This window comes from Hyperoodon ampullatus, assembly GCF_949752795.1.
Source record: "Hyperoodon ampullatus genome assembly, chromosome: 11".
Taxonomy (NCBI): Eukaryota; Metazoa; Chordata; class Mammalia; order Artiodactyla; family Ziphiidae; genus Hyperoodon; species Hyperoodon ampullatus.
The window spans coordinates 54,569,380-54,641,468 of record NC_136924.1 but is presented as its reverse complement, the minus strand read 5'-3'; the positions used below and the strand labels follow the sequence as shown (position 1 = coordinate 54,641,468).

At 41.4% G+C, this 72,089-nt stretch overlaps 2 protein-coding genes and 1 pseudogene across 3 annotated transcripts; 1 reads left to right on the top strand and 2 right to left on the bottom strand.

Annotated features, from left to right (window-relative positions):
* Positions 1-23,588: 23,588 nt before the first annotated feature.
* Positions 23,589-24,338, bottom strand: LOC307060412 (olfactory receptor 5V1-like; annotated as a pseudogene). The gene has a single exon. The product of its transcript is annotated as an olfactory receptor 5V1-like (transcript).
* An 11,277-nt stretch (positions 24,339-35,615) lies between these two features.
* On the top strand, positions 35,616-37,332 carry LALBA (lactalbumin alpha; the record flags this gene model as incomplete). The annotated part of the gene is made up of 4 exons (XM_079714926.1): positions 35,616-35,748; positions 36,083-36,241; positions 36,719-36,794; positions 37,272-37,332. The coding sequence occupies 4 exons, from the start codon at positions 35,616-35,618 to the stop codon at positions 37,330-37,332; spliced, it is 429 nt and encodes a 142-aa protein (XP_079571052.1).
* Positions 37,333-41,829: 4,497 nt separating this feature from the next.
* OR5BS1 (olfactory receptor family 5 subfamily BS member 1) lies at positions 41,830-52,659 on the bottom strand (the record flags this gene model as incomplete). The annotated part of the gene is given in 7 exon segments (XM_079714925.1): positions 41,830-41,898; positions 41,900-41,993; positions 43,771-43,817; positions 43,821-44,431; positions 44,434-44,556; positions 52,120-52,217; positions 52,520-52,659. Coding segments are annotated over 7 exon segments (1,182 nt in total).
* Between the last annotated feature and the right edge of the window lie 19,430 nt (positions 52,660-72,089).

Sequence of the window (72,089 nt, the reverse complement as noted above, 5' to 3'; positions counted from 1 at the left end):
TCTTTTCCGATTTGGATTCCTTTTATTTCCTTTTCTTCTCTGACTGCTGTGGCTAAAACCTCCAAAACTATGTTGAATAAGAGTGGTGAGAGTGGGCAACCTTGTCTTGTTCCTGATCTTAGTGGAAATGGTTTCAGATTTTCACCATTGAGGACGATGTTGGCTGTGGGTTTGTCATATATGGCCTTTATTATGTTGAGGAAAGTTCCCTCTATGCCTACTTTCTGCAGGGTTTTTATCATAAATGGGTGTTGAATTTTGTCAAAAGCTTTCTCTGCATCTATTGAGATGACCATATGGTTTTTCTCCTTCAGTTTGTTAACATGGTGTATCACATTGATTGATTTGAGTATATTGAAGAATCCTTGCATTCCTGGGATAAACCCCACTTGATCATGGTGTATGATCCTTTTAATGTGCTGTTGGATTCCGTTTGCTAGTATTTTGTTGAGGATTTTTGCATCTATGTTCATCAGTGATATTGGCCTGTAGTTTTCTTTCTTTGTGACATCCTTGTCTGGTTTTGGTATCAAGGTGATGGTGGCCTCGTAGAATGAGTTTGGGAGTGTTCCTCCCTCTGCTATATTTTGGAAGAGTTTGAGAAGGATAGGTTTTAGCTCTTCTCTTAATGTTTGATAGAATTCGCCTGTGAAGCCATCTGGTCCTGGGCTTTTGTTTGTTGGAAGATTTTTTATCACAGTTTCAATTTCAGTGCTTGTGATTGGTCTGTTCATATTTTCTATTTCTTCCTGATTCAGTCTTGGCAGGTTGTGCATTTCTAAGAATTTGTCCATTTCTTCCAGGTTGTCCATTTTATTGGCATAGAATTGCTTGTAGTAATCTCTCATGATCTTTTGTATTTCTGCAGTGTCAGTTGTTACTTCTCCTTTTTCATTTCTAATTCTATTGATTTGAGTCTTCTCCCTTTTTTTCTTGATGAGTCTGGCTAATGGTTTATCAATTTTGTTTATCTTCTCAAAGAACCAGCTTTTAGTTTTATTGAGCTTTACTATCGTTTCCTTCATTTCTTTTTCATTTATTTCTGATCTGATTTTTATGATTTCTTTCCTTCTGCTAACTTTGGGGTGTTTTTGTTCTTCTTTCTCTAATTGCTTTAGGTGCAAGGTTAGGTTGTTTATTCGAGATGTTTCCTGTTTCTTAAAGTGGGATTGTATTGCTATAAACTTCCCTCTTAGAACTGCTTTTGCTGCATCCCATAGGTTTTGGGTCGTCGTGTCTCCATTCTCATTTGTTTCTAGGTATTTTCTTATTTCCTCTTTGATTTCTTCAGTGATCACTTCGTTATTAAGTACTGTATTGTTTAGCCTCCATGTGTTTGTATTTTTTACAGATCTTTTCCTGTAATTGATATCTAGTCTCATAGCATTGTGGTCGGAAAAGATACTTGATAGAATTTCAACTTTCTTAAATTTACCAAGGCTTGATTTGTGACCCAAGATATGATCTATCCTGGAGAATGTTCCATGAGCATTTGAGAAAAATGTGTATTCTGTTGTTTTTGGATGGAATGTCCTATAAATATCAATTAAGTCCATCTTGTTTAATGTATCATTTAAAGCTTGTGTTTCCTTATTTATTTTCATTTTGGATGATCTGTCCATTGGTGAAAGTGGGGTGTTAAAGTCCCCTACTATGAATGTGTTACTGTCGATTTCCCCTTTTATGGCTGTTAGTATTTGCCTTATGTATTGACGTGCTCCTATGTTGGGTGCATAAATATTTACAATTGTTATATCTTCTTCTTGGATCGATCCCTTGATCATTATGTAGTGTCCTTCTTTGTCTTTTCTAGTAGTCTTTATTTTAAAGTCTATTTTGTCTGATATGAGAATTGCTACTCCAGCTTTCTTTTGGTTTCCATTTGCATGGAATATCTTTTTCCATCCCCTTACTTTCAGTCTGTATGTGTCTCTAGGTCTGAAGTGGGTCTCTTGTAGACAGCATATATATGGGTCTTGTTTTTGTATCCATTCAGCCAATCTGTGTCTTTTGGTGGGAGCATTTAGTCCATTTACGTTTAAGGTAATTATCGATATATATGTTCCTATTCCCATTTTCTTAATTGTTTTGGGTTTGTTATTGTAGGTCTTTTCCTTCTCTTGTGTTTCTTGCCTAGAGAAGTTCCTTTAGCATTTGTTGTAAAGCTGGTTTGGTGGTGCTGAACTCTCTCAGCTTTTGATTGTCTGTAAACTAAAACGTTAAAATATTTCTCCATCAAATCTGAATGAGATCCTTGCTGGGTAGAGTAATCTTGGTTGCAGGTTTTTCTCCTTCATCACTTTAAATATGTCCTGTCAGTCCCTTCTGGCTTGCAGAGTTTCCGCTGAAAGATCAGCTGTTAACCTTATGGGGATTCCCTTGTGTGTTATTTGTTGTTTTTCCCTTGCTGCTTTTAATATGATTTCTTTGTGTTTAATTTTTGACAGTTTGATTAATATGTGTCTTGGCGTATTTCTCCTTGGATTTATCCTGTATGGGACTCTCTGTGCCTCCTGGACTTGACTGACTATTTCCTTTCCCATATTAGGGAAGTTTTCAACTATAATCTCTTCAAATATTTTCTCAGTCCCTTTCTTTTCCTCTTCTTCTTCTGGAACCCCTATAATTCGAATGTTGGTGTGTTTAATGTTGTCCCAGAAGTCTCTGAGCCTGTCCTCAGTTCTTTTCATTCTTTTTTCTTTATTCTGCTCTGCAGTAGTTATTTCCACTATTTTATCTTCCAGGTCACTTATCCGTTCTTCTGCCTCAGTTATTCTGCTATTGATCCCATCTAGAGTATTTTTAATTTCATTTATTGTGTTTCTAATCATTGCTTGATTCATCTTTAGTTCTTCTAGGTCGTTGTTAACTGTTTCTTGCATTTTGTCTATTCTATTTCCAAGATTTTGGATCATCTTTACTATCATTATTCTGAATTCTTTTTCAGGTAGACTGCCTATTTCCTCTTCATTTGTTAGGTCTGGTGGGTTTTTATCTTGCTCCTTCTCCTGCTGTGTGTTTTTCTGTCTTCTCATTTTGCTTATCTTACTGTGTTTGGGGTCTCCTTTTTGCAGGCTGCAGGTTCACAGTTCCCATTGTTTTTGGTGTCTGTCCCCAGTGGCTAAGGTTGGTTCACTGGGTTGTGTAGGCTTCCTGGTGGAGGGGACTAGTGCCTATGTTCTGGTGGATGAGGCTGGATCTTGTCTTTCTGGTGGGCAGGTCCACGTCTGGTGGTGTGTTTTGGGGTGTCTGTGGACTTTTTGTGATTTTAGGCAGCCTCTCTGCTATTGGGTGGTGTTGTGTTCCTGTCTTGCTAGTTGTTTGGCATAGGGTGTCCAGCACTGTAGCTTGCTGGTCGTTGAGTGAAGCTGGGTGCTGGTGTTGAGATGGAGATCTCTGGAGGATTTTCGCCATTTGATATTATGTGGAGCTGGGAGGTCTCTTGTGGACCAGTGTCCTGAAGTTGGCTCTCCCACCTCAGAGGCACAGCACTGACTCCTGGATGCAGCACCAAGAATCTTTCATCCACACGGCTCCTCAATTTGGGATGATTCGTTGTCTATTCATGTATTCCACAGATGCAGGGTACATCAAGTTGATTGTGGAGCTTTAATCCGCTGCTTCTGAGGCTGCTGGGAGAGGTCTCCCTTTCTCTTCTTTGTTCTCACAGCTCCTGGGTCTCAGCTTTGGATTTGGCCCCGCCTCTGCGTGTAGGTCACCGGAGGGCATCTGTTCTTCGCTCAGACAGGACAGGGTTAAAGGAGCAGCCGCTTTGGGGACTCTGGCTCACTCAGGCGCGGGGGGGGGGGGGGGAGGGAGGGGCACGGAGTGAGGGGCGGGCCTGCGGCAGCAAAGGCCGGCGTGACGTTGCACCAGCCTGAGGCACGCCGTGCGCTCTACCCGGGAAGCCGTCCCTGAATCCCGGGACCCCGGCAGTCACGGGCTGCACAGGCTCCCTGGAAGGTGGGCGTGGACAGTGACCTGCGCTCGCACACAGGCCTCTTGGCGGCAGCAGCAGCAGCCCCAGCGTCCCACGCCCGTCTCTGGGGTCCACGCTTTCAGCCGTGGCTCGCGCCCGTCTCTGGAGCTCCTTTAAGCAGCGCTCTGAATCCCCTCTCCTCGCGCACCAGGAAACAAAGAGGGAAGAAAAAGTCTCTTGCCTCTTCGGCAGGTCCAGCCTTTTTCCCGGACTCACTCCCGGCTAGCCGTGGTGCACTAACCCCTTAAGGCTGTGTTCACGCCGCCAGCCCCAGTCCTCTCCCTGCGCTCTGACCGAAGCCCGAGCCTCAGCTCCCAGCCCCGCCCGCCCCGGCGGGTGAGCAGACAAGCCTCTCGGGCTGGTGAGTGCTGGTCGGCACCGATCCTCTGTCCGGGAATCTCTCCGCTTTGCCCTCTGCACCCCTGTTGCTGCGCTCTCCTCCGCGACTTGGAAGCTTTCCCCCTCCGCCACCCGCAGTCTCCGCCCGCAAAGGGGCTTCCTAGTGTGTGGAAACCTTTCCTCCTTCACGGCTCTCTCCCACTGGTGCAGGTCCCGTCCCTATCCTTTTTTCTTTTGCCCTACCCAGGTACGTGGGGAGTTTCTTGCCTTTTGGGAGGTCTGAGGTCTTCTGCCAGCGCTCAGTAGGTGTTCTGCAGGAGTTGTTCCACGTGTAGCTGTATTTCTGGTGTATCTGTGGGGAGAAGGTGATCTCCGCATCTTACTCTTCCGCCATCTTCCCCGGAAGTCCCTGTGTGGAAGCTTTGATGGGGGAAGGAGGGGTTGTTTAGCATGGCCTCTTATACTGAAGGGATATGAAAGGGACAGTATTTATGTCCACAGTGGGACTCAATCTGAAGCTAAAAACTTGGTCTCAGAGGGAAATAAAAGCTGAGGCTGAGGCCTACAAGATTGCCGAAAAGGGGGCTTGACTATTGGATTGTAAATGTGTAATTTAATTTAAAAAAATCAGCACCTGGATGATAACAGTTTGCCCTTTAAGGCTGGAATTGGCCACCTGACCCCTGGGCACCCCTCAGTTCTGGGATGTGATTGTCTCGGAATCAGGGGAACTTAACTGGGGGTGCTGTCCTCTCAGTCATGGGCACAGCTGCCCACCTGTGCACCCATGGACTGCAATCCCCACAGGCCAGGGTGCTCCTCATGCCTGGCCCCAGGTCATAAGGAAGGAATGACACATCTGTGGGGTCACACGTGTGCCCTCTGCAGGGACAAGCATCATGGAGAGAAGAGGCCTCCCCATTCAGCAAGCAACCTGGCTGGAGTTAGGGGTGCTGTCCCACTCTGATGTCATAAACTGGAGGTTGGATTGGGATCCCACCGCCCCCAAGTCACCAGCAAGCCCCTCACCTATATCCAGCTTCTGTTTTCTCCTCTGTAAACTAGAACCCAGTCACCCTCGCCGTCAGATGTGGGGGCCCCCTGTGTAAATTACAACACAAAGCACTGGGTTGTTTGGGCACATTGGGGTGTGTAGGCCAGGCAGGAAGCAGGTGGAAGAGTAGAGGTGTGGGTGTAGCAGGTGTGACAGCAGAGCTGTCTAAGAACTGGCTGAATGTGTGCGTTCTAATATCCAGAAACAGGTAGCTGCCACAAGCAAATCCATTAATTAAGGCCACGTTTCCTCTCTCATCAGTTATAATCATCTGTTTGAACAGAGTTTATTAGTGACATTATTGCTTATCCCAGAACGGCTCTGCTCAGCTCCTAGGCACAGGGGCCTCTGCACACCATGATTTTCCATGTGCTCCTACACTCACTTTCTTGCTCAGTGCCTCTCAGTAGCTCCCCATTGCCTAGGGCCTGCCCCGCTCCAGGCAGAAAATGCCATATGAGGCCCTGCCCACCTTCCCCACCTGTGCTGTGTCCCTGCAGCAATGGATCACCAGTGATCCTGAGCTTCCCAGTGGTCCCCTGCACCTCTGCACCTTTGCATGTGCTGCTCTTCTTGCTCTCCTGTTCCCTTGTGTTTGAACCCTCAGCTCCCTTGTCATTTCCCCTTAATGGCAGCATGGTGTTGGTTGCTCACCCAGAAGCCTTTGCCCAGCCCACACCCAGCCCTTCTTCCTTTGCATGTTCAATGTGGAGAAATCATGGTTGGTCCAAGCTAGCCATGGCAACCGTTTCCCCTACTGGTGATTGGTCAGGACAAAGACTCATGACCTAGTTCTGGCCAATGGGACACTAGAGGAAGTCTACAGGGGCTTCTGTGAGAGATTTTCCTTCCTGAAAAAAAAAGAGATGGCAGGGAATAAGGTGTCCCCTTGCTTCTGGCTTGAGCCCTAGTTATGCAAAGTTAGTTAGTGCTGGAGTGGAGGCAACCACCCTGCATCCATGAGGGAGTGATGCCAGCATTCTGGTAATGGTGGAGTAGAGAGGTGAGTGTTATCTGAGTCACTGATGACATTGTTGGGCCACCAGACCACCTCTGGACCTCCCATCTCTCACATTGTCTTTAAACATTAAATGTTAAGATACCTATGTAGTTTAAGCCACTCTCAGTAGGGCCTTCCGTCACTTCAGCCAAACACATAACTAACTGATACAGCCTTCAAGTCTCAGTTAAAAATTTTCTGTCTGTAACTAGTTCACCATCAAATTTGGGTCTCTGCCTCTGCCCCTACCCTTCACCCATGAAAGCAGCTCACGTGCTAGAGTGCCCTGTCTGCCTGTCTGACTCATCTATATTTGGTCTATGAATACCTCTGGGGCAGGCCTCTGCCTTCTCTTCTCTGTGCACCCTGAGCCTGCACACAGTGGGCCTTCAGAGCCTCAGAGGCCTTGCCCCACCCCCACCATGGCCAGAAGCTTCCAGCCATCAAAACACCTATGGATTCACTTCAGTCCAAGCACTGCTTCCAGACCCTGGGGGCTTCTACAGCCTCTACAGCATGAAGAGTGAGCTCCCTTGTAAACAGAGCTTCCCAGCTGTCAGATCTTGCCTCATGTGTGCCTTCCAGTGCTGAGCTGTGGATTCATTCCTAGCTTGATCTCTCCTGTGGCCACCATGGAGACCACAATGTGGATAAAGGAATACAGGGGCTCACTTTCAAGGGAGATGTGGAAAGAAGAGTGATGGATGCATCCTGTTGCAAACTGAGTGAGGTTCTCTGCATATTCTGGAAAAGGCCTCTGGTGTGCAAGTGGGGAGTAGAGTCCCCCAAGGCCCAAAGGAAGGACAGGTCTCCAGGTGTGGTGAGGGCAAAGCCTCTTGTCATCCCCTGTAGCAGATGGCAACCCATGAACGGAGGACTGCCCATGTGATCACATGAGCATGACTCTGTAATTTTCATGCAAAGTAGGAGAAAGGGATGCAGGGTGTCGGGGAGCCAGAGGGTGTGGTGCTGCTGGTGAAGGAAGGTCCCCCTTCTCCCTTCAATGTGAATTGCTTTTGTGAGTCTCAAAGCAGCTGCATGGCAGTTACCAAGTTTCAGGCACCCACAGTAGCCGGCATGGGGCTGGGTACCTAAGCCCCATCAAACAGACAAGCCACACCATGTGGTTGGACAAGCCGCACCATGTGGCTTCCCAGAGTTCAAGCAGCAGGATCTGGGATTTCTGTCTGGTGCCACACTTACTCACTATAGCCCAGTTGCCTCCCTCCTCTGAGCCTCAGTTTTGTCCTCTAAATGGGGACATTGGTTGCTACCTTAGCAGGATTAATCCTGTGAGAATTAACTTGGGTAACATGAGTGGCTCAGACTGTAGATGGCCACAACAGATACTGCTTGAATCCATTCAGATCTCCAGATTAGACTGGAGTTCTTCCTTGAAGCTAGCCTAAACCCACACTGTTGCAGTTCCAGGGTCTACATTTAGCCAGCTGGAAGTAACAGTCAGAATTTTTTTGAAAGTCAGTGATGGAAAACCCAAAGTGGCTTAAACAAGCTAACAAACAAGATAGGAGAGGATGACTTATGTAACTAAGAAGTCCACAGGCAGACAGCTTCAGGCAGGGCTGTACCTGAAGCTCAATGATGTCAGCAGGGATCGTGTCTCCTGACCTCTGGGCTCTGCTTACTGGTGTCATCTTCACTCAGGTGGCTGTGCCTTTAGGAAAGCAAGACGGCCACCAGCTGCCACAGGCTGACATCACATCCCCTCAGCTCCCAACAGAAATAGAGATTCTCTTCCCCATGATTCGAGCACAAGGCTCTATCCTGGGACCTGATTGGTCGCTCACCCAGCCCTGAGCCAATCACGGTGGCCAGGAAGGATGGAGCATGATGATTGGCCAGATCCAGGTCATGTGACCATCCTCTCCAGGAAACTTGTGAGCTGTTCACCCTGTGTCTGGGGTGGGAGATAGTGTGATGCTGAGAGAGCAGGGGTGAGGGTCCAGCCACTGGGTCCTCTGTGTTCAGTTTCCTGGGATGTACCTGCTTACATCCTCTTCCCACACCCCATTGTCCTCTGTTTACAGAAGAATTCCTGATGCACCTCGTCCATTCTCAAGCCCCATTTCACCCACCCACACCAAAAAGGAGCAAGACCTCCTGTTTGAAGACAGGACTGGGGATTAACTCCCAGCCTCAAGACTTGCTTTTTTGTCCCATTGCAATCATTTATTCAGTCAACAAATGTCCACTGAGCACCTATTATGTGCTGCTATGGGTTCTCAGGACTGTTAGTTGTCCTGAGTAGTGAGCATCACCTGGGAGCCTCCCTAGAGGAACAAATTTTGTCTGAGGAAGCATCTGGAGGTGAGCTTCCAGTCCCACTCTGCCACCCACTGTGTGGCCCTGAGGAATTCCTCCCCCTCTCTGGGCTTCTGCTTTCTCATTTGCAAAATGAGGCAGTAGGGTAAATGAGGTCCTGGAGCTCCCTCAGCTCTGACATAATGTGGTTGGTGTCTTAAAACATGTCTCTCCAGCTGTGAGTCAGCCCCTGAGCACCATGGACAGTGACCACAGCACTCCCAGGACAGAGCTGGGCAGAGATGAGTCCACAATCACACAGTTGTGCATCTAAATCCTTCCCCTTCATGGCTGCTGAGGGCACCCAGGGCAGTTGAGGATCAGGGCTTTCTGTGCCTGTGAGGACCCTGGGCTCTAGGTCCCTATGAGGTTGCCCAGTGCTGCTGCTGCTACAGAACATCTTCTTGGGGGCATTTGTGATTCTCAAGCCCTCTCACTGAAAGTCAAGTCTGAACTCTGAAAGTAGAGGGAGACCACATGGAGGGGAGGGAGGATGATGTAGAGGTTCCATAGAGCCCGTTCATCATCCACCTCCCTCTCCCTCCCAGCCTCCTCTCCCCATGCCCTCTCTCTGTCACCGAAGAAATTTGTCATGGCTCCCTGGAAGAATAGAGACCCCTGGTGTATTGGTGGGGAAGGGACGGATCCCTCGGAGGCAAGCCCAGTGGAGAGACCTTTTTCTTCCAGATGAGTCTAGTTTCTCTTCATTCTTTGAACTTTTGGAGACGTGAATTAATTTCCCTGGTCATTCTGTCATTTATTGTCAGTTCACTCAGCCACTCACCACCTTGTTAATCCATTTGTTCCCTCCTTTGTTTATTTATTTGTTATTATCATTTTTTCTCTTTATTGTTTATTTAGAAAATGCTTCTCAGTTTACATGTCGCTCTTTCCTTGTTTGCCTTTTTATTTTTTTGAATTCAGTACAGAATTGAGATACTCCCACCCCTAAATTCATGGCATACTGTCATCAGCAATCATTATCTCCCCTTACAACTATAATTTCCAATTCTTTTCCTCTCTATCCTGTAAATAGTATCATTTAGTTTATAAATTATTTTCTACATGTTGTTTCAACATTTATGTAAATGTGTTTTATATTTAAACACATCCTATTTTCCATACGTGCTTTTGAAACCGTTTCATATTGTTTTGTGCACAAATAATTAAGTGCTTTTAATGTTATATAGATACTATGAAAAATACGTAGCTTATTTTATTTACTTATTCCCCTGTTGACGGACTTCAGATTGTTTCTGCCCGCTAACATAAACAATGCTGAACATTTTGGTACATCCCTTCTGCAATTTTCTTCTGGCCCATATAATGAAAGAGTTATTGATGGGTCACTCACACAGAGATTTTTTACTTTAATATACATTTTAGACTTGCATTGAGTTTCTCAAAAACATGCATTCTCTAACACCCTTCTGTGCCATTTTGGGCATTTCACTAACAAATAATTACTTTTTCAAATAATCTTTGAGTTATATTCACAAAATTTTCTGCACTTTGCTTTATCCATTGAACACTTACTTCAATATCTCTAAGCCCTCTATATCAATTGACAAAGTTTTGATATATCATCTTTTTTTTAACATCTTTATTGGAGTATAATTGCTTTACAATGTTGTGTTAGTTTCTGCTGTATAACAAAGTGAATCAACTATACATATACATATATCCCCATATCTCCTCCCTCTTGTGTCTCCCTCCCACCCTCCCTATCCCACCCCTCTAGGTGGACACAAAGCACTGAGCTGATCTCCCTGTGCTATGCGCTGCTTCCCACTAGCTATCTATTTTACATTTGGTAGTGTATATATGTCCACGCCACTCTCTCACTTCGTCCAAGCTTACCCTTCCCCCTCCCTGTGTCCTCAAGTCCATTCTCTACGTCTGCGTCTTTATTCCTGTCCCGACCCTAGGTTCTTCAGAACCATTTTTTTTAGATTACATATATATGTGTTAGCATACGATATTTGTTTTTCTCTTTCTGACTTACTTCACTCTGTTTGACAGTCTCTAGGTCCATCCACCTCACTACAAATGATTCAATTTCATTTCTTTTTATGGCTGAGTAATATTCCTTTGTATGTATGTGCCACATCTTCTTTTTCCATTCATCTGTTGATGGACACTTAAGTTGCTTCCATGTCCTGGCTATTGTAAATAGAGCTGAAATGAAATTGTGGAACATGACGCTTTTTGGATTATGGTCTTCTCAGGGTGTATGCCCAGTAGTGGGACTGATGGGTTGTATGGTAGTTCTATTTTTAGTTTTTAAGGAACCTCCATACTGTTCTGCATAGTGGCTGTATCAACTTACATTCCCACCAACAGTGGAAGAGGGTTCCCTTTTCTCCACACCCTGTCCAGCATTTATTGTTTGTAGATTTTTTGATGATGACCATTTTGACTGGTGTGAGGTGATATCTCATTGTAGTTTTGATTTGCATTTCTCTAATGATTAGTGATGTTGAGCATCCTTTCATGTGTTTGTTGGCAATCTGTATGTCTTCTTTGGAGAAATGTCTATTTAGGTCTTCTGCCCATTTTTGGATTGGGTTGTTTGATTTTTGCTATTGAGCTCCATGAGCTGCTTATAAATTTTGGAGATTAATCCTTTGTCATTTGCTTCCTTTGCAAATATTTCTCCCATCCTGAGGGTTGTCTTTTTGTCTTGTTTATGGTTTCCTTTGCTGTGCAAAACTTTTAAGTTTCATTAGGTCCCATTTGTTTATTTTTGTTTTTATTTCTTGTTTTATTTCTCTAGGAGGTGGGTCAAAAAGGATCTTGCTGTGATTTATGTTATAGAGTGTTCTGCCTATGTTTTCCTCTAAGAGTATTGAAGAGTCTGTCTTTCCTCCTTTATTTAGTTCATGCTTTTTGTTTAAGCAAGAAGGGGGATTTATTAGAAGAAAACTAAGAACAAATTATGGAACCATAAAAGACCCAGTAAAAGACCCAGAATTGCCAAAGCAATCCTGAGGAAAAAAACAAAGTACGAGGCATAACTCTCCAATACTTCAGACAATACTACAAAGCTACAGTAATAAAAACAGTGTGGTATTGGTACAAAAACAGACATATGGGTCAATGGAACAGAATAAAGAGCCCAGAAATAAACCCACACACCTATGGTCAATTAATCTTTGACAAAGGAGGCAAGAATATAAAATGGGAAAAAGTCTCTTCAGCAAGTGGTGCTGGGAAAGTTGGATAGCTGCATGTAAATCAATGAAGTTAGAATACACCTTGACACCATGCACAAAAATAAACTCAAAGTAGCTTAAAGACTTAAACATAAGACATGACACCATAAAACTCCTAGAAGAGAGCATAGCAAAACATTCTCTGACATAAACCATACCAGTGTTTTCTTAGATCAGTCTCCCAAGGCAATAGATATAAAAACAAAACTATACAAATGAGACTTAATTAAACTTACCAAGTTTTGCACAGTAAGGAAACCATTAAAAAAAATGAAAAGACTAATGGGAGAAAATATTTGAAAATGATGTGACAGACAAGGGCTTAACCTCCAAAATATACAAACAGCTCATACAACTCAACAACAAAAAACAAACAACCCAACTGAAAAATGGGCAGAAGACCTTAATAGACATTTCTCCAAAAAAGACATACAGATGGCCAGTAGGCACAAGAAAAGATGCTCAATGTCACTAATTATTTGAGAAATGCAAATCAAAACTGCAATGAGGTACCACCTCGCAGCAGTGAGAATGGCCATCATTTCCCCTAAGAGTTTTATAGTGTCTGGCTTTACATTTAGGTCTTTAATCCATTTTGAGTTTATTTTTGTGTATGGTGTAGTGCGTTGAGTCTTCATTGCTGTGCGCAGGCTTTCTTTAGTTGCGGCAAGTGGGGGCTACTCTTCATTGCAGTGCGTGGGCTTCTCATAGCAGTGGCTTCTTTTGTTGCGGAGCATGGGCTCTAGACGCCCGGGCTTCAGTAGTTGGGGCATGCGGGCTTAGTTGCTCCACGGCATGTGGGATCTTCGCAGACCAGGGCTCGAACCCATGTCCTCTGCATTGGCAGGCGGATTCTTAACCACTGAGCCACCAGGGAAGTCCCTATGGCACAGACTTTTTTTTTTTTTTTTTTTTTTGCGGTACGCGGGCCTCTCACTGTTGTGACCTCTCCCTTTGCGGAGCACAGGCTCCAGACGCGCAGGCTCAGCGGCCATGGCTCACGGGCCCAGCCGCTCCGCGGCATGTGGGATCTTCCCCGACTGGGGCACGAACCCGTGTGCCCTGCATCGGCAGGCGGACTCTCAACCACTGCGCCACCAGGGAAGCCCTGCACAGGCTTCTTGAAAGTAACAATACACAGAGCATATTTGAAATGCAAATGAGTCAAATTACGTATATGGAATAGGTGTCTGCTATTAAAGTTGACAATGGCATTTGTTGGGAAAATAATCAGGCTGATTGGCTGTAATTTACTAAATTGATAATTATAAGTGAATTTAAATTAAAGTGACAGAGGTGGAAAAAATTAAAACTAAATGTTACCTGATACCATACATCTGAAACCAGAGTATTTTACCAACAGAGATATATTCAGTGGGGAGGGGTTGGCTTTGGTCAAATATGAGAGATAAATATCCAAAGTAACATAGACCAAATATAAATTTAAAAATCAGCTGGGATAAGAATAGTGTGAAAATGTATAACCAAAAAAATTTTAATCAGTTTTTCTACTACCACTCAGAATTGCTGTTATCCTGTCTTGAGTATCACCTCAAGATAGGAACAATGCAACTCAGGCAAAATGTAGAAAATATGTGCAGGCATGGTTCAGAGAAATAAAAGAAAGCATAAATGACCTGAGGAGGAGAGATATAAGTGAAGTTTTACATGTAGGAGAAAGATCTATATAAATGAAGTCCTTGAGAAAATAAAAATGTTGAACCACCTTGGAAATTTCACTTTTAATGAGAAAGCAGAAAAACAAAGAAACCATGCTTCACTTATATTAGAAAGGATTTAGTAGAGATTTTTATCTGAAGCAACTTCTTAGGATAGTGCAGTATAGATGAAATGCTTGCCTATGCATAGAAGTTTCAGAAAGGAAAGAAACTTAGCTTGCTGCATCGAATTCTGGGAGCTGAAATTAGATCACATGGAGATGTCTCAAAGGCTTCTCTCAAGGTATCTGACATTACCTTAATGAGTTTTCTATGATTCAAAGTCAGATTCTTATGATAGAACTTGATTTATCAGCACATTGTAGTTTGATCTCAAATATAATCAGAGTCTGTAACATTGAGATCTAAAATCAAAATGCCAATATATTAATTTACAATGAGAAGAGTAAATGCTGAAGGGATAGGATGGACTAGCCAGCACATTCTATGCAGGCAAGGTATGTGGAGAGCCAAATTATAAACTCTACTCAATGCTCTGTGGTGACCTAAATGGGGAGGAAATCCAAAAAGGAGGGTATATATGTATACGTATAGCTGATTCACTTTGCTGTACAGCAGAAACTAACACAACATTGTAAAACAACTATACTCTAATAAAAATTTTTAAAAAAAGATGTGAGTACTTATATCCAGACCTCTGTCTTCAAGGGTCTGCTTCCCTGGTTGTGGTTGTTATAAACCTATTCTAAACCAATTTCCTAATGATGCATGTGTATATCCTGGGCCCCTTTCCTGTACTTTCCTGCCCTCCTCTCCCAGCCGTATTAGATATAATGCACCTGTTAACCCAGCCCCAAACTTTAATAGTTTCATTATTTTCCCTTCCTTTGTCTCAAGAACTCAAATATTTTTATTGCATATTTGATGTAATTTTTAGAGAATATAATGTCATTTTCTTTCTGTAACTCTTCTCACATTCTTGCATTTTAACTTTAAGCTGTATATTTTTATTTCTGGAAACAGAATTTTGGCCAAAGAAATGTTTAACCCAGTTCAGTAAATGTCAGTTCCCCACTTTAAGCCGTAGTCCATGCTGACTACAGCAACCACACTGAGCTCTTTAATAGTGGAATTTGGTAGTAGTGTGCTACTACAAGGCTTTGGTGAAAATTCCTCTGCTCTGACCTTCCAAATTCAGCTGCTTCCCCGGTGATTGCTTTTATTTATTTATTTATTTATTTATTTATTTATTTATTTATTTAGCTGTATCAGGTCTTGGTCATGGCATGCGGGATCTTCATTGTGGCATGCAGGCTCTTTGTTGCGGTGCGTGGGCTTTTCTCTAGCTGTGAGGTGCAGACTCCAGAGAGCGAGGGCTCAGTAGCTGCAGTGCATGGGCTTAGTTGTCCCCTGGTATGTGGGATCTTAGTTCTCCATCCAGGGATTGAACCCACGTTCCCTGCATGGGAAAGTGGATTCTTAACCACTGGACTGCCAGGGAAGTCCCCCTGGTGATTGCTTTTTGATCTGAAGCAATCATGCTCTAGTCTACCAGCTTGCACCATTCCATAACACTACCCTAGTAGTAGGTTTGACTTATATTCCAGTCACAAAAGCCATTTGCCCTTCACACCTATGTCACTAATAAAAGTACCAAGGCCCTCTCCCTAAGTGGTCCATCATCTTACCACTCAGGAGATACATTTAATCTTGGTGCTCTTGTAGCCTAGCAAGAAAGGCCAGTCAATCCTTTCTTAGTAAATTCAATAATAATTTTCAACTTATATTCTATAATGGCCATATATTAATCAAATACACCCTCCCCCAATCTGATTTCTATAACGTAAATGCAGTATCAGACACTTTGCAAGATAAATTTAACCCTCCCCTCTTCAGGGACCCTTTGTCCTTTACAGACCAGTTCCAGATTCTCCATCTCCATCACTCCTTAGAGGATAACATCCCAGTGTTGTCAGGAGTCATTTAGCCCACGGATGGGACGGCGCAGCCACTACATCTGCTCCCAAATCAAGGGGCAGATTAACTGTGCATTCTAGCTCTTGGCAAGAGTTAGAGTAGATAATAAAATTAGAGTAGATAATAAAATAAAATAAAATAAAATAGGGGTCAGGCAGGAAATTTAGATAAAACTGCTTGGGAAATGTAGCTAAGCAAGATCATCTAACTTATAATCAGTCCAGAAGCTCAGGCCTACTATCCCTAAAGGCTGCTTTTTTTGCAGAGAGATAAGTGATACCATCCAATAGCAGATGGTACTCTTGTACGAGTGCGAGTGAGTGATGGACACTCCTTACCTTAAGAGTAGCCCTGCTCAGAGTTTGGTTTAGAAATTCCTATTGGCGCTAACTCGCCCACTTAATAGTTCATTATTTCTGGGTGTCATCTATTCCTTTGAGCTAGTGCAATTATTACATTAAAAAAAAAAGAGTTCTGGAAAATTTCAGTAATATCTCTATAGGCCTATTGACCTCTATCATCTGATTACCTAAAACTACCTAGCAAATTAACACAACCTAGGAAAGTTAAAACTCGATTAATTTGAATATGACTCCAACAATTTTTGCTACATTTCAATTTTATTCCTTAAAAATTCTATGCTATACTTCATTTTGTAGAAAAGAGAAAATTATTCAGGTCTAGAAGTGTGATTTTTGCCCCACTGAATGCTCCTGCTTCAAAGGCCCTTGCATGTGGCTCTGTAAGCAGCCATGTAATTACAAAGTTGTTTTTAAAAAAAGCTAAATGATATCCCCTAGGTTCAAGAAATGTACTGTGGAGAGAGGGTGACCCAGTACCACAAAGGGTTTATGGCTTCTGTTTACATAATAGGCAAGGTTAAATATGATGGAAGTTCTAGTTTGTTCTTTCCTTTGTTCTATAATAGGCATTTTATAGGCATCTTAGATTGCAGAAAGTAACCTGGCTGAAAGCCTGCTCTCTGTAGGAAATGGTTTTCAGTTGTGTTTCTCACATGAAGTGGTGTCCTGGAATTACTAGTTTGTATACTCTTGGTATGTATAACCACAAAGGAGTTTAGCTTTTAAAACCCTTTATTTCTAAATGTAGACTTGTCATTTATTTACCCTTTCATCCATCCTGCAACTTTTTATTCTTTGTACCAAGATTTGCTGAATATCTATGCTATGTAAGTTACTGATTTTTCTAAGTCCGTGGAGAATAAAGTCCAGTTTTCTGATAGCAAAATCCGTTTAATTGCTAAGACATCAAAACAGTATTAAACTGATATAAAATTTCCATTTTATTTTGGAGGTGGAAAAGCATAGTAGTGAAATAATTTAAAACAGAAAAGGTTTTGTACAATCACATGTATACACAAATATATATATAATTAATATATAAGTGTATATTTATGCATGCATAGGTAGATGTAGTTTTATATATAGATAAAATTTTAGTAGTAAACATGATTTCCCATAATTACTTTATTTATTTATTTATTTATTTATTTTGGCGGTACACGGGCCTCTCCCTGCTGTGGCCTCTCCCCTTGCGGAGCACAGGCTCAGGATGCGCAGGCTCAGAGGCCATGGCTCACAGGCCCAGCCGCTCCGCGGCACGTGGGATCCTCCCAGACTGGGGCACGAACCCGCGTCCCCTGCACCGGCAGGCGGACTCTCAACCACTGCGCCACCAGGGAAGCCCTCCCATAATTACTTTAATGATAACAACAACAAAAAGTTGACTCAGAAGATTTCCATTCATAAGACAATCAAGTAATTATTCATTTTTGGAATACAAGGAGAACAGCCATAACAAGTTACCTTAAGCTTTAGATTAGGGCTTCCTAGCCTTTTTGGGATTGAGAATGTTAGCTCTGTAAGAACAGGGCTGCTGTCTTTGTAGTTCATGACTGTATTACCAGCATTTAGAACTGTGCCCAGCATATAGAAATAAACATTACCATAGTAAACATTAGTTCAATGATTGAAGGACAGAATGCAAAACCCTTTCAAAGATCTGCAAAAACACATGAAGCATCTCCACAGGGAAATGACACGGGTCCGCACACCATTCTGTGTACATTTCAGGGAAGCAGTGGGCTCTCTTAACCCTCACCCACAGCTGTCAGGTTAAGAACCCCAGCCTTAGCTGAAAGAAAAGAAAAAAGACAAGATGTATACAAAAGAACATCAGCCCAAAGCAGAGTGCACCTGCTGTCATGGGCCAAGCCATCCCTGAAATGTCCATGTGATACTAGCAGGTATTTTTTATCTACAGTAGATTTGCTGTAAAGTAATTTATTTTTTAAATCAGCTGTAAGTGCTATTCCAAAATTATCCCAAATATTCAGAGTAAATACAGTGGGAGAGGGAGAAGCTCATGCTTTGAAGGATGGGGGCACAGATAGTGAGCGATGTTTAACATCATCTTCCACAGGCATCATCTTTCACCTTAAATAATACCATAGGGGAAAAAATAATACTGTAGGGGAGAAAACTTCTCTATTAAAGTATCATTTTGTTCCTTCTTAGGATTAAAATCATTTAAATATTTGAAAATATTGAAATTTTTCCTACACCCCCCAACAATGTAATTTGTGTCCCTCAAATTCATCTGTTGAACCTTAAACCCCAGTTCCTCAGAATGTGACTGTATTTGCAGATAGAACCCTTACAGAGGCAATTAAGGTAAAATTAAAATGAGGCTGTGGGAGTGGGCTCTAATCCAGTATGACTGTTGTCTTTATAAGAAGAGGAGATTAGGACACAGAGAGACACCAGAAATGTGTACAGAAGAGGGACCACGTGAGGGCACAGCAGTAAGATGACCATCTGCAAGCCAAGGAGAGAGGTCTTGGAAAAAACAAAACTGTCAGCACCTTTATCTTGGGCCTTCAGCCTCCAGAGCAGTGAGAAAATAGATTTCTGTTGTTTAAGGCACCCAGTCTGTGGAATCTTGTTATGGCAGCCCTAGCAAACGTATATATCAACTTTCATCTTATAGATCAATTAAAAAACAAGAATAAGATTTACCATCTTACTTCAAATCATGTGGCTTTAATGTCCAATTCTTAAGACTCTACCTAGAAGAGCAGCTACTTTGAAAGTTATATTGTGAATAAATAATACCATGATATTGTTAAATTTCCTTTCCATATACAAGGGAAAGAAGGAAAATATTAAACTTATATAATATCAACTCTTTGCTAGACAACTTCATGTTACCTGTTTTATTGTTTGAAGAATGTTAGGAGGTAGATATTGTTAGTGATATTATATGGATAAGAAAGAAAAATGAGGTTCTGGTAGGTTTAGCATGTGTTAGTAGTGCCATTAAGATGCTAACTGTCAAAGCCAGTGCTCAAAGCCACACTTGGACTCTGACACCACACTCTCTTTTGGACACCACACTGATAATTTCTCTGGGTCATCCTGTTCTAAAGTATACCCGAGATGCTTGCTTGTTAAAGTGAGATTGGAGTGTTAGTTGTCACTTAGTTTTAATGTGAAGTGATGACATGGAAATGTAAAAGCAGGTTTTCTTTTCTATCTGTGATGACACCAAAAAATTAACGTTTTTCATTTTTTTCCGTATGGAGAAACATACCCAGCAATTAATGTAAAAAGAAAGAAGTGTGACTATCCGGATCCATTCTTGCATTTGTACTGAAAGGTCAGAGAACATGTAGTCAAGACTAATTGATTAAATTGTTCATCTTGCCCCTAAGAAAGATGATCAGTTCAAAAAAGTCAGTTTAGCACAAGATAATTTTTAATAGTTAAAAGATATAGGTTTAATCAATGTTTATATTCTTATATACCTCACAATTACAGTAAGAATATTGTGGAATTGTTTATCATATTCTCTGAGAACAAAAATTGTCTGCTTATAAGTCTATAGAAGTAGAACTAAATGGGTGTTATACAAGTTCTTATAGTTTTTTTTTTATTAGCACATATGTCAAAGTTCCCAAAAATCAACATAATGGTTGGTATTCTTTTGATGTAATGCAAGCACAGCTCCAATTTTATTTCTCTGGCAAAATTTTTTATATATTTGAGGAATTGTTAAAAAGATATAACAGTACTCATCTGATTGGATAAAATTTCTTGATCCATTTTATTCATTCTCCCTCAATACGGTGATTTCTCAACATATTCTAATACTTACAATTGTCAAAATCCGTATCTTGACTTTACAGGGTCTTTCATGGTCTGGCCGCTGACTGTATCTGGCCTAATCTATTGCTCTCCTTGTTGCTTATGTAACCAGGGGCCACAAAACGGGGATTCAAATCCAGTTCTATCTGGCTCTGAACCCAGTGCTCTTAGCCAATGCCCTACACTACCTTTGTAAGCACCTCACGTCTTTGCCACAGAGTGTAGGTGCCAGGTGGCCCACAGGTGTAACTCCAACTCCTGTCTCCACCTCAAAGCAGCTCTTTTCTTGAAATCTAATTTTGTTAAAGTATAATATCCATTGAGGTGTATGTAAAAATCATAGGTGTAAAGCTTGATTACTTTTCACAAAGTAAATACACTCAGGTAACCAGGAACCAGACCAAGAAAAGAAATATTACTGTGTCCCAGCAGAGCCCGTGACCACCCTTCCAGAACATATTTCCCCCAGGGCAACCACTTTACTGAATTCTGAAACCACCAGTGTTTTCCTGTTGTTGAACTTTATAGGACCTCTTCCTTTGCTCTCAGTGGCAAAAACTGGCCCTTCAGCTATAATCACACACCAAAGAGCTCCATTTTTCAAATTGTATCTCATAAAGTTAGTGTCCAATGATGTTCATTTGAGAATTTAAAAGTTATTTGTTCAAAATAACTAGGTTGATTTACTTTACTGTAATAAACATTTTGAATTCCTTAGAATGCAATATGGAATATGTCTTAAAATGTTTCCACAGAACAGCTAATAACACGTAGAATACTAATATTCATCATGATATGGTGGGTGAAGCTTGACTCTGGGGATTTTCTGTGGGGTTCTCAAGAGTTCATCCTCACAGTTTATTCCCTTCCCCATTAATTAGATCCTCTGGCAGTGACCCATTCCCCGCTAAAGGGAAGGACAGGCTAACTCGAATGGAATGGCCCCAAGTTAATGGACCAGTGTATGCTTGTCCCTGGATATGGGCTACACATGCTTACAGGACTGATGATTCAACCTTCCCTTCAGCTCATTAACCACAGCAGATAGTATGAAGGACCATTTAAAGGGGGCTGTTGTTTCCCCCCACATTAAGGGAAGCTCACTGTGTCTCCTTTTTGCAGAGAATTCATTAGAGAATCAGATATTGGTCTGAGGCAAATGTTGGTTTGGACACTCAGGAGACTTTTTTTTTCCTGCTAACTGAAAATTAAAAAAAAATTAAAAAAATTTGAAGTATAGTTGATTTACAATATCGTATTAGTTTCAGGTGTACAGCAAAGTGATTCAGATATATATATTCCTTTTCAGATTCTTTTCCCTTCTAGGCTATTACAAAATTTTGAGTAGAGTTCCCTGTGCTATACAGTAGGTCCTTGTTGGTTATCTATTTTATATATAGTCGTGTGTATGTTAATCCCAACCTCCTAATTTATCCCTCCCTCATCCCCCTTTCCCTTTTGGTAACAATAAGTTTGTTTTCTATGTCTGTGAATCTGTTTCTGTTTTGTAAATAAGTTCATTTGTATCATTTTTTTTAGATTCCACATATAAGCGATATCATATGATATTTGTCTTTGGCTTACTTCACTTAGTATGATAATCTCTAGGTCCATCCATGTTGCTGCATATGACATTATTTCATTCTTTTTTATGACTAATACTCCATTCTATATAAAAATACCGCATCTTCTTTATCCATTCCTCTGCTGATGGACATTTAGGTTGCTTCCATGTCTTGGCTATTGTAACTCGTGTTGCTAGGAACATTGGGGTACATGTGTCTGTTCCATCCAGCAGGGGTGTGGGGACAAAAGGGAGAGGCTCAGCTGGAAAGGGAAGAAGGAAGTTTGGGGAGAACTCTCCAGAAAGAGGGCACAGGGAAGAATACAGCCTGCCCACCAAAATACCACCACTTTTACATGTTCCAAGTTCACGTCCACCATCCCTGTTTTCCACATGCCACCACTCACGCAGCCCTGCAGCTTGAAAACTGCAAGCACAAGACTCAAGCCAGGTATTTCTGGGTCCAGAGTACTGCCTCTGGAGAAACAAAAGGCAGTCAGACCGCAGACAGCCTGTGAGGCTGTCTGGTCACTGGGCCACTCCAACAGGCTGGAAGTGCCCCCATCAGATGATGAAGGCAGACTTCTGTCTCCTCTGTGAGGCGAGACAATGTGGGTCGGAGAGTCAGAGGCGTCCGGTAATCAACCCCTCTCCTCTGGGCACCTCTTTGGGGTCTAGGCTGGAAATCGGGCCCCAGAGCCTCAGGTGGGCTCCGCCGGTGCTCTGGTGCCCTCTAGTGGCCATCCTCTAGAACGCCAACTCTCAGGCCTTCTGCCACCCTCTCCAGCACATCTCCCTCTCCCTTTCCTGCCACATCCCAGACCAGAAGAGCTCCTGCCAAGGTGTGTTGCTCCCTAGAGGTGCTGATGGGTTGGACCAGGTTCCTGAGGCCATGCCCTGGGGTGATCCCAGGCTGCTGGGCACTTTTCTTTTGTCCACATCTCTAGCCAGCTGCCTGCCACTGGCCGAATGAGAAGTTTGCAATGAGGTGGGCCCATGTCTGAGATGCTCCTGAGGAGGCCCACCCATGGGAGGAGGGTCCTGTCTGTCCCGCCCTCCGATGGGTCCCAGGCTCCAGGCGGGAAGCTCTCAGCCAGTGTCTGAACACAGGACGCTGCGTCCTCATTCTTTGTAAACACTTGGAGTTACCTCGATACCATTTTTAAAATGGATCTCCCAGTCGGTATATTTATGAGATAAAGAATTTCCCTCATTAAAATTTAGGAACAACATATTATTAGAACGAGCAGGAAGACACAGGATGCTCCCAAATGATCTATTACTTGGAGGATTTAAAAATTCTAATGAGAAAACACTCACTCTCTTCACCCTCTTGGGCATCAGCACAAGGCAAGAATTGGCTGCACTCTTTATCCCTCTGATTTCTCCAGAACCTTTCCTTCAAGGAGAAATCTCTGGACTCTGCGGGGACTGTGAGTGGTGACAGTCAGCTAACTCTGAAGCTGAAAAGCTGGAGGAAACAAGACAGGCGAAGGAGATGAGAAGTGGTGACAGGGAACAGCAGGGGCGTCATGTTCAGTCTAAGGCTGGGAGTCTGGGTTAATCTCCAATGAAGGTAAGGGCGGCCAGGAGCTGACCCCACTGGCCTTGTCACATGGGGTGGGGATGGGTGATAGCCAAACCGCCATGGCCACTTTCAGAGAAATAAAGAAGAGTGAGAGGGCACCCCCGGGAGCCAGTTTGAAAACGGTCACTGTTGTGAAATAATAAGATGCATTTTTCAGAAAAGTGAAGACTATTCTCTTGGTTCTCAAAGACTTGCAAATACTGTGTGTTCTACCGGAGGCATGCTGAAGCCCCCAGCCTTTGAGGGCAGAAATGGGAAGTAATCTGGGTTCAAAACAGTCCAGCACTCACTCCTTGAGGGTGTTGAGGACGACCAGTGTCCACCCCTCGGGTGCTATGGGGCCTGAAATCCCCTTATCACCTGGGATGGGAGGGGCCACGCAGGTACCCCAATGGGCAGCAGGGGGCTTGGCTGGTGGGCTACAGACCATTATCAGATACATGATTTGCAAACATCTTGTGGCCTTTTAGATGGTGGATTATCCTTTTCTTTTCTCCAAGAGATCCTAAACCTCTGTAGGGCACTTCATTGCGCTTAGAGGGAGAGGAGGGACGAAATCAGGCTGGCAGGTGTCCAAGGCCAGTGCAGCCCCTAGGGCTGGGGAGGGAGGCAGGAGGAAGGGCTGAGAGTTGGCATTAGAGCAGAGGGCCACTAGAGGGTGCCAGGGCACCAATGGAGCCCACCTGCGGCACTGAGGCTGGATCTTCAGGCTCGGAGGTGAGAGGAACAGGTGGAGAAGGCTTTCTGCTTTCCATAGCTTGAAGGTATTCACAGCGCAGCGCTTAGAATGAAGGCATAGGATGCCACAATCCACAGGAAGGGGGCCAGTGTCAGGAAACCTGAGATGCTCGCTCCAGCTCCCCACATGACCCCCACATCACCATAGAATAGCCCTACAACTGGAGTAAACTCACAGAAGTAATTGTAGATCTCCCTGCTGCCAGGGCAGAGAGGCAGAGGGGCTGCGAGGGCCAGAGTGAAGGCAGAGAAGGAGAAGCCACTGAACTAGGCTCCAGGCAGTCATACAACCAGCTGCTCATCAGGGCAGGGTAGCGAAGGACGTGGCAGATGGCCAAATAGTATCATGGGACGTGGCAGACAGTAGCAGGCACTCAACTGCAGTCAGTGAGACAAAAGAGTAGAAGTGGACCAGACAGTGTCCAGCGAGATGGTTTCCCGCCCATCCAGGAAGCTCTGCAACAGCTGAGGCACGATGTTCGAGGTATAGCCAATCTCCAGCAGGGAGAAGTGGCAGAGGAAGAAGTACATGGGTGTGTGAAGAGTCCGACTGGAGGCCACAGCCAGCAGGATGAGGTTGTTGCCCCCGACTGTTACCACATAGACGACCAGAAAGAGGGTGAACGGGAGAAAGCCCAGGTGTTGCAGCTCCTCAAAGTCCTCTAGGATTAACCAGGTGGTCTGGTTCTTGCTGTCACTACTGGGCTGCTTTCTCATCTAGATTTGTCCTCAAGAGAACAGAGGAAGGTAATATTAACGAAGACTGTATTATGACCACACACCATGTTTGGCTTATTAATTTATTCATCAAGCAAGCACTGGGTACAGGCTTTATTGTCTCCTGTTTATAGAAGAGAAACTGAGATGCAGTGAGTTTAAGTCGATTATTCAAGGTCATTATGGTGGAGTCATGATTTGAACCCAAGTTTGCTTGACTCCAAAGCTCCTAACTACTATCCTACAGTGCTTTTTTTTTTTTTTTTTTTTTTTTGCGGTACGCGGGCCTCTCACTGTTGTGGCCTCTCCCGTTGTGGAGCACAGGCTCCGGACGCGCAGGCTCAGCGGCCATGGCTCACGGGCCCAGCCGCTCCATGGCATGTGGGATCTTCCCGGACCGGGGCATGAACCCGTGTCCCCTGCATCGGCAGGTGGACTCTCAACCACTGTGCCACCAGGGAAGCCCCTACAGTGCTTTTTGAAATCCTTTCTGAGTGATAGAAATGTCCATATCAGAGAGCAGTATAGGGCTCTTCCAACCAGCTATTTACATGACAATCTTCACTGAGCATCAGCAGGAGAACCATCCCTGGTAAACTCTTCTGGAAGGGTAGGAAGAGGGCCCAGGACTCCTTGGGAGGTGGTCCTGCTCTAGGTCTTGCACATTCCTGAAGCAGTCACTCATCTCAGACTATTTTCCCTTTCCAAGAAAATGAGACTTGGAAATCCTGACAAAAAATGTATGTCATCTACTCCATGAGAGATGCCATATAGGAAGATCTGAATTAACCTAGATCCCACTCTCCTGGGAAGCCATTCTTTTTCCTTGGACAAGTGCCCTGGTGACTGTTGGTAAAGCCATTTTCAAACTTTGCCCAGTCTCTAATCAGTCTGCTGGAAGCTGGGGATACTTTCTTTTTCTTGATTCTCCTGCCTTATGTTCCCTATACAGGACAAAATGTTCAGCTTATCTCACCTAACTGTAGATTCTTTAGAAATTTCTACCCTGGTTTTTTTTCTCTCAGTTATTGCAGGAAGATAATACCAACACACAGGAAGATCTTGATAAGTACTTGTGGAATATATGAAAAAATAAATAAATGAATTAGTTATAATAAATTTCCAATAGCAAATTGCCATGGAAAATTTCAGCATCTGAAATTAATGCTTGGGCTAGAGAAAGAGACATTTAAATGATTACCAAGGGAGAAGGAATCTCTGGTCCCTCCCCTAACTGAGGGAATATTGGAATATTGCTACTCAGAGCTTGAGATGGAACCATGATTAAGATTGTAGGTGGAAGTCAAAGAGATGAGTGTGTGTGTGTGTGTGTGTGTGTGTGTGTGTGTTTATGTGTTAAGCTGAAGAAACCAGAAAGCCCAACACAATATAGAGTTTTCTCATTTTTAAAGTTAAGAAAGATGACCTTCCACATTGGCAGATGGCAGCAAGAACACGGGGTTTTTGTGTTCTTTTCCTGGTCCTACCTGTTCTTCTGGACTTGATCTTACACCATGCAGACACACATTGGTCACATGGGTGGTACAGACATAGAGCAAATAGAGTACTTTCATATGTTTTTGAACATATTTTGTCTTCTATGTACTAGTGACTTCTTAAAGAATAGTGGAATAGGACTCTGGATTTAGCAGAGAGATGGAGCAAGGGAAGAAGCTAGTAAAACTAACCAAACCAACAAACCAGTCAACTGACCCAAAACGTTTCAAATCCGGACTCTGCATCGATGCTTATGATCAAAAATTTACTATCGTTCTTGCTAACCAGTGAATTTGAACTTGGTCCCTGTTAAAATTCTTAAATAGTTGTTTTACAGAACATTTGGAATTCTCATAAGGAGATATCATTAGGAACTATATAATGCGAATTACAGTGTGAAACCTCACATAATGTCTTTTATTGATAGTATTAATAATTTAGTAGATCAAAAAATAATTTAGTAGATCAGGAGAAAGGGGTAGGAAAAGGGCATATTAATTTCAGTAAAGCTTAACAGAAACCATGTTGACTGTGAGCTTAAAGAGAATACTCTTAGTTTGTTTACTATATAGCAAAAGTATTCATTAATGACCCTATGAAAGTCTGAGAAAGATGTCTAGTGAAAAGGAGAAAGTTTTGTAGATCTTGTTTCATTCACCTATCTAGACATAGCAAATATGCATGGCTCATCAAACTTCAGATGATATGAATCAAAGAGGGGTAACCAATATTATAGGTGATAGAATTATAATTCAAAATAATCTTGTCTTTTGGAATGCTAAAGACAAGATGAAATTTAACAAGGGCACGTATAAACTCTGCAGATAAGCTTTAACAATCAGTTGAAAAATTACAGGAAGGATAAGACCTGATTTGCTAGCCATTTCTGTGAAAATGATTTGAGATTTTTTTTTTGACCATCATGAATTAGGACTTAGTAAGTATAAAGTAGGAGGAACATACGAAGAGTGTGGAGAGGTTTAACCTGGAAAAGACTAAACTAATGGAAGACTATGATAGCTGTTTTCAATATTGAAGGGATTCTTATGAAGAAGAGAGATTATAGTTATCCCATAGAAGCTCAGAGGGCAGAAGAAGGACCATGGGGGTGGTGGTGGTAGAAACCCCATACCCACCTACCTGTGCTGGTTTCACAGAGGGGATTCTTATGGGGCTAACAATTGGTATTTACAGCATGATTTTTGGGATATGAAAATAAGGTAAAGCTCACTTTAAGACAGGGTAAGAGTGGGGACAATGAAATTTCTTCCTAGAGCCTCCAGAAGTTTCTTGGCAAATATGGGCCCCATTCATTGGAGGTACTTGGAACAAACACAAGACATTAAAAAAATATGGCATGCTTCCAAATTTGTTTAGGCTGTGTCAGAAGTTGTCCTCTCTGGAGGCAGAGAGTAGTTTGGGCCCAGATAAACTCTAGATACTCAGGTTCAGTAGAGAGGGGTCATGACCTGCTTTGGGCTTGGAGTCAATGCCTTCTCTCCTGGTTGTCTTACCCCTGGACTAAATTCTTCTGCCAGCTTACAGGTCTGTGGACTTTCTGCTTCTCTCCTGTGAAGGCTCCATGTTATTGGCTTCTCCCCACTCCAAGGTACTCATGGAAGACTGTTGACCCTATTCTATATATGCTGCTATGGACACTACTGCCTTTTCTAGAGCAAGACAGCCTCCTTCCCTTCTGGGGGTTGAAGAAGAGCCTCCCTAAGGAGCAGATGTATCTTGGAGTCAAACAGATCAGCTGCATCTATGTTTTTGTTCCAGGGAAATGTTTTGGTTCATTCATCAGGGACCACATCCATATGTTTCACTCAAATCTAATGACCTCTTCCTTATGAGATAGGGAAAAACTGGAAAGACATAAGAATATCCATGATTAAAACCAATATTTAATACTTTATAATTCATAAAGCAAATATTAACTTATTTAATAAATATCTGATACTCAGAATGAACCCCAATGTGAAATGCGTGTATGCTATCATTTGTTCTTGCATCATTGGGACCGATTATCTAGAGTATGACCTCTAAGGTCTAGATTAGCAATCTTCCTACTCTGGCATGGGTCAGGACCTGGGCCCTGCTTTAATCTCTAAACAAGGAGGAGGCAGGAGAAAACAGCCATATAATTCTTTTTTAAAAATATATCTTTATTGGAGTATAATTGCTTTACAGTGTTGTGTTAGTTTCTGCTGTACAACAAAGTGAATCAGCTATACGTATACATATATCCCTATCTCCCCTTCCTCTTGAGCCTCCCTCTCACCCTCCCTATCCCACCCCTCTAGGTGGTCACAAAGCATCGAGCTGACAGCCATATAATTTTGTAGATAATTTTCTCTGTTTAGTTTGATAGTTTTTAACATCACAGATTTACATAAACCAGGTCAGTCCTCTTAAAGAGAGTCCAGGCAGATAGTAAAATGCAGTTAAATGACAGATATAAAGAAGAAGCCTTGCTGCAGGAATACAGCACTGAGTTCCTTCCATATGAAAGCAGAGAGGGGACCTAGGCCAGAAGGAAGACAGCACAGGGTCACAGCAGAGGTTGGATTTTTTCCTAGTAACAGACTAGAATGGCTCCTCCTGGAGGAGACTGGACAAGTGTCTTACTTTGACAGCTGAAAGGCAGAGTGGAAAGACTTGGATGAGGAAAAGGTGACCTGCAAGGAAGTAACTATAATATTGTTTTTGAGAGAGTAGCTGAGAGTAAATATGGCTGCCTCAGTCTTGGGTTGCTGTAAAGAGCCTGAGAGAGATACCAGCTGAGAAACAGAATAAGAGACTTTTCCAGGTAGAAAGGAAGTCCAGTGTTTATTAATGTAGAATTTATGATAATAGTAATAAAAATATCCAACTTGTATTTAAAAGTTTAATTCCAGCTTTTTTCCCCCTGAAGTGTTATCTGTGAGTTTAAAGTGGAAATGAAGGGTCTACATGCTGTTTCCTAGGTATTAGATTAGTTTTTGTATAAAACCGTGCCATACATTAATTAATTCAAGAAATATTGTACTTACCAAGTATTTATGACCTGTCAGACACTGTTCTACACTCTAGGTATAAGGCAGTGAACAAAACAAAATTTGGTTAGCGGAGTTATCTGAACTACGTTCAATTACCCGCGTCTTGATGATGGATACATATTACCCTCATCAGAAACCTCTTTCATCCAGAGCTGGCTTTCCTGAATGCAGAAATCCTGCCTGGGAAAAATTTCATCTTCATAGGACTAGCTTCCTTTGTCCCTCATATCAACTAACTGATATAAGCATCAAGAATGAATGGAGAGATTGGGCTTCCCTGGTGGCGCAGTGGTTGAGCGTCCGCCTGCTGATGTAGGGAACACGGGTTCGTGTCCCGGTCCTGGAAGATTTCACATGTCACGGAGCGGCTTGGGCCCGTGAGCCATGGCTGCTAAGTCTACGCATCTGGGGCCTGCGCCCCGCAGCGGGGGAGGCAGCAACAGTGAGAGGCCCGCGTACCACCAAAAAAAAAAAAAAAAAAAACAATGAATGGAGAGTATATAAAGAGGAGGATGTGTTAAGACCAGAAAACAAAATAACGATACTAAAAGAGATCATTTAGTGAATATCTCTTATGTGTGAGGCACTCTGATATAACAGTTTTACAAAATTATCTCAGTGAAGCCTCACAAGAATTGAGGAAGGTAGTTATTATCATTATCTACAATTTACATATGTCAGGTAAGTATAGCATAGAGAGATTGAGTACATTGTCCAGGATCATACAATTAATAACTGATGAAGCCAAAATTCAAAGCTGACATTCCACAGTATTGCCATTGGATAATAGAGAAGGGTAAATAGAAGATATTAAGAAAAAGAAGAAAACTGTGATGGGTTGGCCTGGAAATATGATTAAGTTGGTCCATAAAAACTATCTTCAGACGCTTGCTACCTCCAGAGTACTGTGGAACAGACACACAGATCTACAGACGTATGTGAAATGTACCCTAACTTGTCTCCTATTGATTGTCAAAATTTCATCCTGGAAAAAATAAATAAAGTGGATGTTATCAAACAATGGCCTCAGTCATTAACAAACAAAGTCTCAATAAAACACTCTTACAATACCTCACTATGACGGTAACACTTCCTGGTGAACTCATCAGGATAAACTTGTTGCAACTACATGAACTAATTTTCTCAATAAGACTGTTAGTTTGATCCAGTAAGATGTTGGAGGATATTTAATAAAAATAAAGTTTGGCTTTTGGAATTACTTATCATCCTATGTCATCCTTCATGAAGATAGTTAGATAGCCAGGCCAACTGTCTTTCAAGACTAATTTTGGATCATGGCAATAAAAACATGTGAACAGCACATATACATTAAAATAACTTCATCATCCAAAATATTTTTCCTTCCAATTTTTTTATGTGCATTCTTTATATAGTTGTAATTATCATCATACATAAAATTTTAATCCTAATATTTCACCTAACATTTTATTGTAAGCATTTTATATTATTTAAAAAAATTTACAGTTAAAAAAAAATAAATTTATTATTTATTTAGTTTTGGCTGCGTTGGGTCTTCGTTGCTGTGCGCGGGCTTTGTGGTGACTTCTCTTGTTGTGGAGAACGAGCTATAGGCACATGGGTTTCAGTAGTTGTGGCATGCGGGCTCAGTAGTTGTGGCTTGTGGGCTCTAGCACACAGGCTCAGTAGTTGTGGCACATGGGCTCAGTTGCTCCGTGGCATGTGGGATCTTCCCAGACCAGGGCTCAAACCCGTGTCCCCTGCATTGACAGGTGGATTTCCAACCACTGCGCCACCAGGGAAGTCCCAGCATTTTGTATTATTTCTTCATTTAAAATAATCATACAATATTCATTATGTAGATAGAGCACCATTTGCCTAACCATTTTTTTCATTGAAACTTTGAGTCTATATATAGACCATATATATTCCAACCTTCCACTAAGCAGGAGGGTCATTTATATTCTTCTTATATATTTCTACTGATAAGAAGACAATATATTTTTGGGTATCTCATATATTCAATAAATGTAGTTTTGAACCCCATGACATGTAGGTCAGTATTGGTTGGTCAAGACACAGAATTTTCCTGTAGATAACTATGGTACAGTATGGAATGGGATAACTGCCACAAAAGAGCTACATAGTTTGTTGAAATTATAGAGAAGGGAGTAAAGGAAATGAATGGATAGAGTGGAATGTGAACTAGAATTTAAAGGATAGCAAAAGTTTTAGGAAGTTAAAAATGAGGGTGTCTTCAGTTTCCACCTCTTAAGGAGTAAACTGGTACCAGATTAGGTCTCCCAATGTAAGCAACTACATAATGGACACAATATATCAAGTATCTGTTTACAGCTATTGGAAAACATACAGCACAGGACTGTAACCCCTGAGAGAAGGGAAACCACTGAAGTGAGCTATGCCACCACCTTGGCTTTCTGTCTTCACACAGTTTTGAGACCCAAGATCAAAGAAGGAGCAAGGCAGGATTGTCTCGCTGAGTTGAAGAGACAGAGATCAGAGTTTGGGGAGGCAGAGATAGTTTGAATCTGTGGGCAGCAGAGGAGGGAGATATGCAGAGACAGAATTCTAGAAGCCTGTATATGGATACCCACAAGACTTTAGCTACGTATTATTAGGAGTGTAAATTGAGTAACTAGTCGAATTCACACAGAGTGAGATATTTAAGGTCTAATCAACCAGAGTGGAGACATCTCATTGAAAACTGGGAGCATTCAGTAGACACCTCAGAAAGGCTACACTTGAATAGGGTTAAATTAGCTCAAGAATAAAGGCTAATCTTGACCTGCTCTCACAAAGTTTAAAAACAAGTCTTAAAAGATTAAACTGAATGTTAAGTATCCTAACTGTCTACCAGTACAAAGCCAAAACTCTTTAAAGGAAGACAACAAAATTCAGATGCTCAATAACAGAACACCCATAATGTCCAGCATCCAATAAAACAATTAGTAGAAATACAAAGAGGCAGAGAAATGTGACCGCTAGGCAGAGAAAAATGAGGCAATAAAGAACATCAGCAAGATGGCAGAATAGCAAACACCAGACCTTCCTTCACCCATGGAGACAAGGATTTAACAATATATGAACAAGTTGCTTTTGTTAGAAAATCAGAAACCAGCTAAGAGATTCCTGGATAGAGATCTTCCTGTTAGATTTTGGGAGTTCAGATTCTTTTTCTGCTTCAGCTGCTAACTGGCTGCCCTCTTTGCCTTGCAATAAAATGATGAACTGAAACAATGTAAACAGAGTAATCCAGTGCTTTACTTCATTAAAACTTGGTCCCTCCCCTAATTCCTAATTGGAATATTGCTACTCAGAGCTTGAGATGGAACCATGATTAAGATTGTAGGTGGAAGTCAAAGAGATGAGTGTGTGTGTGTGTGTGTGTGTGTGTTAAGCTGAAGAAACCAGAAAGCCCAACACAATATAGAGTTTTCTCATTTTTAAAGTTAAGAAAGATGACTTTCCACATTGGCAGATGGCAGCAAGAACACAGGGTTTTTGTGTTCTTTTCCTGGTCCTACCTGTTCTTCTGGACTTGATCTTACACCATGCAGACACACATTGGTCACATGGGTGGTACAGACATAGAGCAAATAGAGTACTTTCATATGTTTTTGAACATATTTTGTCTTCTATGTACTAGTGACTTCTTAAAGAACTAGGGGGAGACTTGAAATGGGAGTGGAATAGGACTCCAGATTTAACAGAGAGATGGAGCAAGGGAAGAAGTTAGTAAAACTAACCAAACCAACAAACCAGTTAACTGACCCAAAACGTTTCACATCTGAGACTGGTTCTCCTGTCACTTGGCTGCCTTGTGAATAAGCCCTCTGTGTACTGCAAACCTCAGTGTCTCAGCGATTTGGTTGCTGCCCATCAGGCAAAACCAAGCTGGTTCAGTAACACTAGGACATCAGGAGTTCACAAGTGAATTCATCTAGAGAACTGACAAATTTGTCAAAGAGAATTGGATCTTGGATCTTTTTTTTTTTTTTTTTTTTGGTACACGGGCCTCTCACTGTTGTGGCCTCTCCTGTTGCGGAGCACAGGCTCCGGACACGCAGGCTCAGCGGCCATGGCTCACGGGCCCAGCCGCTCCGCGGCATGTGAGATCTTCCCGGACCAGGGCACGAACCCGTGTCCCCTGCATCGGCAGGCGGACTCTCAACCACTGCGCCACCAGGGAGGCCCAAGTCACCTTATCTTTGATAAAGGAGGCAAGAATATACATGTAGAAAAGACAGTGTCTTCAATAAGTGGTGCTGGGAAAACTGGACAGCTACATTTAGAAGAATGAAATTAGAACACTTTCTAAAACCATACAGAAAAATAAACTCAAAATTGGTAAAGTCCTAAATGTAAGGCCAGACACTATCACACTCTCAGTGGAAAACATAGGCAGAACACTCTATGACATAAATCACAGCAAGATCATTTTGACCCACCTCCTAGAGAAATGGAAATAAAAACAAAAATAAACAAATGGGACCTAATGAAACTTAAAATCTTTTGCACAGAAAAGGAAACCATAAACAAGATGAAAAGACAACCTTTAGAATGGGAGAAAATATTTGCTAATGAAGCAAGTGACAAGGGATTAATCTCCAAAATTTACAAGAAGCTCATGCAGCTCAATATCAAAAAGACAAACAACCCAATCCAAAAATGGGCAGAGGACCTAAATAGACATTTCTCCAAAGAAGACATACAGATTGCCAACAAACACATGAAAGGGTGCTCAATGTCACTAATCACTAGAGAAATGCAAATGAAAAGTACAGTGAGGTATTACTTCACACCAGTCAGAATGGCCATCATTAAAAAATCTACAAACAATAAATGCTGGAGAGGGTGTGGAGAAAAGGGAACCCTCTTGCACTGTTGGTGGGAATGTAAATTGATACAGCCACCATGGAGAACAGTATAGAGGTTCCTAAAAAACTAAAAATAGAACTACCATATGATCCAGCAATCCCACTACTGGGCATATACCCTGAGAAAACCATAATTCAAAAAGAGTCATGTACCACAATGTTCGCTGCAGCACCATTTACAATAGCCAGGACATGGAAGCAACCTAAGTGTCCATTGACAGATGAATGGATAAAGAAGATGTGGCACATCTATACAACGGAAAATTACTCAGCCATAAAAGGAAACTAAACTGAGTTATTTGTAGTGAGGTGGATGGACCTAGTGTCTGTCATACAGAGTGAAGTAAGACAGAAAGAAAAAAAACAAATACTGTGTGTTAACACATATATATGGAATCTAAAAACAAAAAAACCCAAAAAATGGTTCTGATGAGCCTAGGGGAGGTGCAGGAATAAAGACACATACGTAGAGAATGAACTGAGGACACAGGGAGGGGGAAGGATAAGCTGGGACGAAGTGAGAGAGTAGCACTGACATATATACACTACCAAATGTAGAATAGGTAGCTAGTGGGAAGCAGTGTATTGCACAGGGAGATAAGCCGGTGCTTTGTGACCACCTAGAAGGGTGGATTAAGGAGGGTGGGAGGGAGATCCAAGAGGGAAGGGATATGGGGATATATGTATACCTATAGCTGTTTCCATTTGTTATACAGCAGAAACTAACACAACAGTGTAAAGCAGTTATACTCTAATAAAGATGTTAAAAAAAAAAGAAATCAGGTTTAGACATTGAGGTAGAGAGAATGACCCCCTGCGTGAAGGAAGCTAACAGCTATTGGCACCATGACGTGAAGCTTGATGCCAGCAATTTGAAGGAATCATCAGAACTAGTATCCTAAACTCTACTGCTCAAGGACACTGATCCAAAAGCTCAGATCCAGAATCTTGTTTTATAGGCTCTAGATATATACTACTCCAACCTTAAAGTACTTGAAGTCCAATCTACCCACTGGCTTGGGTCACTCTTTTTTTAACCTTCTGTGGCCAACTCTGAAGCTGTCTACAACTTTATATGTTTATGAACAGGTCTGTTACAAGTTATTACTTTTAGGTTTACAGTGTGTTATCTGGCTATTTAGTGGTAGTGGTGGTTGGATGTGGGGAGGTTGATAATAGCTCATAGGGTAACTAAATACTGTCATACACACTTTTCAAGTTCTCCATTTTCATGAAATAGGAAGTCTCTGAGTCCACGTTATATCTGATTCTCAGTCTATGTTGCCATATTCTATCTCTATTCCTGAGCCCTCAGCCACGAACTGGCATATCAAGGAATTCTTCCTTTGTTTCATGCCTGGGTCGACTGGGCAAGTGCCAGTTCTGATCCTGGAACCATGACAAGTGATGATATACACTCCTTTCCCAAATTCTGTATTTCTATAAGGAGAAGGAGGAGTTGGCCATGGACCGTTTTTGTATTTTCTAATTGCTTCACTCGTATTACCCCTGAGGCCTCCTTTGTTCCTGAAGTAGGTTGGGGACATCCTGCTTCCTAGAACCAACACTACAAGAAATAAAGGTATAAACAAAGCCAAATGGGAAACAGGATCATGCTTGTAACTCTCTCTGGACAGGTAAAAATACCTGGTATGGTCAAGAGATTCTGGGAAGGAAAGGAATAATGGAGTGAAATTATGGAAGGCAGCTGGCAGGCTAAATGTTTCTTTGTTGGCATGGTCAGTCTCTCTTCATCCTCTTCCTGGATGTAGGGCTTGATGCCAGGACCCCTGAGGCTTTCTCCACAAATAAAAGGAGGTGAAGTTGTGTGGTGACCCCATTTCAGAATCTTGGGAGCAGCCAAAATGATGTCCTTTGTCTCTCTGCTCCTGGTGGGCATCCTGTTTCATGCCATCCAGGCTGAACAATTAACAAAATGTGAGTTGTTCCAGAGGCTGAAAGACCTGGATGGCTATGGAGGCGTCACTTTGCCTGAATGTGAGTTCCCTGCTATCTTGCTTTGTTCCATACTTCATCTTCTTCTATCTTCCCCACCCTTCTCTTCCTCCTCTTTTTTTCTCTACTTTTAATTCAATTATCTAATAATCCTCTTACCTGCCCATCTGTTTACTCTCTTATTACATTTATTCACCTATCTCTCTTTTCTCCCATTGTCTGATCTGTTTTTGGAACTCTTAATCTTATCAAGATACTCTGTGGTTGGCCGTATTTGGAGATTGGCTGGAGGGCCTTTTTCTGTCTGGGAATACATGTCCTCATTTATGCTATATGTGGACATCCCCGTGATATCTCTTTTTCATCTTTCTTTCAGGGGTCTGTACCGTATTTCATACCAGTGGTTGTGACACACAAACCATAGTAAATAACAATGGCAGCAAAGAATATGGACTCTTCCAGATCAATAATAAAATTTGGTGCAGAGACAACCAGATCCCTCACTCAAGGGACATCTGTGGCATCTCCTGTGAAAGTGAGTGACCACTTTTACCATGTTCCTGTGTTTTTTTGGAGCCTACTCCTGGGATAATCTCCTTTTTTGGCATCAAGCGCACCTCTAACTTCACTGCCTTGGACTCCACATCAACTGTGGGACTTCAATTGATAGTACTGAGTAAGAGGCTGTTAGAATTTTTCATTATCACCAAATCCCCAGACAGTCCCTTAAAGTTCACGGGTAGATGATCTGAGCTGTTTGGGGATCTTGAAGTCTAATACCCTGCATTTTCAGAGTAAGTCAGTTGATGAAGTTGATAATTCTTCTAGAGATGCCCCCAGAGAAGCAAAGGGAGTCCTTACCTAGGGGGAGGCCTTACTGTACTGGATTTCTCATATAGAAAGGCAACAGGCATAAGCCTCTAGATCAGAGAATGACCAGGCAAGAGGGAAACTCATTACCTTTCTGGGTAATACTTAGCTCTCTCATTTTTCCTCCTGTAACTCCTGCCAGAGTTCCTGGATGATGACCTTACTGATGACATTATGTGTGTCAAGAAGATTCTGGATAATGTAGGAATTAACTACTGGTGAGTCCCCATTCTATTTTCTACTTTACCCTTCTCCTCCTTCTTCTCACCCCTTTAGTCCCAGCACCATTCCCCTTTCTCTCTATTTCCTGGTCTTTTAAGCTAAAATGTAGTCTTCAAAACAAAACTCATCAAGCAGACTCAGGTTTTCAATTTTCAAGCCTCACTCACTCCACTCCTGTTTAGCAATTTTCCTAACAAGTGTTCCCTAATAGAGGGCTGAGACCCAGGATTTCCTTCACCTGGATTTGAATATTTAATTCTAAAGCAAGCCCTTTGTACCACTGCCCTACAATTTTCTTGGAGTTTAAAAAAATGGACCTTACTCCACTAGGTGGCTCAGTGTCCCTTGCCATCCGGCTAGGAAAGTGTAATTTTCACCCATACTCTTCCACCTCGTCCCTCCTGGGGATAAAGCTAGATGGAAGTCTGAACTAAGATCCGGCCAGTCAACTTGCCTTGTCTCTTCATGATCAGGTTGGCCCATAAAGCACTCTGTTCTGAGAAGCTGGATCAGTGGCGCTGTGAGAAGTGGTGAACGTGTGCTGTCTTTGCTGCTTCTGCCCTCTTTATGTTCCTGGAACTCCTCTTCCCTATGGCTACCTCGTTTTGCTTCTTTGTACTCCCTTGAAACTAATTTGTCTCTGAGCCGAGCCCTGTAGTGACACCATTGGACATGCAAGGACTATTCTCCAGGGATGAGTGACTGGTGCTCTGGACTTTTGACCCTTGCTCAGTGCCCCCAGTGGCACTGCATTACAACAGTGGATTTTACCTCTATCCTGAATAAAGGGCCTGATTTTGAGTGGCTGGCTGTATTTTCTTCCTGGAGGGAGAGGGAGGAAATAGGGTGAGTAGGTGGACATGGCCATGGGTCATAGCCACCTTCATCTCTGCTAAAGAGGAAATAGGCTGAACTTACAATAACTCAAAGGTACAGATTACTTTCTGCATCAATTCAATTCAACGAACATTTATTGATCACAGAGCATATTAAAAAGCTATGGAGGGGTACTACATTTGGCTAAAAGCATCTGTTGCCTCAAGAACTCGTAGGAAAGATAAGATAAGCATTAATAAATAATTATAATATAAGAAAGAGTGTCATAAGTATCATGGGAGAGGTTAGAAATGTGCCCTGAGTATTCCTAAGAGGAAAGATAATTTATATTTGGTGAAGGGCTGTGGGGAAAGGGCTCAAGGAAAGATTCATGACAGAAGTGACATTTAAGCTTGTTTGAAGTTGGGATTTTGACAGGTAGAGATGTAGGGTGGGAAAAGAACAGCAAGGACAGGGGCTCCAAGAATCTGAAATGGGTGACTTGAGAGGGGTTGAGGTATTTCTTTACCCTTGAGATAATGAAATACCTTTCACAAATTGCTGTGAGAGGAACTCTTTCTAAAAACAATAGATGAGAACAGCTCAGCAATTGAAGAATCTGGACACCTGGGGCCTTTTTGTTGGGACCCTGCACTCCATTACCTCTTCTTGCTGCTTCGCTGGTCTTTAAGGGGGAATTTTGCAGAACTGTATTCTAATTTGATTATGAGAAATGTGAAAGAAGGAGAGTCAGGAGATTTGATTCCTAAAGTCTGTTTCTGTTTCTCATTGATGGTCCAAAGCTGGGTAAGTCATCTCTGTCTCTGGGGCTCAATTTCCTCATCTTTAAGTGACAGTTTTAGCCTAGCAATTTTTCTGAGATCTCTTCCTGCTTTGAGAATCCAGCATTCTAAGACTCCAATTTGAATTACCCTATTTCTGTATTAGCTAAGATATATCTTCTAATTCCCTCCTCCTACCTTCTATACCCACTGGGGCTTTAGGCATTCAGACCATATTTCTCTTGTCCCAGAGACCAGCAGCTCCCAAATGAATCCCCCATGGCCTGTTTAAGGACCTATAGGGCCAGGCAAGGGGTGGACAGGCCATCCCTCTCCTATACTTAATGAAAACAAACTCTCAGGAAATAACTTGGTATTCATCATATGATTTTAGTCTGAATTTGAACACAATGTGACACATCTCCCAGGGGTATTGCATGCTATTCCCTCCCTAATTATGGGACAAAAGACTTTTCTCCAAGTCTACAGGGTTTTAGGAATAACCCCTGTGCATGGTGGTGTGTGGGAGGGCAGGGTTGAAGGGCCACTCCTCCCACTGATCTCACACATCTACTTACTACTTTGCCTCAGTTACACCCTCAGGAAGGTATATGCTCTGGAAAATATAAGGGACCAGCTCCACCAAGTGGGCAGAGCAGAAATGCAACTAAAGCTGGGACTGTTTTGCTCAGTTTCATAGCCCTGGCCTTCATTCTATAGAGAAATATCCTGATCTTGGAAATTTCACCTGTGAATATACCATATATGAGGCCATGACTTTCAGAGGGTTTTGCTGAAGGAAACTGACAATTGCAGAGAGGATCTTAGCCTGAGACTCAAAAGATCAACAACAGGTAGAAGCTAGGGAGCTGGCATGGATGTGGTCTTGACTGATGCAGACCTCTCTGCCTTTGGTTAGAAGCAGGACAGAAAACTGCTGTTGTTCTCTTTCAGAGAACCCTCTTGGGAGCTTAATGGGAGGTGGGGTGGTAGCTGAGCATTTGTTCTGCTTTTTCCAACTCCTTCTCCTTCCTCTAGGCCTGGAAAAAGTCCTGAACCAGGCAGGGATCGGAAGTGGCACAGGCTAAGGTGGGTGGTGGAGAGACTCAGGGCAGGGGCCGTCAGAGTGCACAGGTTTCACCGAGCTCTGTGTGAGGAGGACCCTGGATGGTGTCCCAAAATATGGACTCTTTTTCTCTCTTTCTATCCTGATCTTTCCTCCATGCTACTTTCTTCTGCCAGCTATATTGTCATGAAGGCAGGAATTTTACTGGACAAAATTGTTTCTTTTCCTATGTTCCTTTTCTCACCCCCTCCTTCTCTCTCATTCATTTTTTTTCCCACACTAATTGAGAGCATATTAAGTGACAGGACATACTAGACACTGGGGATACAGAATCTGTTAGGGGTTTTGCTCTCAAGACTTACACTTTAGAGGAGGATACTCCCTCCTATTTCCTAGAATCATGCAACAGAAAGGACTCTTCAGACAGATCCATCGTTCATTCCTGCATTCACTCCTTAATCAACAAATAGTTATTAAAGATTTACTATTTGCCATGTTCTATTTAGGTGTTACTTGTTGAGAACAAAGACAGCAGGAGACACACTTATTTTATTTCATTTCTTTCTAAGTTACTCTGGAGCTGTAGATTTTGCCAGAGATTTTTTGGTATGGGAACAAAGGAGGAATTGGGTCTCAGTACTAAGAAGGGACTCTCCCAGAATTAAGTGGGATATTTACTAGTGGTCAGATAGGTTGATTTACACTTTGTGCACAGACAAAAGTAAAAGAGTGCAGGAGAGGTAAAAGGGGAGGGGTAGAAAGGACAAGAAATGAGAGGAAAAAGCAATAGCTGTGGAAATGGCTGGTGAAGCTGTGAAGATTTTCTTCACTTTTTTTCCCCAGTTTTATAGAGAGATAATTAACATGCATTTCTGTACAATTTCAAGGTATATAGCATGATGGTTTGATGGTTCTCTCTCTCTCTATATATATATATATACATATATATATGAGTATTGCAATAGGTTAAGTTAGTATCCATTATCTCAAAATTCCTAATTAGGAAAATCCTGAAAGTTCCCTCTGATGGAGAAAATTTTCACACATTGAGGTATGGGGAAGTAATTTTGGCTTATACATTGTTCAGCCTGAACTTTGTGTGAACTAGAACAGCGTGTTAAACACACACAGCACATCTGCTTTAACCATTAAGGTAAAGAATGTCTGCTTTGAAGATAAGGATAAAACTCCTTGCTTATGACATCCATATTAACACTCCCTTCCCAGACACCAGGGTAAGGTTCTCTTCCCAGACACCAGGGTACCGCTGTCTCACTCTGTATATACTAAACCTGTCTCTTTTGGAAACTTGAAGGCATATACCCCTGTCATGTTTGATGTATGTTCTTTGTTCTGATAAGGTATGTGACTATGCTAAAAACCATGCTTCAACGGAGCAGTTTCTCAGAGTTATCTGAGAGGCTGTCTCTTGGGCTATAGTCCTCAGTTTGGCTCAAAGAAAACTCTTTTCTATTCCTAAAAAAAAAAATCCATCATCTCATAAAGATACAATGTAAAGAAAAGAAAGAAGAAGAAGAAAAAAAGAAAGAACTTTTCTCCTGGTGATGAGAACTCTAAGGATTTACTCCCTTAACAGATTTCCTATGTATCATACAGCAGTGTTAACTATAGTCATCATGTTGTACATCACATTCCTAGTACTTACACTGGAAATTTGTACCTTTTGGTCACCTTCCTCCAATCCCCCTTCCTCCCACCCTCCACCCCTGATCTCTCGCATGTCTGATCTCTTTTTCTATTAGTTTGTTTTTTCCCTAGGTTCCACATATAAGTAAGATCATATTGTATTTGTCTTTCTTTGTCTGACTTGTTTCACTCAGCATAATACCTTCAAGGTCCATTCATGTTGTCAAAAATGGTAGAATTTCCTCATTTTTATGGCTGAATAATATTCCATTGCTTTACCCATAACTTCTTTATTCATTTATCCATTGATGTATGCTTAGCTTCTTTCCATGTCTTGACTATTGTAAATAATGCTGCTATGAACATGGGGGTGCAGATTATCTTTTTGAGTTACTGTTTTCATTTCCTTTGGATATATTCCCAGGAGTTGAATTGCTGGATCATATGGTGGTTCTATTTTTAGTTTCTTGAAGATCCTCCATACTGTTTTTGAGAGGATTTTCTTGTGTAGTGACTGTGCTCCCTGTGGATGGGTGCCGTCAGTTCTGTGGAGGTTTGCCCATCTTGTTTGACTGGGGGAGGGCATTGGAGTCAGAGGAACTAAGGCTTCTGTTTTGGACAAGAATTCATGCTAAGATAGCTTAGTGGTGATAGCTCTTTCTGTCTCCTCTTCCTTCCCATAACTTTTCCTCCTATTATGAGGAGTCAGTAGAGCCTGACTTAGAAGGTAAGCCTGGGATTCCTTCCCAGCAACCTCCCCAGAGCTGCCTTCCCCTCCTGGTTCTTCAGAACTGTAGATAAGGTGCTTTAGCAGTGGGATCACCACACTGTACTGCACTGACAGCACTTGCTCCAGGGCTGAGTTGGAAGCTGGAGTCATGTACCTTGAAAGGAATTGAACAAAGGAGTAAACTGAGCTCAGGACAGTGGTCACAATGCTGTTGGCAGCCACAGTCCATCCCATCCCAGACTCTGCAAAAAGTGTCCTCAGAGCTAAATCAACCACTAATGGTAGAAACATCTAGAAATGACTGAATTATCAGTGAGAAGTCAGTCATTTCTGCCTTCAAATGCCTCCATACATGAGTGATCTTACACAAAACATTATAGGAGCTGCCCCGAGGAAAAGGGAGGTTCTGCAGTATATCAAGTGCTACAGGTCAGAACTGAAAACAATTTCATACATTTCTGTAGCACTTCATACTTTTTAAAGTGTCTTTCCTTAATAGTTATGATGATAATATGAGGATTTTTTTCTCTTCTTTTCCCTGTATATACAACTATATGTTTCCACCTTGTGATGATTGTTCCTTATAAAACTGTAGGCTAGTCCAATAATGCTGTCATTCTCCCTAACATTTATGGCTCTGGGAATTACCCCAGAATCACAGCACATTATTTTTATAATGCTTAGTGGAATAAACATTTGTCCTTTTAGATGCATTTTTCTTTGGCTTAGAAAAGAAACCAAGCTTTGTAAATAAAGTGAAAGATAAAAATGTGTTTAGCACAAGATGTGAATCCAAAATAATAAGATTAAATTTTTGGATGCATCTTGTTAAGTGTCACTGGGAGTATTTCCCAAAGAAGCATTAAATTTTGTTGTTGTTGTTGTTGCAATTGTGCTATTATAATTGAAACATTCTTTGTGGGTTCTGGTGTGCCTGGTTAAAAAGATATTCATTTTACTGTCATTTTTTATCTTTTAATTTATCCCTCCTAACATTTCTGTGAAGTAGGTGGGAGAAATCTTATCATCCCCTTATGGGAAATGAGGAAACTGAGACAAGGAGAGCTGAAGAGATTTGTCCACAGGCTCAGGTGAGCTCTCCTGGACAATTCCTTATCCTTTCCCACCCCTGACTTCATTTCAGGTAACAAGCAGGTGAAAAAAGTATAGAGCAATTTGTGCAAATCCATCTCCAGTTCACTAGTAGAGAACACAGACCATTAGTTATTCTGTTTCCTGGTAAGCAAGGACTCATCAACTAGAGCTGTTTATGTTTGAGAGAAACATGGTAGAAAAGAGCATGAGGTTTCAAGTCAGTGAGACTTGGTTTACATTATGGCTCCATTCTTAGCTTGTTCTGGGAACTTTGAGAAAGTACCTGGTTACTCCTGAAACTCAGGTTAGGTTAATATCCGAAAATGAGGTTAATAATATTTATCTTGTGGTGTGACACATACTAAAATTGAGCTTGATTGTGTAAAGCTGTTGTTGTATAGTAGGTGCCTAATAAATATTTACAGCACAAATAAGCTTTGGAGACATCATCTTCCAGTAGGAAAGAGAAATGGCATCTGTTTCAAGGATGATATGTTTTATTTTTTTGTCTAACACTGAATAAAAGTCTACCAAAGGCTCTCTGATTTCCTTTTGAGGACTGCCAAATCATAGGTTAATGAAAGTATGAAAACCTTTACTCCTTGTACAAGCTCATTTTTTAGAGTTAGACAATTGGGCCCTCAGAAAGAAAATGGATTTTTAAAAACATAATTCACACATCTAGTCCACAGCAGAGCCAGAACTAGAACCCAGGCCTTCTGAATTCCAGTACAATTCTTTCCTGCTACCTTGCAGTGCTCTGTTCTACAGACCAAGGTTACTTTAGAGTGAAAAATACCCTACATTTACTTTCCAGAGGTGTAGCAATGACATACCTGAAAACTCCTGAACCATAAAGGATGGTGACCACAAGAAAATGAGATTAGCAGGTAGAGAAGATCTTGCTCCGACCCGTGGCAGAGTTGATCCCCACAGCTGTCATGATACGGGTGTAGGATCCCAGCAATAGGACAAGGGTACCAAGGCCCAGGACCACCATGGTGGTCAGGATGGAGGCAATGTTAATATAGGGCTCAGAACAGGCCAACACGAGCACTGGGGGAAGCTCGCAGGCAAAACTGCGAATGAGGTTGGGGCCACAGAAGTGATGCTGAGCAAGGAGGATGGTGTTAACAAGGCCCATCCCCATTCCTATGGCCGAGGTTGCTCCCACCAGGCCAGTACACACCTTCTTGTTCATAGCCACCACATACAGCACTGGGTGGCACATGGCCTGGAACTGGTCACAGGCCATGACTGAAAGAAGGCAAGCTTCAGTGGCCCCGGAAAATACGACCAAGGAGATCTGGGTGAAACACTCAAGGAGGATTATAGTCTTCCACTTGGAAAGAAGGTTCTCTAGCAGCTTAGGAACTATGATTGAGGAATAGAAAGCATCCAGGAAGGAGACATGACTGAGGAAGAAGTACATGGGGGTGCAGAGATGGCAACCAGTCCTGATCACCAGCAGCATCAGCAGGTTTCCTGTGAGGGAACCCTGTAAATCACCAGTAATATTACAAATAGTACTACCTGGATCTGAGGGTTGTTGAGTAGTCCTAGGAGAACAAACGCAGTGACTGTGGTTATGTTGCCAACTTCCACGGAACATTTGAGTTTCCCTTCAGAGGGACAAGAACAGAAAAGAATGCTCAAATGTGTTATGAGTTCCAGAGCATGGCTGGGGACGAGGCATTATGAATAAAGCTGTAGGGATGACCCAGGACAGATCATGTAGCAGAGGCAACCTTGTCATGTCAGACCTCATCAACCCTTCCCAACTCAGGGCAATAATCTATTGCCTAAGGTGGAGAAGTGGGAAGGAAGAGTGTAGAGAATCAAACCTGGAAAGGAAGGAGAAGAGAAAAGAGATTATTCAGACTGGAGAAGGAAAGGAAGGGAGTTGGAAATAGACTCCAGAGCACTGAGAAGTTCTCTTCTTCAGTTCCAAAAGGAACTGAGTTCAAACCACAGGAAGGCTTACTGGCATAGTGAGTAAGCAATAAACATTTTGGCTGACCATCTGGCTGACAGACCACGATGCATGTTTGAATGATTGGTAGAGGTATTGTGACACCTGATGATGGCACAAGACCTTTCTCTGTCACTGTAAGTTCATGAATAAGTCACTTGGGTTTCTCATTAAAAAATAAACAAACAAACAACAATCTGGGAAAGCTAGATGGTTTATAAAGTTCTTTTCAGCTTAGAAATTCTAAAGGTTGGGGGACAATCTTCCTTGGGTATCTCTGGTACTAAATGGAAATCTTCTCTCCTTCTGTGTCAACCCAAGCAGAAGTGGCACATGAGTAGTCTGGCTTCATGGAAGCCAGGCAGGAGCATGTCCTCAAATTGGAGGGGAGAGCTGTGCACATCAATTACTCCAAGGGCTTCCCATTCCAGGATTTCTGTGAATTTATAATGTCCACTTGTTTGCACTGTAATCTCAGGACTTAACATGAGAGTCCATGAAGACTGTGCTGAAGGTGCTATGGAAGATGGTGGAGTAGAAGGATGTGCGTTCACTCCTTCTTACGAGAGCACTGGAATCACAGCTAACTGCTGAACAATCATCAACAGGAAGACATTGGAACTCACCATAAAAGATACCCCACATTCAAAAACAAAGGAGAAGCCACAGTGAGATGGTAGGAGGGGCACAATCACAATAAAATCAAATCCCATAACTGCTTGATGGGTGACTCACAAACTGGAGAACACTTATACCACAGAAGTCCACCCACTGGAGTGAAGGTTCTGAGCCCCATGTCAGGCTTCCCAACCTGGGGGTCTGGCAATAGGAGGAGGAATTCCTAGAGAATCAGACTTTGAAGGCCAATGAGAATTGATTGCAGGACTTTGACAGGACTGGGGGAAACAGAGACTTCACTCTTGGAGGGCACACACAAACTAGTGTGTGCATCAAGACCCAGGGGAAGGAGCAGTGACCCCATGAGACTGAACCAGACCTGCCTGCTAGAGTTGGAGAGTCTCCTGCAGAGGTGGTGGGTGGCTGTGGTTCACCATGAGGACAAGGACACTGGCAACAGAAGTAATCCTTGGCGTGAGCCCTCCCAGAGTCTGCAATTAGCCCCACCATAGAGTGGGGTAGGCTCCAGTGGTGGGCTGCCTCAGGCCAAACAACCAACGGGGAGGGAACCCAGTCCCACCCATCAGCAGACAAGTGGATTAAAGTTTTACTGAGCTTTGCCTAGCAGAGCAACAGCCAGCTCTACCCACCACCAGTCCCTCCCATTAGGAAGCTTGCACAAGCTTCTTAGATAGCCTCATCCACCAGAGGGCAGACAGCAGAAGCAAGAGGAACTACAGTCTTGCAGCCTGTGGGAAAAAAACCACATTCACAGAAAGATAGACAAAATGAAAATGTAGAGGACTATATACCAGATGAGGGAAGAAGATAAAACTCCAGAAAAACAGCTAAATGAAGTGGAGATAGGCAACTTTGCAGGAAAAGAATTCAGAATAATGACAGTGAAGATGATCCAGGACCTCGGAAAAAGAATGGAGGTCAAGATCGAGAAGATGCCAGAAATGTTTAACAAAGACCTAGAAGAATTAAAGAACAAATAAACACCTAGAAAAATTAAAGAATAAACAGAGAGGAACAATACAATAACTGAAATGGAAACTACACTAGAAGGAATCAATAGCAGAATAACCGAGGCAGAAGAAAGGATAAGCGACCTGGAAGACAGAATGGTGGAATTCACTGTCATGGAACAGAATAAAGATAAAAGAATTAAAAGAAATGAAGACAGCTTAAGAGACCTCTGGGACAACATTAAACACAACAACATTTTCATTATAGGGGTCCCAGAAGGAGAAGAGAGAGAGAAAGGACCTGAGAAAGTATTTGAAGAGATTATAGTCAAAAAATTCCCTAACATGGGAAAGGAAATAGCCACCCAAGTCCAAGAAGCTCAGAGAGTCCCAAGAAAGATAAATCCAAGGAGAAACACACTGATACACATAGTAATCAAATTGACAAAAATAAAAGACAAAGAAAAATTATTGAAAGCAGCAAGGGAAAAATGACAAATAACATACAAGGGAACTCCCATAAGGTTAACAGCTGATTTCTCAGCAGAAACTCTAGAAGCCAGAAGGGAGTGGCACAATATACTTAAAGTGATGAAAGGGAAGAACGTACAACCAAGGTTACTCTACCTGGCAAGGATCTCATTCAGATTCAGTGGAGAAATCAAAAGCTTGACAGACAAGCAAAAGCTAAGAGAATTCAACACCAACAAACCAGCTTTACAACAAATGCTAAAGGAATGTCTCTAAGTGGGAAACGTTTTCTTCTCTCATAAGAGAAGAAAAGGACCTACAATAACAAACCCATAACAATTAAGAAAATGGTAATAGGAACATACATATCGATAATTACCTTAAACATGAATGGATTAAATGCTCCAACCAAAAGACATAGGGTCGCTGAATGGATACAAAAACAAGACTCATATATATGCTGTCTACAAGAGACCCATTTCAGACCTAGGGACACACACAGACTGAAAGTGAGGGTATGGAAAAAGATATTCCATGCAAATGGAGATCAAAAGAAAGCTGGAGTAGCAATACTCATATCAGATAAAATAGACTTTAAAATAAAGAATGTTACAAGAGACAAGGAAGGACACTACATAATGATCAAGGGATTGATCCAAGAAGAGGATATAACAATTATAAATATATATGCACCCAACATAGGAGCACCTTGATACATAAGGCAACTGCTAACTGATATAAAAGAGGAAATCGACAGTAACACAATAATTGTGGGAGACTTTAACACCTCATTTACACCAATGATCAGAATATCCAGACAGAAAATTAATAAGGAAACACAAGTTTTAAAAGACACAATAGACCCTATAGATTTAATTGATATTTATAGGACATTCCATCCAAAACCAGCAGATTACACTTTCTTCTCAAGTGCACACGGAACATTCTCCAGGAGAGGTCACATCTTGGGTCACAAATCAAGCTACGGTAAATTTAAGAATATTGAAATCATATCAAGCATCTTTTCTGACCACAACTCTATGAGATTAGAAATCAATTACAGGGAAAAAAATGTAAAAAACACAAACACATGGAGGCTAAACAATACGTTACTAAATAACCAAGAGATCACTGAAGAAATAAAGAGGAAATAAAAAAATACCTAGAGACAAATGACAATGAAAACAACACGATCCAAAACCTATGGGATGTAGCCAAAGCAGTTCTAAGAGGGAAGTTTATAGCAATACAAGCCTACTCAAGAAACAAGAAAATCTCAGATAAACAATCTAACATTACACCTAAAGGAACTAGAGAAAGAAGAACAAAGAGAACCCAAAGTTAGTAGAAGGAAAGAAATCATAAAGATCACAGCAGAAATAAATACAATAGAAACAAAAAAACAATAGCAAAGATCAATAAAACTAAAAGTTGGTTCTTTGAGAAGGTAAACAAAGTTGATAAACCTTTAGCCAGACTCATCAAGTAAAAGAGGGAGAGGACTCAAAACAATAAAAATAGAAATGAAAAAGGAGAAGTTACAACGGACACGACAGAAATACAAAGCAGCCTAAGAGACTACTACAAGCAAAACTATGCCAATGAAATGGACAACCTGGAAAGATGGACAAATTCTTAGAAAGGTATAAGCTTCAAAGACTGAACAAGGAAGAAATAGAAAATATGATCAGACCAACTGAACAAGGAAGAAATAGAAAATATGATCAGACCAATCACCAGTAACGAACTTGAAACTGTGATTAAAAATCTTCCAACAAGCAAAAGTCCAGGATCAGATGGCTTCACAGGTGAATTCTACTGAATATTTAGAGAAGAGCTAGTGCCTACCCTTCTCAAAGTCTTCCAGAAAATTGCAGAGGAGGAACACTCCTAAACTCAATCTATGAGGCCACCATCACTGTGATACCAAAACCAGATAGAGATACTACAAAAAAAGAAAATTACTGTATATCACTATATTATTGATGCATATAGATGCAAAAATCCTCAACAAAATACTAGCAAGCAGAATCCAACAACACATTAAAAGGATCATACACCATGATCAAGTGGGATTTAACACAGTGATGCAAGGGTTCTCCAATATATGCAAATCAATCAATGTGATACACCATATTAACAAATTGAAGAAAAAAACCAAATGATCATCTCAATAGACACAGAAAAAGCTTTTGAGAAAATTCAACACCGATTTATGATAAAAACTCTCCAGACAGTTTAGAGGGAACCTACCTCAACATAATAAAGGGCATATATGACAAAACCACAGCAAACTTCACTCTCAATGGTGAAAAACTGAAAGCATTTCCTCTAAGATCAGGAACAAGACAAGAATGTCCACTCTCGCCACTATTATTCAACATTGTTTTGGGAGTCCTAGCCATGGTGATCAGAGAAGAAAAAGAGATAAAAGGAAAGAAATTGGAAAAGAAGAAAAACTGTTACTGTTTGCAGATGACATGATACTATACATAGAGAATCCTAAAGATGCTACCAGAAAACTACAAGAGCTAATCAATGAATTTGGTAAAGTAGCATGATATAAAATTAATGCGGGCTTCCCTGGTGGCGCAGTGGTTGAGAGTCCGCCTGCCGATGCAGGGGACATGGGTTCGTGCCCCGGTCCGGGAGGATCCCACATGCCGCGGAGCGGCTGGGCCCGTGAGCCATGGCCACTGAGCCTGCGTGTCTGGAGCCTGTGCTCCGCAATGGGAGAGGCCACAACAGTGAGAGGCCCACGTACCACAAAAAAAAAAAAAAATTAATGCACAGAAATCTCTTGCATTCCTATACACTAATGATGAAGTATCTGAAAGAGAAATTAAGGAAACATTCCCATTTACCATTGCAATAAAAAGAATAAAATATCTAGGAATAAACCTACCTAAGGAGACAAAAGACTTGTATGCAGAAAACTATGACACTGATGAAAGAAATTAAAGATGATACAAATAGATGGAGAGATATACCATGTTCTTGAATTGGAAGAATCAACATTGTGAAAATGACTCTACTACCCAAAGCAATCTAGAGATTCAATGCAATCTCTATCAAACTACCACTGGCATTTTCCACAGAACTAGAACAAAAAATTTCACAATTTGTATGGAAACACAAAAGACCCCGAATAGCCAAAGCAGTCTTGAGAAAGAAAAATGGAGCTGGAAGAATCAGACTCCCTGACTTCAGACTATACTACAAAGCTACAGTAATCAAGACAGTATGGTACTGGCACAAAAACAGAAGTATAGACCAATGGAACAGGAGAGAAAGCCCAGAGATAAACCCACACACATATGGTCATCTTATCTTTGATAAAGGAGGCAAGAATATACGATGGAGAAAAGACAGCCTCTTCAATTAGTGGTGCTGGGAAAACTGGACAACTACATGTAAAAGAATGAAATTAGAACACTCCCTAACATCATACACAAAAATAAACTTAAAATGGATTAAAGACCTAAATGTAAGGCCAGACACTATCAAACTCTCAGTGGAAAACATAGGCAGAACACTCTATGACATAAATCACAGCAAGATCCTTTTTGACCCACCTCCTAGAGAAATGAAAATAAAAACAAAAATAAACAAATGGGACCTAATGAAGCTTAAAAGCTTTTACACAGCAAAGGAAACCATAAACAAGAAGAAAAGACAACCCTCAGAATGGGAGAAAATATTTGCAAACGAATCAATGGACAAAGGATTAATCTCCAAAATATATAAACAGCCCATGCAGCTCAATATTAAAAAAACAAACATCCCAATCCAAAAATGGGCAGAAGACCTAAATGGACATTTCTCCAAAGAAGACATACAGATGGGCAAGAAGCACATGAAAAGCTGCTTAGCATCACTAATTATTAGAGAAATTAGAGAAATGCAAATCAAAACTACAATGAGGTATCACCTCACAGCAGTTAGAATGGGCATCATCAGAAAATGTACAAACAAGAAATGCTGGAGAGGGTGTGGAGAAATGGGAACACTCTTGCACCGTTGGTGGGAATGTAAATTGATACAGCCACTATGGAGAACGGTATGGAGGTTCCTTAAAAAACTAAAAATTGAATTACCATATGATCCAGCAATCCCACTACTGGGCATATACCCAGAGAAAACCATAATTCAAGAAGACACATGCACCCCAATGTTCATTGCAGCACTATTTACAATAGCCAGGTCATGGAAGCAACCTAAATGCCCATCGACAAATGAATGGATAAAGAAGATGTGGTACATATATACAATGGAATATTACTCAGCCATAAAAAGGAGCGAAATTGGGTCATTTGTAGAGACGTGGATGGATCTAGAGACAGTCATACAGAGTGAAGTAAGTCAGAAAGAGGAAAACAAATATCGTATATTAACACATATATGTGCAACCTAGAAAAATGGTACAGATGAACCGGTTTGCAGGACAGGAATAAAGACGCAGGTGTACAGAATGGACTTGAGGACACGGGGAGGGGGAATTGTAAGCTGCGATGAAGCGAGAGAGTAACATTGACATATATAGGTAGCTAGTGGGAAGAAGCTGCATCGCACAGGGAGATCAGCTCAGTGCTTTGTGACCACCTAGAGGGGTGGGACAGGGAGGGTGGGAGGGAGAGGCAAGGGGAGGGGCTATGGGGATATTGTATACATACAGCTGATTCACTTTGTTGTACAGCAGAAACTAACACAACAGTGTAAAGCAATTATACTCCAATAAAGATGTTAAAGAAAAAAAATACTGCACTGTATACTGAAAAAGAAAAAGATGAAGAGAGTAGCTTCATATTCATGGGTCGATGTCCTTCTCTGCCTGGATAAGTGAAAAACTGAGACAGAGAGGGGAGTAGAGACAGATGGCAGGGCACAGGAAGTGAAGTAGGGTTAGAGTGACAACAGAGGAGAGGCCTGCAACCCAAGAGCTGGTGTTCTAAAAATGTGTGAGTACCTGGTGCATCACATAGACTCTCAGAAGGTATCTGGGTTTGAACAGGTATACCTCACAGACACAGGATAAATTCACACCCAGTAGAGTAAGCATTCTTACCCTAATCTCTTTTTCTTCCCCAACAGTGGAGAATCTACAGCTTAGAAGTGGGAGAAGAAAAAGATGTCCGAGAGACAGACAAGGCCACTTGTCTCTATTTCAAGTGCTTTGAGCGGGACAAGGAGCAGAAGAGAGGAAAACCCTCTGGTCCACTGCACCTTCCCCAAAGCACAGGTCAAGCCTATGCTGGGGAAAAGGGAACAGGTCCAATGTGTGTTGAGTCTGAGATTAAAATATTTGTGTGCACAGACTTTTTTTTTTTCTTCGGTACGCGGGCCTCTCATTGTTGTGGCCTCTCCCGTTGCGGAGCACAGGCTCCGGACGCCCAGGTTCAGCGGCCATGGCTCACGGGCCCAGCCGCTCCATGGCATGTGGGATCTTCCCGGACCGGGGCACGAACCCATGTCCCCTGCATCGGCAGGCAGACTCTCAACCACTGCGCCACCGGGGAGGCTCGAAGCCAAAGCTTTTACTTCATCTCCACTCACATCTTCACAGTAGCGGACCCTTCCTTTGCAGGGCGTGCAATGCTGGCTACTCTGGGCCCGGTAGCCCTCAGGGATCTCCCAGGATCCGCCGTCGGCAGGATGGGGAAGGACAGGATCAGCACGTGGTTGCGGGGTTCCATGATTCTCAGGATACCACGCACCGGTTCTGCTTCTGCTCCTCGCTCTCCCAGGTGTTGACGTCTGCCATCAGCTTGTCTTCCATGACGCGCTTTAGCACCGACCGCGGTCGAAGAAGCCCTCCACCAGCTTGAAGAGGCTGTTTCATCGCGGTTGCTATGGTGTAACCAGGTGGGCGGAGCCAGCCCGCATAGTTGGACTGCTGCGCAGAGGCCAGGGCGCCGGCTGGCCCTGCAGAGGGACCACCGGGAGAGGCATGCTCTCGGAGGTCCTGGGGCGGGCTGCCTTTTAAGCTTCCAGGCTGCCTCCCTGTCCTCTCCCTCCTCGTCACCCGCCACCTGATCTGGAGGAGCGGGCTCAGTCTGTTGCTGCCAAACAACACGTGGAAACGGTGGTGTGAAACAGGGCATCCCGCGCGCCAGGCCTGAGCCTTCTCTCGCCTCTCCTGGGCCCACCTGCTGGGCGCGGGGCGGCAGAGCAGCTCTCCCTTCATTTTTGAGGTACATTTTCTTTCATTTTGAGGTACATTTTGATGTATAGAACTCTAGTTTGCATTTATTTTCTTTCATCATTATCAGAATATTAACCGATAAGTTTAAGGCTTCTATCACTTCTGTTGGGAAATCAATTTCAGTCTGAAGTTGGCTCCTTCGAAGGCAGGCTCGCCTTTACTTATTTCCCGGGTAAAAAGTACAAATGGAGGTCCTTGACCCAAGGCTCTTTTTTTGTCGCACCATTGGGTCTTTCATGAACTGAGAAAGTCAGTGCATGCTTCCGTAATTCAGCACACACCGTCAAGCTCCATGCGCACTCCTCACGCCTGGTGTGCACACTCCCGTGGAAAGAGGGCTGTGAGAACCAGAAATGGACCTGAGGCTGTTTGGGCAGGGATTTCTGAGGTCCAGCTCTTTGAAGTAGGAGATACAGAGTATGCCGGCTGTGGGTGGGTGTATCAGCTAGACTCTGCAGGACCCTCACCGTGTGAAGAGTGATGGGTGGGAAGGAAGCCAAACAAGCCCTAAAACGGAAGTCCAGGCCTGGACCACAGTTGCCTGTGTCTAAAGGTGGTACTGTTATGGACCTGGGTTCTTAGACTATTTAATCAATATAAATTAATAATAGGCCAGACAAGAAATTCAGGCATGGCTTTATTGGGACTCGTGCTGCAGCACGAGGGAGTGAAACCAAGTAACAGGTGCCCTTGCTCGCTCACTGAGGGCGAGCTAGTCCCTTAAATGGGGTGAGGGTAGAGGCAGATCCGTGGGTCAGGCCAGCGGGTGGCTTAGGTGGCCTGCCCACTCCCTTGGTGGTGCTGTGTGCAGGGATCACGGGTAGTACCCTGTGTTTGCTCCTGACGCCTCAGAAGTAGCAGTTGGGTTTTGGTCTTTCTGTTTTGCCCCAGCTGCACGTGCCTGCAGTTATTTTCAGCCCCTTATAGTTTCTTTGTATTCTGTTGCTGGAGGAGACTTTGTCCAGGTGCGAGCACTGCGGCAAAGGGTCCCAGGCCCCAGGTCCCAGCCTGTCTCAGTACTGTTTAAAGGTAATTTGTCTTTTGTCTCAGGCTGTTTAAAATTTTTTCTTTTTGCCTTTGGTTTTCAGTGGTTTAATATAAATGCCTAGATTTGTTTTCTTTTGTATTTATCTTGCTCGAGGTTCGTAGCGGTCTTATCTCTAAACCCGCCCTTATGCTTTGTGATGTGCAGAATATGGAAAGTATTTTCTTCTTTGACATCCAACTCCTCTTAGGTTGTGGCACTAAAGGGAGACTACTTGCTGTTTCCGTTCGCATCACCCCAGCAATAGCTGGGGTTCCACTTTCAGCTTTTTCTCAGCACTCCTGGAACTAGCGTCCTCATGCCCTCTCAGCCATAGCAGGAACAAGGAAGCTCCCCTTCCCAGCTTCATAAGACCCCTTCTCTGAGCTCCTGAGATGGCAGCACAGATGGGCAGCACCCTGTTTAAGGATCTGAGTCCCAGCTCATGGAGAATCTCTTGCAGGCTTTCAGTTGCTGATGATCCAACCTCTTCTCTTTGTTCCCTTAGCCCCAATTCTGTGATTACTATCTCTGTATTACCATAATGTTCCCTTTTCGCTTTTCCAATTTTTCAACTTCTGTTTAGCTACATTTTCATATTAAATTATATTGCTCTGTCCCATTCTGTCTGTCCTTTCTATGACTCTAAAGATACATATGTTAGATCTTACCATTTCCCATAAGACTTTGATGATTTTATGCTGTATTTCTCATTTTTGGGGTCTCTGTCTTTCAGTCAGGATATTTTCTGTTGACCCACATTCTAGTTTTATTCAGCTTCTCTTCTGTTTCTAATCTGCTTAATTTTGGTTATTATATTTTTCAGTTCTAGAGTTTACTTTTGGTTCTATTTTATAGAATCCAGTTCTCTAGAGACATTCTCCATTTTGCCACATATTTTCTTGAACACATTAATCAAACTCATTTAAAAGTGCACGTCTGAGTAGATAACAAGTATTGTCAAGGATGTGGAGAAAAAGGAACCCTGTGCACTGTTGTTGGAAATGTAAATTAGTACAGCCATTATAGAAAACAGTAGGGAGAGCCCTCAAAAAATGAAAAATAGGACTGACATATGATTCAGCATCCTACTTCTGGCTATATATCCAAAGGAGGTGAAATCAGTATCTTGAAGAGATATCTGCATTACTGTGTTCACTGCAGCGTTATTCACAATAGCCAAGACATGGAAACAACCTAAGTGTATGCCAGTGAATGAATGGATAAAGAAAATGAGGTATAGCTATACAATGGAATATTATTCAGCCATAGAAAGAAGGAAATCCTACCATTTGTGACAAAATGGATGGACCTAGAGGGCAGTATGGTAAGTGAAATAAGTCAGAAAGAAAGACAAATACTGTATGATCTCACTTACATGTAGAATCTCAAAAAGCTGAACTCTTAGAAACGGAGAGTAGATTGGTGGTTTCCAGGGGTTGGGGGAAATGAGGAGATGTTGGTCGAAGGGTACAAACTTCCAATTATAAGAAGAATAAGTTCTGGGGATCTAATGTACAGCATGATGACTAGTTAATCTAGTACAGTTAATACACTGTATTACATTCTTTAAATTTTCTGAGAGTAGATCTTAAATGTCCTCAACACACACACACAAAATTGTAATTACATGAGGCGATGGATGTGTCAACCTTATTGTGATAATTATTTCACAATATACATGTATATCAAATCATCCTGCTGTGTGCTTTAAACTCACACAATGTTGTTTGTCAATTATATAAAGCTAGAAAAAAGGCAAATGTTTATTGAACAAATAGATGAATGAATGTGAAAATGAAATAAAGTAAAATGCATGTCTGATAACTCTAATATCTGAGATCTCCAGTTGATCTGTTCTATGGTCTTTTATTTTCCTTTTTTGGTCATTTGGTCCCGTCTTAAGGAATACCTGACATTTTTAGAAATGAAATTGAGACTCTGGCTGATGTCATCTCAGTCCAGAAAAGGATGACTTTTGCTTTGTGCAGGCATTTAGAGTCAAATCATCTTAATCCAATCTGACATTGAGCCGTTTCAAAATTGTGTTTCCAAATTGTTGTAAGACTGTTCTATTTCTTGTTCAGTATTACTCCTATGGTATAGTGCTTCTGTGACCTTCCATGGCTCTAACTAAAGGGGTAATTACCACTTACCTCTTCTTGGTGGACCCTTAGCTCCAATTTCAAACTACAGTTATATCTGCTTGGCTTCTCAGCCTCATAGACTCTACTTTCTGTTCAGCTTTTTACCCTTTTATCATGTGCTACATATGGCATTTACGTATCTCATGGGGAAAATTGATGCAGAATGTTGGGCTCACCTTAAAACATTTTGCTTCTTTTGCGGATCTTGACCCAACAAATACTGCCTGCCTTGGTAGCCCTGAATTTTAAGTTTTGTGTCCATATACCCATGAACTGCCAAAAGCTCAGCTAAGGTTCTCAGCCTCTTAGCTATCGGTTTCTGCTAGGCTTCTCCGTCTCTTGGCCATGTACCACTTACACATAGACAAAGGCCTTGAGGAGACAATTAATACAGAATATCAAGCTCGTCTCAGTACTCTTCTCTTCCCTCTGAGGTCTTGTTCTCTGACTCTTGACAGCCTTGTTAGACTTTCCAATACTTTCAAACAAATACTTTTTGCATTTCATTTATCTTTTTCTAGTTCTCAAAAGGAATGTTGATAGATAAAGCTGGCTCTACATGATCAGGAGTGAGGTGTCTACATTCTTTATAACTCAGAAAACATGAGATTTCTAGAATGATGGCCTAACTTTGTAGGTAAAGCCTTGAATTCCCCAAAAATCGTAGTTTGGGCTGTATCAAATATTTCTCTGTCATTCGGCTCTTGGTTGCCTTTCTCTGGATGTTCCACTTCCATCTCTGTGATAACTTGGTAGTGAGGTGATTTAAAGAGAAATTCCTTTCATTTTTCAAATGATTGTTGGGAGAGGGAGAAAGAAAGGGGGTGAAATCTGGCTTGACAAGAGCTGGCAAACCACTGCCTGTCCACCTCTGCACCTTTCTCTTATGCCCAGAAAAATTATATGCATTGATAGTGCTCCTAATATTCCTATTCCAGGTTTCTAAATCTTTCAACAAAGTCCTTTAGGAATATTGGGATCCGCACCATTCCCTATTCAGAGATGACATTTGAGTGATTGCTTCTATTAATTTCTCTCATAAATATTCAACTCTCTGAGTATATATAGTTGAGGCTTGTTCAGCAAAAGACAGACAATGTCCTAAGGCACTTGTTACAGCTGTGGCCAAGTACTACACAGTTGCTGCCAAAATACGTTTGTTTTACAGTGGCTACTTGGATTCTGTATCTTTTCTTGCACAATTGGGATACTTTAAATATTTTCTGTTAATGGGGCGACAACACATTCCCAACTTTCCAATTTCTGCCTTGAAAAACTGTTACCAAACAGAGGTTTGTGTGCCTGATGCACAGTGAGGCCAAACAAACCAAAACGTCAGAGTTTGGAGCAGAGAAAAGTTTACTGCAGGGCCATGCAGGGAGAATGGGTGACTCATGCCCCCCCAAACCCCTGAACTCCCCAAAGCGTTTCAGCAAAGCATTTAAAAAATTTTATAATGAAACAGATTATGTTGAAAATTACAGATTATATGAGCACTATTCTTTCTATGTCTTTTCTAGGTCTCCATATGTATATTTTCCTCTAAATATATATGCTTTACTCTTTGAAAATAGTATTTTACCTGAAAGGTGAGGAAAGTCTGAATTCATGTTTAATTCACAGAATTGCCTCAACTCAACAAATGTTTGGACTTAAGAAAATTACACTTAGGTCTCCAGGCATCCTTTTTTGAAAACATCTTTATTGGAGTATAATTGCCTTACATTGTTGTGTTAGTTTCTGCTGTATTACAAAGTGAATCAGCTATACGTATACATATATCCCCATATCCCCTCCCTCTTGCGTCTGCCTCCCACCCTCCCTATCCTTCTAGGTGGTCACAAAGCACTGAGCTGAGCTGATCTCCCTGTGCTATGTGGCTGCTTCCCAGTAGCTATCTGTTTTACATTTGGTAGTGTATATATGTCCATGCCACTCTCTCACTTCGTCTCAGCTTACCCTTCCCCCTCCCCGTGTTCTCAAGTCCATTCTCTACATCTGCGTCTTTATTCCTGTCCTGTGTGTAGGTTCTTCAGAACCATTTTATTTTTTTAGATTCCATATATATGTGTTAGCATATGGTATTTGTTTTTCTCTTTCTGAATTACTTCACTCTGTATGACAGACTCAAGGTCCATCCACCTCACTACAAATATCTCAATTTCGTTTCTTTTTATGGCTGAGTAATATTCCATTGTATATATGTGCCACATCTTTTTTATCCATTCATCCTATCATGGACACTTAGGTTGCTTCCATGTCCTGGCTATTGTAAATAGAGCTGCAATGAACATTTTGGTACATGACTCTTTTTGAATTATGGTTTTCTCAGGGTATATGCCCAGTAGTGGGATTGCTGGGTTGTATGGTAGTTCTATTTAGATTTTTAAGGAACCTCCATACTGTTCTCCATAGTGGCTGTATCAATTTACATTCCCACCAACAGTGCAAGAGTGTTCCCTTTTCTCCACACCCTCTCCAGCATTTATTGTTTCTAGATTTTTTGCTGATGGCCATTCTGACCGGTGTGAGATGATATCTCATTGTAGTTCTGATTTGCATTTCTCTAATGATTAATGATGTTGCGCATTCTTTCATGTGTTTGTTGGCAATCTGCATATCTTCTTTGGAGAAATGTCTATTTCGGTCTTCTGCCCATTTTTGTATTGGGCTGTTTTTTTTTTTGTTATTGAGCTGCATGAGCTGCTTGTAAATCTTGGAGATTAATCCTTTGTCAGTTGCTTCATTTGCAAATATTTTCTCCCATTCTGAGGGTTGTCTTTTGGTCTTGTTTATGGTTTCCTTTGCTGTGCAAAAGCTTTTACATTTCATTAGGTCCCATTTGTTTATTTTTGTTTTTATTTTCATTTCTCTAGGAGGTGGGTCAAAAAGGATCTTGCTGTGATTTATGTCATAGAGTGTTCTGCCTATGTTTTCTGTAAGAGTTTGATAGTTTCTGGCCTTACATTTAGGTCTTTAATCCATTTTGAGCTTATTTTTGTGTATGGTGTTAGGGAGTGTTCTAATTTCATATTTTACATGTAGCTGTCCAGTTTTCCCAGCATCATTTATTGAAGAGGCTGTGTTTTCTCCACTGTATATTCTTGCCTCCTTTATCAAAGATAAGGTGACCATATGTGCATGGGTTTATCTCTGGGCTTTCTATCCTGTTCCATTGGTCTATATTTCTGTTTTTGTGCCAGTACCATACTGTCTTGATTACTGTAGCTTTGTATTATAGTCTGAAGTCAGGGAGCCTGATTCCTCCAGATCCATTTTTCGTTCTCAAGATTGCTTTGACTATTCGGGGTCTTTTGTGTTTCCATACAAATTGTGAAATTTTTTGTTCTAGTTCTGTGAAATATGCCAGTGGTAGTTTGATAGAGATTGCATTGAATCTCTAGATTGCTTTGGGTAGTAGAGTCATTTTCACAATGTTGATTCTTCCAATCCAAGAATGTGGTATATCTCTCCATCTATTTGTATCATCTTTAATTTCTTTCATCAGTGTCTTATAATTTTCTGCATACAGGTCTTTTGTCTCCTTAGGTAGGTTTATTCCTAGATACTTTATTCTTTTTGTTGCAGTGGTAAATGGGAGTGTTTTCTTAATTTCACTTTCATATTTTTCATCATTAGTGTATAGGAATGCCAGAGATTTCTGTGCATTAATTTTGTATCCTGCTACTTTACCAAATTCATTGATTAGCTCTAGTAGTTTTCTGGTAGCATCTTTAGGATTCTCTATGTAGAGTATCATGTCATCTGCAAACAGTGACAGTTTTACTTCTTCTTTTCTGATTTAGATTCCTTTTATTTCTTTTTTTTCTCTGATTGCTGTGGCTAAAACTTCCAAAACTATGTTGAATAAGAGTGGTGAGAGTGGGCAACCTTGTCTTGTTCCTGATCTTAGTGGAAATGGTTTCAGTTTTTCACCATTGAGGATGATGTTGACTGTGGGTTTGTCATATATGGCCTTTATTATGTTGAGGAAAGTTCTCTCTATGCCTACTTTGCAGGGTTTTTATCATAAATGGGTGTTAAATTTTGTCGAAAGCTTTCTCTGCATCTACTGAGATGATCATATGGTTTTTTTCTTTCAATTTGTTAATATGGTGTATCACGTTGATTGATTTTCATATATTGAAGAATCCTTGCATTCCTGGGATAAACCCCACTTGATCATGGCGTATGATCCTTTTAATGTGCTGTTGGATTCTGTTTGCTAGTATTTTGTTGAGGATTTTTGCATCTATGTTCATCAGTGATATTGGCCTGTAGTTTTCTTTCTTTGTGACATCTTTGTCTGGTTTTGGTATCAGGGTGATGGTGTCCTCGTAGAATGAGTTTGGGAGTGTTCCTTCCTCTGCTGTATTTTCGAAGAGTTTGAGAAGGATAGGTATTAGCTCTTCTCTTAATGTTTGATAGAATTTGCCTGTGAAGTCATCTGGTCCTGGGCTTTTGTTTGTTGGAAGATTTTTAACCACAGTTTCAATTTCAGTGCTTGTGATTGGTCTGTTCATATTTTCTCGTTCTTCCTGGTTCAGTCTTGGAAGGTTATACCTTCTAAAAATTTGCCCATTTCTTCCAGGTTGTCCATTTTATTGGCATAGAGTTGCTTGTAGTAATCTCTCATGATCCTTTGTATTTCTGCAGTGTCAGTTGTTATTTCTCCTTTTTCATTTCTAATTCTATTAATTTGAGTCTTCTGCCTTTTTTTCTTGATGAGTCTGGCTAATGGTTTCTCAATTTTGTTTATCTTCTCAAAGAACCAGCTTTTAGTTTTTTTTTTTTTTTTTTTGTGGTACGCGGGCCTCTTACTGTTGTGGCCTCTCCCTTTGCAGAGCACAGGCTCTGGACGAACGGGCTCAGCGGCCATGGCTCACGGGCCCAGCCGCTCCACGGCATGTGGGATCTTCCCGGACTGGGGCACGAACCTTTGTCCCCTGCATTGGCAGGCGGACTCTCAACCACTGTGCCACCAGGGAAGCCCTCAGCTTTTAGTTTTATTGATCTTTGCTATCGTTTCCTTCATTTCTTTTTCATTTATTTCTGATCTGATCTTTATGATTTCTTTCCTTCTGCTAACTTTGGGGTGTTTTTGTTCTTCTTTCTCTAATTGCTTTAGGTACAAGGTTAGGTTGTTTATTTGAGATGTTTCCTGTTTCTTAAGGTAGGATTGTATTGCTATCAACTTCCCTCTTAGAACTGCTTTTGCTGCATCCCATAGGTTTTGGGTCGTTGTGTCTCCACTGTCACTTGTTTCTAGGTATTTTTTGATTTCCTCTTTGATTTCTTTAGTGATCACTTGGTTATTAAGTAGTGTACGGTTTAGCCTCCATGTATTTGTATTTTTTACAGATCTTTTCCTGTAATTGATATCTAGTCTCATAGTGTAGTGGTCGGAAAAGATACTTGATATGATTTCAATTTTCTTAAATTTACCAAGGCTTGATTTGTGACCCAGGATATGCTCTGTCCTGGAGAATGTTCCATGAGCACTTGAGAAAAATGTGTATTCTGTTGTTTTTGGATGGAATGTCCTGTAAATATTAATTAAGTCTGTCTTGTTTAATGTATCATTTAAAGCTTGTGTTTCCTTATTTATTTCCATTTTGGATGATCTGTCCATTGGTGAAAGTGGGATGTTAAAGTCCCCTACTATGAATGTGTTACTGTCGATTTCCCCTTTTATGGCTATATTTGCCTTATGTATTGAGGTGCTCCTATGTTGGGTGCATAAATATTTACAATTGTTATATCTTCTTCTTGGATCAATCCCTTGATCATTATGTAGTGTCCTTCTTTGTCTCTTCTAGTAGTCTTTATTTTAAAGTCATTTTGTCTGATATAAGAATTGCTACTCCAGCTTTCTTTTGGTTTCCATTTGCATGGAATATCTTTTTCCATCCCCTTACTTTCAGTCTGTATGTGTCTCTAGGTCTGAAGTGGGTCTCTTGTAGACAGCATATATATGGGTCTTGTTTTTGTATCCATTCAACCAATCTGTGTCTTTTGGTGGGAGCATTTAGTCCATTTACGTTTAAGGTAATTATCGATATGTATGTTCCTATTCCCATTTTCTTAATTGTTTTGGGTTTGTTATTGTAGGTCTTTTCCTTCTCTTGTGTTTCTTGCCTAGAGAAGTTCCTTTAGCATTTGTTGTAAAGCTGGTTTGGTGGTGCTGAACTCTCTCAGCTTTTGATTGTCTGTAAACGTTTTAATTTCTCCATCAAATCTGAATGAGATCCTTGCTGGGTAGAGTAATCTTGGTTGCAGGTTTTTCTCCTTCATCACTTTAAATATGTCCTGTCAGTCCCTTCTGGCTTGCAGAGTTTCCGCTGAAAGATCAGCTGTTAACCTTATGGGGATTCCCTTGTGTGTTATTTGTTGTTTTTCCCTTGCTGCTTTTAATATGTTTTCTTTGTATTTAATTTTTGACAGTTTGATTGATATGTGTCTTGGCATATTTCTCCTTGGATTTATCCTGTATGGGACTCTCTGTGCTTCCTGGAATTGATTAACTATTTCCTTTCCCATATTAGGGAAGTTTTCAACTATAATCTCTTCAAATATTTTCTCAGTCCCTTTCTTTTTCTCTTCTTCTTCTGGGACCACCGTAATTCACATGTTGGTGCGTTTAATGTTGTCCCAGAGGTCTCTGAGACTTTCCTCAGTTCTTTTCATTCTTTTTTCTTTATTCTGCTCTGCAGTAGTTATTTCCACTATTTTATCTTCCAGGTCACTTATCCGTTCTTCTGCCTCAGTTATTCTGCTATTGATCCCTTCTAGAGTATTTTTAATTTCATTTATTGTGTTGTTCATTGTTGCTTGTTTCATCTTTAGTTCTTCTAGGTCCTTGTTAAATGTTTCTTGCATTTTCTCTATTCTATTTCCAAGATTTTGGATCATCTTTACTATCATTATTCTGAATTCTTTTTCAGGTAGACTGCCTATTTCCTCTTCATTTGTTAGGTCTGGTGGGTTTTTACCTTGCTCCTTCATCTGCTGTGTGTTTATCTGTCTTCTCATTTTGCTTATCTTACTGTGTTTGGGGTCTCCTTTTTGCAGGCTGCAGGTTCATAGTTCCCGTTGTTTTTGGTGTCTGTCCCCAGTGGGTGAGGTTGGTTCAGTGGGTTGTGTAGGCTTCCTGGTGGAGGGGACTAGTGCCTGTGTTCTGGTGGATGAAGCTGGATCTTGTCTTTCTGGTGGGCAGGTCCACATCTGGTGGTGTGTTTTGGGGTGTCTGTGGACTTATTATGATTTTAGGCAGCCTCTCTGCTAATGGGTGGGGTTGTGTTCCTGTCTTGCTAGTTGTTTGGCATAGGGAGTCCAGCACTGTAGCTTGCTGGTCGTTGAGTGAAGCTAGGTGCTGGTGTTGAGATGGATATCTCTGGGAGATTTTCGCCGTTTGATATTACGTGGAGCTGGGAGGTCTCTTGTGGACCAGTGTCCTGAAGTTGGCTCTCCCACCTCAGAGGCACAGCACTGACTCCTGGCTGCAGCACCAAGAGCCTTTCATCCACAGGGCTCAGAATAAAAGGGATAAAAAATAGAAAGAAAGAAAGAAAGAAAGAAAGAAAGAAAGAAAGAAAGAAAGAAAGAAAAATAAAATAAAGATAAAATAAAGTTATTAAAATAAAAAATAAATAATAATTATTAAGAAAAAAAATTTTAAGTAAAAAAAGAACCAAAAACAAAATGGACATACAGAACCCTAGGACAAATGGTGAAAGCAAAGCTATACAGACAAAATCTCACATAGAAGCATACACATACACACTCACAAAAAGAGGAAAAGGGGAAAAAATAATAAATCTTGCTCTCAAAGTCCACGTCCTCAATTTGGGATGATTCATTGTCTATTCAGGTATTCCACAGATGCAGGGTACATCAAGTTGATTGTGGAGATTTAATCCGCTGCTCCTCAGGCTGCTGGGAGAGATTTCCCTTTCTCTTCTTTGTTCGCACAGCTCCCGGGGTTCAGCTTTGGATTTGGCTCCGCGTCTGCGTGTAGGTCGCCGGAGGGCGTCTGTTCTTCTCTCAGACAGGATGGGGTTAAAGGAGCCGCTGATTCAGGGGTTCTGGCTCACTCAGGCCGGGGGGAAAGAGGGGTACGGAGTGCGGGGCGAGCCTGCGGTGGCAGAGGCCGGCGTGACGTTACACCAGCCTGAGGCATGCCGTGTGTTCTCCCGGGGAAGTTGTCCCTGGATCCCGGAACCCTGGTAGTGGCGGGCTGCACAGGCTCCCGAGAGGGGAGGTGTGAATAGAGACCTGTGCTCGCACACAGGCTTCTTGGTGGTGGCGGCAGCAGCAGCCTTAGCGTCTCATGCCCGTCTCTGGGGTCCGCGCTTTTAGCCGCGGCTCGCCCCCGTCTCTGGAGCTCCTTTAAGCAACGCTCTGAATCCCCTCTCCTCGCACACCAGGAAACAGAGGGAAGAAAAAGTCTCTTGCCTCTTCGGCAGGTCCAGACTTTTTCTCGAACTCCCACCCGGCTAGCCGTGGTACACTAACCCCTTCAGGCTGTGTTCATTCTGCCAACCCCAGTCCTCTCCCTGCGCTCCGACGGAAGCCCGAGCCTTAGCTCCCAGCCCCTGCCCACCCTGGCGGGTGATCAGACAAGCCTCTTGGGCTGGTGAGTGCTGGTCGGCACCGATCCTCTGTGCGGAAATCTCTCCGCTTTGCCCTCTGCGCCCCTGTTGCTGTGCTGTCCTCCGCGGCCCCGAAGCTCCCCACCCTCCGCCACCCGCAGTCTCTGCCCGCGAAGGGGCTTCCTAGTGTGTGGAAACGTTTCCTCCTTCATGGCTCCCTACCACTGTTGCAGGTCCCATCCCTATTCTTTTGTCTCTGTTTATTCTTTTTTCTTTTGCCCTACCCAGGTACATGGGGAGTTTCTTGCCTTTTGGGAGGTCTGAGGTCTTCTGCCAGCGTTCAATAGGTGTTCTGTAGGAGTTGTTCCACGTGTTCATGTATTTCTGATGTATCTGTGTGGAGGAAGGTGATCTCTGCGTCTTACTCTTCCCCCTCTCCCCCCACAAGCTCAGTATAATCCTTTTAATATATTGGTGAATTTGGTTTGGTGATATTTTGTTGAGGCTTTTTGCATATATATTCATTAGGAATATTGGCTTGTAATCTTCTTTTTATATAGTGTCTTTGTCTACTTTTGGTATCAGGGTTATGGTGACCTCATAGAATGAAATTGGAAGTGTTCCCTCCTCTTTACTTTTTTGGAATAGTTTGAAAAGTATAGGTACTAGCTCTTCTTTATATGTTAGGTACAGTCCCCCTGTGAAGTCATCTGGGCTTGGTCTTTCATTTGTTGGAATTTTTTGATTAGTGATTCAATTTCAGTACTAGTGATTGTTCTGTTCACATTATCTATTAATTCAGTCTTGGAAGATTGTATGTTTTTAGTAGTTTGGCCATTTCTTCTAGCTTGTCCAATTTGTTGGCATATAGTTGTTCATAGTTTCTCTTACGATTGTTTGTGTCTCTGTGATATCAGTTGTTATTTCTGCTCTTTCATGTTTTATTTTGTTTATTTTGATTCTTTCTCTTTATTTCTTAATGAGCCTGGCTAAAGACTTATCAATTTTGTTTATCTTTTCAAAAAACTAGCTCTTGGTTTCATTGATCTTTTCTGTTGATTTGGGGGGGTCTCTATTTTATTTATTGCCTCTCTAATCTTTATTATTTCCCTCCTTCTTCTGACTTTGGGCTTTGTTATTCTTTTCTAATTCCTTGAGATGGTAAATTAGGTTGTTTATTTGAGAGTTTTCTTGTTTCTTGAGGTACGCCTGTGTCACTATAAACTTCCCTTTTAAAACTGCTTTTGCGACATCCGATAGATTTGGGAAAGTTGTGTTCTTATTTTCGTTTGTCTCAAAGTATTTTACGATATTTTATTTGATTTCTTCATTGACCAATAGTTTTTTTTTTACTAGTATGTTGTTTAGTCTCCACATGTTTGTGTTTTTCCCATTTTTCTTCCTGTATTTGACTGTATTATAGTATTATACCTTGTGGTCGGAAAAGATGCTTGATATAATTTCTATCCTCTTAGATTTGTTGAGACTTGTTTTGTGGCCTAGCATGTGCTCTCTCCTGGAGAACATTCAATGTGTAATTGAAGAGAATGTGTATTCTACTGTTTTTGGATGTAATGTTGTATAGATATATTAAGTGCACCTGGTGTACTGTGTCATTTAATTCCAGTGTTTCCTTATTGATTTTCTGTCTGAATGATATGTCCATTGATGTAAGTGGGGTGTTAAGTCTCCTAATATTATTATATTAATGTTAATTTCTCCCTTTATGTCTGTTAATATTTGCTTTATATATTTAGGTGCTCTGATATTAGGTGCATATATGTTTATGAGTGTTATATCCTCTTTTTGGATTGACCTGTTTATTATTATGTAATGCCTTCTTTGTATTCAATTATAGACTGTTTTAAAGTCCAATTTGTCTGATATAAGTATTGCTACCCCAGTTTTCTTGTTTCCATTTGCATGAAATATCTTTTTCCATCCCCTCACTTTCAGTTTGTGTCTTTAGCTCTAAAATGAGTCTCTTGTAAGAAGTATATAGATGGATTTTTTTAATCCAATTAGCCACCCTGTGTCTTTCAATTGGAGTATTTTAGCCACCCTGTGTCTTTCAATTGGAGTATTTAGTCCATTCACATTTAAAGTGATTATTAATTGATACATACTTCTTACAATTTTGTTACTTGTTTTCTGTTTGTTTTTGTCATTCTCCTCTGTTCCTATTTTCTTCTTTTAATTTTTTCCCTTATGGTTTGATGATTTTCTTTAGTGATATGTTTATACTCCTTTCTCTCTGGTTTTTGTGTAACTGTTGTAGGTTTTTGATTTGTGGTTACCATGGGGTTCATATATGTTGACCTATAACTATATGTGCTTGTTTTAAACAGATTGTCATTTAAGTTCAAACACATTCTAACAGCTCTACATTTTTTACTCCCCCTATCACATTTTGTGTTTTTGATGTCATATTTTATATCTTCATATCTACCCCTCAACTATGTATTGTAGCTATAGCTGATTTTACAATTTTTGTCTTTGAACCTTTGTACTAGCTTATTTAAGTGGTTGATCCACAGCCTTTACTGTATAGTTGCATTTACCTGTGGAATTTTTCCCTTCCTATAATTTCTTATTTCTTTTTGTAACCTTCTATTTTTCACTTAAAGAAGACCCTTTAACACTTCTTGTAAGGTCCATTTAGAATTGATGAACTCTTTTAGTTTTTTCATGTCTAAGAAGCTCTTCATCTCTCCTTCAATTTTGAATGTTAACCTTGTGGTGGAGTATCCTAGGTTCCAGGTTTTTACCTTTCAACACTTTAAATATATCATGCCACTCCCTTCTGTTCTTCAAAGTTTCTGGAAAAAATCAGCTGATAGCCTTATGACTATTCCCTTGTATGTGGTTCTTTCTTTTTCTCCTCCTGCCTTTAGAATTCTCTCTTTATCTTTTAACTTTTGCCATTTTAATTATGATATGTCTTGGTGTGGGTCTGTTTGGGTTCATCTTGTTTGAGACCCTCTGTAATTCCTGTACCTGGATATTTGTTTCCTTCTTCAGGTTCAGTCATAATTTCATCAAATACATTTTCTACCTTTTTATGTCTTCTCCTTTGGGACCCCTATAACTTGAATGTTAGTATACTTGATGTTGTCCCAGAGGTCCCTTCAACTATTCTCATTTTTTAAAATTTGTTTTTCTTTTTGCTTTTCTGATCCAGTGATTTTCATTATTCCATCTTTCAGATTGCTATGTGTTCTTCTGTATCACCTAATGTGCTAATTCCCACTAGTGTATTTTTTATTTCAGGTATTGAATTCTTCAGCTCTAACTGGGTCTTTTTTTATGTTTTCCAGTTCTTTATTAAAATTCTCACTGTGTTTACCTGTTCTTTTACCCAGTTCAGTTAGCATTTTTTTTTTTTACTATTGCTCTGAACTGTTTATCAGGTAAATTATTTATCTGTTTCATTAGGTTTTTTTCTGGAGTTTTTTCTTGTTCATTTGAAACATATTCCTCTTTTTTATCATTTTGTTTAACTTTCTCTGTCTCTATGAAGTTAGGTGAAACAGTTACTTATCCTGGTCTTGAGGGTGTGTCCTTGTGTTAGACCATCCTTATGCAGTCTGGATGTGCCCGGTAGCTTTGGTGGGAGTGCTGGATCTGAAATGAGCACATTTCATATCTTCCCATGGGTGGCTGACAGCCACCTGCTTAGTGGGAGGTAGGGCTTGAGTTGGAGGGACCAGAGCCAGGTGCAAGATAGGGCTTCTCCTGTGCTCAGTGACTGTCACCGCCCTATCAGGGGTAAAGGCAGGGCCCAAGGGGCTGGAGCAGATACTCTGAGGTAGTTGGGTTTCTCCTGGGTGTAATGGCAGTCTCTACCTATGTTTGGGGCATGGCCAGTGCCTGAGAGCTTGGGGCTGAGTTACTTCTGTGCTGGTTTCACTACCCACTCCCTGCCCCAGTGTGCACACCTTAGTTAGAGGCTGGATAGGAGCTGGAAGGGGTGATGCCACAACACTGAGCTGGGCCTGCCCTTTCCCAAGTATGCACAGGGACATGTGTTCCTGTGATGGTGGTCTCCAACATGGAGCTAGCTTCACTCCTTCCATATTGTGTGCAAGGATGCACGAGCTGGTGATGGTTGCCTCTGTCCTGGTCAGTCGCGGGGCCATGGTCTGTGTACACAATCTTTTTGGCAATAGCAGGCTCCCCTTTAGTGGGGAGTAGTGCCGGAGCAAGAGTGGCTGGAGTAGTGGCCCAGTGTGGGCTGGGGTGCATGCTGGGTGGTATTTGCAAGCTGGCCAGAGCCCCAGGCAGTTTTCAATTTGCTGCTTCCATGCTGTGACCAGAAAGAAACACTCTTTAAAGAGTGACATTTGTCAAAACTGTGACTTGAAAAATAAACTTCCAATAATCAGAACTTGTCATTTTGGAATTTTACCACAAGGAGGCAGTGGTGTCCTAGCCATTAGGTCTGAACCAGCTGGCATATTTACTGTTATGCCGCCCCAGATTTATAACCTTGAGTTTTGCATATTTCATTTATATATATAAAAAAGTAAATCTCTGTTACAATGGTTACTCAAACACTATTTTAAAAATATGATATTTGGAATCAATGTTAAAAAGCAGTAATTTAAATGATTAAAAAGGCAGTATTTTTCTCTTATTCTAGCATCATATGTTATCTCAATAGTGCAGAAAGGCACTCGATAAAATTCAGCACTTGTTCATTATAAAGGTTTTTGCAAACTGGGAATAGTAGGGATCTTTCTTAATGTGATAGAGTAATTACAAAGCCTACAGTAAACTTTTGCTTAAACAATACATTTTAGAAATTTGTCTTCAATTAAGATAAGACAAGGATGGCCACTATCACTTATACAATTTAATATCATATTGAAATTCCAAAGATAAGGAGATGAAAGAAATTAAAATTTAAGAATTGGAAAGAAAACAAAAGGTTAGTTATTTGAAGATGATATGCTTTTCTACATAGAAAATACTATAGAATCTACAGATAAACCAGAACATATCCAGATTCATCACATGTGCTCTAATCTTCTGAAAAATAAATAGAATGTGATAACCTGTACAGTAGAACACTATCTAGCAATTAAATGAATGAACTATTTCTACATATCAACCTGGATAAATTTCTAAAACATGCTGACAAAATAAAAACTAATTTCAAAATGTTTCATATAGTGGGAGACATTTATGTAGAGTTTAAAAAACGCAGACACGTGTAATAAAAAAATATAAAAGCATGCATGAAGAAGTGTATTAGTTTCCTATTGCTGTTGTGAAAAATTACCACAAATTTAACAAGTTAAAGCAATGCCTATTTATTATCTCAAGGTTCTGTAGCTCAGAAGTCCAAGTACAGCATGCTCAACTGGGTCCTCTGCTTAGAGTCTCAGCAGGTGGAAATCAAGGTGTCAGCAGGGCTTCATTCCTTTCTGGAGATTCCGGTGATGAATCCACTTCCAGGCTCAGATTGGTGGCTGAATTCAGTTTCTTGACATTGTAGGACTAAGGTCCCTGTTTCTTTGCTGGCTCTCAGCTGGGGGCTAGGCTCTTCTTCTAGAGGCTGGTTGCATTACTTCTCATGCTTTCTATGTATCCCTCCCCAAGAGATGATGAGCCAGGTCTTCTCATGCTTCCACTCCTCTTTGACTTCCATTTCTACCTCAACTTTCTCATGCCAGTGAGAGAAAGTTCTCTGCTTTTAAGGGCTCGTATTATTAGATTGGGCTCACCTGGATAATCCATGATAATCTCCTTATTTTAAAGTCTGTACAATGTCTCTTTTGCCATGTAAGGTAACATATTCATAGGTTCCAGAGATTAGAGAATGAACATCTTTGGGGGGCCATCCTGTCTACCACAGGAGGCTACATTCTGACTTTAGGATGGTGGTTATCTATGGGTAAGGAGGAAGAGATTGGGAAATGGTATAAAAAGAAGACTTCAAATCTATAGCGTCCTATTTTTGAAAAATAATCTGAAGTAAATATGGTAAAAGTTAAGACTTGTTAAGTATGCATGGTGTGTAGTGGATGTTATTTATGTTTTTCTAGTCATTATGTATATTTGAAATGTTACATAATAAAAACACTTTTTAAAATAAATGAAAACAAAAAACATTAAAAATACTGAAAATGGTGTTTTATGCATCTCGGTGTTTTAGAACAAATGCATTCTTGTGTCAGAGATCATAAATAAACCATAGAGAAGCTTTAGAAGAGTGGTTGGTGCAGAAATGGTTGCCAGGTAATATAGTTATTACTTCAGTACATTTGGGTGTGAGAAAATGCAAGAATTAAGTCAGATGTTGTAAGGGTATATGGGACTAGGAAAGTAGTTTTAGAAAATAATATATGCTATGAAAACACACGCAAATAGAGAAGGTAGTTTGAATGTGCTAACTGCTAAATGTAAAAGACAAACGGAGAGGAAAAATTGAATACCAACTAGAAAAATAGCAAGTTTGAGGGAGCTTGGTCCCAGAGGAAGCAGAATGGAAAAATATCTAAAGCATAGGTGGAGGCATTTGTCTTGGATTGAGAAGGACATCTCCTCTACTGTATTAGCTCAGTACATATTTTTCATAGCAAAATGTCATAGTCTGAGTGGTGGAGATTGAGAGAGAGGAAGCTCTCCTGTGTCTTTTCTTGTAAGGACACTAATCCCATGATGAGGGTCCCACCCTAATGACCTCATCTAAACCTAATTATCTCCTGAAGGCCACATCTCCAAATACCATCACACTGGGGCTTAGGACTGCACCATGTGAATTTTGTGGGACACCATTCAGACCATAGCATCTATCAAATTGAAGGAGGGAGTAAAAATAGTTCTATACAGAAGTATGTAGTCACAGATAGGAAGATAGGTAAACATGTTCTTATATATTGGATACCAAAAAATGCATTCAATGAAGTATCCAAGCTCTCAATCTATAACAAAAAAGGAAAGACAAATAGAAAGGTAAGGGTATCAGTGAGAATTCTAGCATACTACAGTAAAGACATTCAAAATTAGGAAGGAAAGAAACATGCCATTTGGGAGGAGACACCATGGCTTGCCTATTTTATTATTTTGCTTTTTTACTTACTAACAGCTCTCATTTTATTTAGATACCCAATAGTAGGGGGTACTTTGTTATTGTCTAAACCATTCATGAAAT